This window comes from Vicia villosa, unplaced genomic scaffold, assembly GCF_029867415.1.
Source record: "Vicia villosa cultivar HV-30 ecotype Madison, WI unplaced genomic scaffold, Vvil1.0 ctg.004484F_1_1, whole genome shotgun sequence".
Classification (NCBI taxonomy): domain Eukaryota; kingdom Viridiplantae; phylum Streptophyta; class Magnoliopsida; order Fabales; family Fabaceae; genus Vicia; species Vicia villosa.
The window spans coordinates 88,939-161,027 of record NW_026706447.1 but is presented as its reverse complement, the minus strand read 5'-3'; the positions used below and the strand labels follow the sequence as shown (position 1 = coordinate 161,027).

General features: G+C 33.9%; 2 protein-coding genes across 6 annotated transcripts; one reads left to right on the top strand and one right to left on the bottom strand.

The window, feature by feature from the left end:
- Positions 1–24,129: 24,129 nt before the first annotated feature.
- On the top strand, positions 24,130–34,869 carry LOC131642101 (ABC transporter I family member 11, chloroplastic-like). Of its 5 annotated transcripts, none has more exons than XM_058912385.1 (11): positions 24,130–24,417; positions 24,572–24,651; positions 25,643–25,694; positions 25,809–25,942; positions 26,564–26,678; positions 26,852–26,938; positions 27,096–27,144; positions 27,898–27,982; positions 28,644–28,764; positions 30,291–30,375; positions 34,575–34,869. In XM_058912385.1, exons 1-9 carry the CDS (start codon positions 24,274–24,276, stop codon positions 28,720–28,722), a joined length of 825 nt encoding a protein of 274 aa, XP_058768368.1. In that variant the 5' UTR covers positions 24,130–24,273; the 3' UTR covers positions 28,723–28,764; positions 30,291–30,375; positions 34,575–34,869. The 5 variants fall into 5 exon arrangements, with proteins under 5 accessions (XP_058768368.1, XP_058768369.1, XP_058768371.1 ...); XM_058912386.1 differs by having other exon boundaries at positions 28,644–30,113; XM_058912388.1 differs by lacking the exon at positions 27,898–27,982.
- On the bottom strand, positions 29,829–33,500 carry LOC131642103 (protein LAZY 1-like). The gene is made up of 5 exons (XM_058912389.1): positions 33,495–33,500; positions 33,349–33,412; positions 32,178–32,905; positions 30,857–31,103; positions 29,829–30,096 (listed from the first exon to the last, which is right to left on the bottom strand). Exons 1-5 carry the CDS (start codon positions 33,498–33,500, stop codon positions 30,077–30,079), a joined length of 1,065 nt encoding a protein of 354 aa, XP_058768372.1. The 3' UTR covers positions 29,829–30,076.
- Positions 34,870–72,089: the final 37,220 nt, after the last annotated feature.

Genomic DNA, 72,089 nt, shown 5'->3' with positions numbered 1-72,089 from the left:
CTCTAATTGCATCTTCAATTGACACCATGGATGAAAAATCTTCAAGCTCCTTCTTCTTCTCCATAGTCTTGCCTCTTTCTCCTTTATTCTTGTTCTCTTCATTATGACCACTCTCCCCTTTCCAAATCTCTAAAACCCTAATATAAAATCCAATTTGGGCTTAGTGGTTAACAACTCTTCTTTATTTAATATCCTCCAAAATCAATTTAGGCCCAATAAGAGATATAACTCAAATAATTAATTATATCACTTATAATAATAATTCCTTCAATATAATAATTCCAACTTATAAATAATATTATTCTTAATATTATTTTCCGACTATCTGACTTCAAATTTAATAATTCCAAATATGCCCTTAAAATAATATCGGCCATCCAAATTCCACTAAATCCATATTTAAATCCTTCAATAATTTAATTAACCAATTTAATTAAATTCGGGGTGTTACACATGTGCCTCCGACACTTCTTAATGTTATTTCCTCTCCATGGCCTTTCTCTATGTGGGCCATTGATATGATCGGGATGATTGAACCCAAGGCTTCGAACGGACGTCGATTCATTCTTGTAGCAATTGATTACTTTACCAAGTGGGTAGAGGCTGCTCCCTATACTAATGTGACTATGCAAGTTGTGGTCATATTTATCAAGAACAACATCATCTGCAAATACGGTGTACCAAGAAATATCATTACCGATAATGGTTCAAATCTGAATAATAGCATGATGAAAGAACTGTGTGAAAGTTTCAAGATTGAACATCACAACTCTTCGCCTTATAGGCCAAAGATGAACGAAGCCGTTGAAGCGGCAAAAAAAATATTAAGAAGATTGTTCAAAAGATGGTTATTACGTACAAGGACTGGCATGAGGTGCTCCCGTTTTCTTTGCATGGGTACCGTACATTTGTTCGTACTTCAACAAGGGCAACTCCCTTTTCTTTGGTTTATGGTATGGAAGTAGTGTTCCCCGTTGAGGTTGAGATTCCACCATTAAGGGTTTTAATGGAAACCAAGTTATCCGAGGCTGAATGGTGTCAAAGCAAGTTTGATCAATTGAATTTGATAGGAGAAAAGAGAATGACGGCTTTATGACATGGTCAGTTGTACCAGAAAAGAATGAAAAAAATCTTTTGATAAGAAGGTTCGACCTCGTACGTTCAGAGAAGGTGACCTCGTGCTCAAAAGGATCTTGTCTTTCACCTCTGATTCAAGGGGCAAGTGGACTCCTAATTTTGAAGGACCATATGTTGTTAAGAAAGCCTTCTATGGCGGTGCATTAATTCTTGCAACTATGGATGGAGAGGAGCTCCCACGTCCCGTGAATGCTGATGTAGTCAAGAAATACTTCGCCTAAAAAATAATAAGAGAACAGCTCGCTAAGTCGAAAACCTGAAAGGGCGGCTTAGGCAAAAAGGAGCGTCTCGGTGGACTGAAAACCCGAAAGGGTAGTCCAGGAAAAAGTTAGAGACATAAACAGAATAAATAACCCAGTGGATTGAAAACCCGAAAGGGCGGTCGAGGCAAAAGTTAGGGATTCATGGCAAGTAACTACATCAGACAAGACTTGATCATCAACATCATATCTTTGTCATGAGAAGTTCAACACATTTCAACGGAAGCCTTAACTCAGAGATTCAAAGTTGTAAGAGAGGATAGGGTCATTACATTTCAATGTACCTTTTCCACAAAATTACCACTTTCCAAATCCTCCATGGAGTCTTGCCATTTGCAGGCTACCATTCTATCAATAAAATTTTAGCCTTTATCCAATTTTTTGTTATCTTATTTCTTTCATACCTATTAAATATCATTTATTGTTGATAGTAATTTTTGAAACAAAAGGAAAATTAAAATTTCAACAAATATCTTTTGAAAAATATAAAGAAGGTTTATTTTGATTGGAAATGGTAATATATTCCAGTTTGGTATGTCTTTGGCATGGTTCAAAGATGTCGTAGGACCCAGTTATCATGATCCCTCAGCTTTGGTGATTCCCCAGTGTTTGGTAAAACTATTCCAAAGCCATCAAAAGTTTGTTGTGGCAACTCTTTGCTAGTGTTTGCGGATGATACATCGAGTGTTCTGCTTGAGACATGCTTGACTATACTACTCTTGTATTCTATCTACTGAGTTAATTCTTGTGCTAGTTTTCGCAGCATATGCATCATTAAAATGCATAAAAAACAGTCATATATTCATTTTGCCATCATGAAAAGTTTACTTTCATCAGAGTTCTCTTTTATTTAGGTATCCCTAGGCAGAAAATATTCATTTTCTTTGAAATCCCCACTGAATTTGTTTTTATGTGGATAAATATGTGTTTCAGTTCTTCTATTCAACGTGCTTATGAACAGAAATCGAGTGAGTTACTCCCTCACTTGATCCAGTCTTATTTGACAGTTTATTTCCATTTGTTCATGGATTGAATTTTGGTCGCTGGATGACTCTTGTTGAGATCGTGCAATTGTGTTTGCACCCTTGATCTTTGAAAAATCAAAGTGTTGTTGATATACCTCTGTCTGCACTTCTACCTTCAGTGAAATATTGGTAGCTCACCTTCAGTGAAAGTTGGTGTATCATAGCATCCCCAGTGAAAGATGGTGCTTTAACAACGAAACCATTGGTGGAAGATGATGTATTTATTTTTTCTACCTTTAGTGAAAGATTGGTAGTTCACCCTCAATGAAAGATGGTGTGTTTCTTTTTCTACCTTCAGTGAAAGATTGGTAGTTCACCCTCAGTGAAAGATGGTGTGTTTCATTTCCTACCTTCAGTGAAATATTGGTAGTTCTCCCTCAGTGAAATATGGTGTATTTCATTTCACCCTCAGTGAAAGATGGTGTATTTCATTTCCTACCTTCAGTGGAAGATTGGTAGTTCACCCTCAGTGAAAGATGGTGTATTTCATTTCCTACCTTCAGTGAAAGATTGGTAGTTCACCCTCAGTGAAAGATGGTGTATTTCATTTCATACCTTCAGTGAAAGATGGTGTATTTCATTTCCTACCTTCAGTGAAAGATTGGTAGTTCACCTTAGTGAAAGATGGTGTATTTCATTTCATACCTTCAGTGAAAGATGGTGTATTTCTTTTCCTTTAGTGAAATATTCTTAGCACACCTTTAGTGAAAGTTGGTGCATCTTCGCATCCCCAATGAAAGATGATGCTTTAATATTCACACCTTCAGTGAAAGTTGGTGTATTTTCGCATCCCCAGTAAAAGATGATGCTCTAACATGCATACCTTCAGCAAAAGCTAGTATATTCCTTTTCCACCCTCAGTAAAAGTTGGTGTATTTTCGCATCCTCAGTGAAAGATGATGCTTTAACTTCTCTGGTGCGAGATATGTTCCCTAGTAAAGTTCTCATTTCTCCAACAAAGTCTTGTTTTCTCCAGTGGAATTCTTCTCATAAGACCCTTGTTTCCCCAGTGGAGTTATTTCTTCTCCCCAGTGGTGTCATGTTTCCTCATATTCCATAATCATGTCAGATGCATTCATTAAACATTGCATTACATCTTAGGTTCAAAAATTGTGTGTTTTATATATTTAAGTCTCTTCAACCGCTTCGAAACAAAAATTTACAAACCTCGTATCTCCGGATAGAAGAAACTTAAATAGGGGCATCTGTCAAACCCCAATTTTTGACCCTAAGATCATACATCATTTGCATTTCAATCATCAATCAAGAGTTTCATCTTAGAGCTCTGTTGTTGGTATTATACTCACTTCATCTGTAAGGGGGAGTCATCAAGCACCAATGTTTTTAGTTTGTATATGTTATACTAACTAAAATACCAAAAATATTGCTTTGTAGTTTTGTATGTTTGTGTTTTGTAGGTACCAAGTCAAAATATCCATAAAAAAGGGCATATTTTAACATATTTCATGTGCAAGTCATTTTGCATAATGTGCAAATCGATTTACACAACTGTTTCTGCATCAGATTTGCTTTTGTCATTAGTGCAAATCGATTTGCATAAAACAGCAATCGATTTGTATAACTGTTTTTGCACCAGATTTTGCCTTTTTCAGCAGTGCAAATCGATTTGCATAAGGTGTAAATCAATTGTACCAGTGCGAAATTGAAAAAATGAAGGCAATTTTTAGCTTTTGAGGAGTGTGCCACCATTTACATGTGTAGGGATGAATGTTCTAGATTGCACAATCAATTCCCTACATCATTTTGATCAATCTTATCATATACCCTCATTTGATGACATAAACACCATTGGATCATAATTTTTGCTCCAAATTCATTTACCAAACCTAATTTCATTTACCAAGCCTAACTCCAAACCACCACTAATCCCAAGCCTAAATCCTATAAATAGAGGCCTCTACCTCTTCATTTCCCAAGCTTGAAAATCCAAAGAAACTCTTGCATTTTCTCTCCCCATCTCTCCGAAATCACTCAAAGCTTTCATCTTCCATCCAAAAGTTAGTGAGCTCCACCTTAAACCTCACTAACTTTGAGCTAAACCTTCATCTAAACACTATCTCTTCATCAATTGTGAGTAGATTCAAGCTTTGGTGTTGTGTTCTTGGAGAAGATTCAAAGTTTGTGAAAGAATTGGTAAATCTCTAGATCCACTCCATCTTCCAAGATGTGATCCATTGTTGTTTATGTGTGATTCACCTTTGGTGCTACATTGATGCTATTTGATGGTATTTTGATGGTATTTTCATGCACAAGTTGATCCAAGATCACAAGGTGTTTGGTTTTATGTTTAAACAAGTTTTTTCTCTTTATTTGCTGTTTTTTTAAAACTGTGCAGTGCAAATTGATTTGCATCTAGTGCAAATTGATTTACACAGTTGTTTTGTGCGTAGAACTTAAAAATCAGAGTTATACAAATCAATTTACACTCTGTGCAAATTGATTTGCAGCTAATAGAATGTGGTTTTTTTGCCTTTTTAACCTTGTTTTTGTATCTCTTCTTCCTCTACTTCATTAATATCATTGGATGTAGGATGTTGATAGGTTTGAAAGAGCCAAGTCCATAATATTAGATGAATGATATTAATGATAGTGTGAGTGATTTTATTTTCATGTCTATTTATTCTTCTTCTCCTTCTTTTTCTTTTGATCGATGAAAGTTTTCAATATCTTGAGAATTCTTATGGATTCTTGATGAAAACGAGATCGCAACCTATTTTCTTTTCGTGCGGTATTGCTTTCGGAGAATGATCTATATATCGTTTCTCTCACATGCATTAGCACATAAATTGTTGACCGGCCTCGTTGTAGGGTGACTTCTACATAAGTCACTTGGCGATCTGCTTAACATAGCTCAACATTTCGTATCCCGAATAAAAAGATCCAATATGGCAGAGAATTTTATGCGGACGATTTAAGACTTATGGAAGTTTATCGTGTAGTCGCTATGATTTTATCAAGCTTCTGATAAACCTTCATTGAATTTAAATCCGAGATCATCCTTCACTCACCATCGATCTTCATTACTAACAATTCCATGATATACTTGACAAGTTTCAAGACAGTCATTTTGCTAACATTTAACAATTAACTTTAATTTCCGTATTTTATTATATTGTTCTTTATATTTCTTACTTTATGATTTATTTTATCATTCATCATGTTTATGTTTTCGCTATTTTCTCTTTGTCCATTTGGACGTTTGTTTATGTTTCCACTATTTTCCTTTTGTCCATTTGGACCATACTCTATTTTTGTGCTAAAACATTAATAAACAACTTAAAATACTAAAAAATACCTTAAGCCCCATGGACTAATGGTTACTATCCTTAGCATTTTAGAGACATGGACTTGTTGGACTTAGTACCTCTGGACCCTGTTATTCTGCTGTCATTTTGTCTGTTATTCTGTCTGGAATTGGGTTGTTGTCTGTTTATCTGTGTAATTATTTCCTCAAAAGTCATTGATGGTTAATTCCAAGGCATTGAGATAAGGATTTTGCCTATACACATTCGTTACTCTGCCCAATTTTCGTCAGAATATTAATGTTTTTTTCAAAGGCTCAATGCAAGTGGTGCTAAAGATAATCAAGTTTATTTGGATCCCCAAGTGGCAATGCGTTGGTTTAGTGTTGGTATTCCAAAGAATGAGAATTCTACCTTGACTCTTAATGTCAAGTGTTGGCTTCTTATTTTTGTTAGACCGTTCTTTTCCTTAACTTTTATTTTACGCTCTAGGATAGCCTCATCATCTCCTCCCCTTCTTAGATTTTCAAAATCTTCTCCCTTTTTTACAAAACCTTCTTATGTTTGCAACCTCTTTAAAAATATCTTTCTTAAAAATATATTTTTCCCTTAGTGGCTTTTCTTCAAAAGTATAGACACGATTAATTGTTGTAGTGAGTTGCGATACCCCACGATTTTGATATTGATTGATATGATGGAATCTTTTCCACTTGAGAGAGCTAGTGGCATACTTGTTGATTTTATCCAAGTTGGAGTCCTTCTCTCATTTGTGATTCAAAGAATCCATCTGTTCTCATGTTCAAGATTAATGGCTGAGTATTTCTCTCCGACGACGATAAAATGTTCATTCCTTTTAAAAACCTTATCCCTTTTAAGCGGAACTAAATTAGCTCTGACTTCTCCATTGCACCGAGGAGGTATGTAGGCACAAGATGTAATGTCTTGCCGAGCTTATTTTAAAAATTCAAACAAACCTTTCTTTTGCACACACAACACAAATTTTTAAAAAGGTTCATATGGAGTACCACAGATATGAGGGGTGCTTAAGACCTTCCCCTTGTATAATCAACACCAGTACCTAAGATCTCTTTTTGTTTTAAAAAAACAAACTTTGGGTTTATTTTGCTGTTTTCCCATTTCCTTTGAAAACAATAAAGCGCGGTGGCGACTTTCATTGAAATAACGAGTCAAGTCAATTTAATGGCTTCGATCTTAGATTTTACACGCTACAGTATTCAAGCAATGACCTTTAGTCATTATCTTATAGAGCATTGAATAAGTTTTCCAATGCTTCTGACATTGCGTCAATCGGAGTTACAGTTCAAAAGTTATGGCGAAAACAAGTACAATTTTTTTTAACACATCAGGTTTGGTGCTAAGCGCACCCTGCTGCGTCAGCCCCCATATTTAAGTGATATTTTCATTTCTTTTTGTCATTCTTGATGGCCACAAGCTAGAGAGAAGTTGTAGAAACATTTTGGAGAGAGAGAGGTGCTACAAACATCAAGGAAGCCGATTCTTGCAAATTCAGAGTCGGATCTGAGTCACCCAATGGAACACCTTGGTGGATTCATCTTCTTCATCGCTCCCCCTCATCGTGGCTAGAGACCATGAGTGGTTAGGATCTCTTTCTTGTTGGTTTTAGTTGTAATAACCCGTACTCATATGTATTTACTCTGATTCTATTGTATGTGAACCGATTAAATATTTGATATTGTTGATTATGTTATGTTTATGTAAAATCTAGGTTTTGGGAATCTTTTGACAAACCCATTTCAAAACTTATGACCCAATGTTTTTGACTATCGAATACCATACTCAGGACCCATATATGGGATTCAATATTCATTTGTATCCGATCGTTAATGTTATTGAAACGTTTGGTTGGACACGGTTGAGTTAGTTATGATAAATTTCTCGTCATTTGGTTGGAAACGATCGATGTTGAAGATGGATTCACATTATAGTGACTGATTGAGAAGTTCACACGCGATAGATTAGTTTAATATGTATGTTTTATGTTTGTGTTTAGGTGAAGGTTAACCTGGTGAATGAAATTAATTGGTCTACCATGGTGAACTAAAAATGACTTGCTATAATAAGTTAAACAAGTTTTTGTCAATTTAAATAAAAGTTTAATATATTTTTTAATTACTTTACTCTTTTTACAAAAACACCCAAAAAATATATATAATTAAATATTGATCCAAATACATATTATATTTATAAATTATAAAAATAAAAATTTTATAAAAAATTAATAAATAATTAATAAATAAAACTTTAAAACATAAAAAAAAATTATCGAAGAAAAAAATGTTAAAATAAATATCACAGTGATGTATTCTTTCTGATCCCACCCTCACCACTGTAACTAAATCCACTTCTAATTCACATTCTCAAAGCAAAACCTAATATTTAAAAGAAGCAGCAGCTAGCGATGAACACGGCCGCGGAGAAGGAAGCAGGCTGACGGCGACGACAACAACTTATAACCAAATTAGAATTCTTGAAATCAACGGTATGTTTCTCTATTCTATTCTTAATGTTTCTCTAAAATTAAAATGTCAAGACAATTCCTTTTTTCACTCTGTTAGGTTATCATGAACATTGTTATATTCCTTATCCATTCAAAAATTCTATTAACCCGTCTAATTTTAAAGATTATACTGTTGTTGTTCTTCATTTTTTTAAAATTTTTAATATTAATTTATGGTAAAGTTTTATTGTGTAATTGGATTATGGAAGAAATTGAAGGAATGGAAGTATTAAAATCACATTTGGGACTGACTTCGAACAGTTCTGGTGCAAATCCTACTGCTGAGGTGCATTTTTATTTCTTATATTTAATACGAATATTTTTTTCTCCTTCATGATTTGCAATGTTTTGTAACTCTAGAAGATAAATTATTTTCTATTTGATAAATTTTTAGGAAGTGGAGAATAATGATTTGTCTGGTAAAAGTGTGAGCAACGAAATTGAAGAGGATTTAGAAGATGAATTATCCGAAGCTGATTTCAATATTGATTTTGCTGTTAACGGCGTGGAAGACATTTGAAAAATCAATTTAAAAAATATGAGCATTAAAGATGTGATGAAATATCATTTTCTAAATGTGGAGGTGGCATTTATGTTTTACAATTGGTATGCTGGTTTACGTTGTTTTGCAGCAAGAAAAAGCAAGATGTTGAGGAATAAAAATGGTGAAGCAACACAACAAACATTTTTGTGTTATAGGCAAGGCTACAGGGAAGAAAAAGTTGGAAGCAGTAGTCGAAAGCGAGAACCCAAGGCTCAGACGAGATATGGCTGTGAAGCGAATTGTCGAGTTCATATTGAAATAACTATTGGAAGGTGGTACATTAAGTATTTGAATGATTGTCACAATCATACTTTGGTCGATGAAAAATATTTGGGGATGTTGCCAGCTCACAGAAATATAACAGATTATGACAAATTTCGGATGGACAATATGAGAAAGGTTGGCATTAGGACTACACATTGTGGGATGAATTTTATTTCAGTTCTTCCTACGATAGCACACAAACTTTTTAATTATCCTACGAGGAGGAAGGGGAAAAAGATCTCAAATAAATCCTAGGAGTTTTCTAGGTGTGGGGATTTCACCTAATCAGATGTTCTGGAGTCCGGGAGGTCGGTTATACATAGGGAAGGTTTTAAGCACCCTACATATCCGTAGTACTCTACGGAAACCTTCTTTGTGTCTATGTGTTTGTGTTGCTGGTTGATTGGGAAAGTTTCTCCTTTGTGTTAGGAGAGAGAATTGAATTGAAAGACAGATGAACTAACTATTTTTGGTTTTTGATTAGCTCGTTGAGATTCCTTGTGAAACTCATGCCTACATATCCCTAATGGAAGTCAGAGCTTTTTGTAGTTCGAGGAACTAATTAGGGAAATGAATTGATTTTGGGTGCCTTGTTTGAAGCTCAAGGTTGAAGCTTGAATGAAATCTCTGTTTACAAGAAAGAGACATGAAATCATCTTTATAGAGAGGTATTTCTACTATTCCACCACAAACATTTGAAGTGACAGAAAAGCGGGGTTCGTTTCATAAGAGAGGGACCTTACTTGTGTGTGTGCAAGTATGCCAGTCGCGGTCTCTTGAATGAAAGAAAGACTCTCAACCAGTTTAGGGAAAGGAAACAAGTCCGGGTGTGTGTTCCTCAGAGCATGCCTTTAAAAATCCTAAATGGGAGAAAGTTTTGAAATTGAAATGAAAATGTTTGTATTTTTGAATGTGGTGAAATAGGAGTGTCGCTACCGCGAAAAATGGATCAGAGTCGCCACTAATATATTTATCCCATCGAGGGAAAGGAATATCAGCTAACCTAACTCAGAATAAAAACAAGGTCTTTCGACCAGAGAATAGGGCACGGGAGTCGGTTACGCAAGGGGAAGGTGCTAGCACCCCTCACGCCCATCGTACTCGATGGTATCCACCTATGTTTGTTTCTATCTAAAGGGTGTATCTATGTTTAAACATAAATGTGAATGCATGCAAAAGAAATACGGGGAAAAGAAGGAATTATTTACAAGTGTGCTCGCTTAGGCCCCGCGACCCAATGCCTACGTATCCTTTTCAGGAATCAGAGCGACCGTAGTTCGGCTCAAGATTTTCTGTTTGTTTTTGTGTTTTTTAGTTGGGCGGAGTTAACGCTCGCGATCTTGCATAAGGGGACAGCCTAGGATGCAATAGAGCGGAGATAACAATGCCCTTAAGAAAGGAGAGAAGAGAGAGTTTGAGTGTTTCGAGGAAATCCCTAAGGCATGGGAAACTCGAGCTACTCTTTGGTTTGTGTCTTTTAGAATTTGGGAACTTACGCCCGAATGGTTCCCTAAAGCAAGGGAGATCCAAGCACTCGAATGATTCCCTAAAGCAAGGGAGATTCAAGCTTCCATTCCCTTTTTAATGATTTTCACTTTTTTATTAATGTTTTATTGTGTTTTCTTGGTATTTTTTAAAGGGATTTTATTTTGAATATTTGTTAGATGTTTTATGTTGAAAAAGAAAAGAATGAAAGAGGGGAGACTAACCTATTTTCTAGCCTAATTGTTATTCTAATTCCTATTTAAGAACTAACCTAACATCTAAAGGGAATTAACTAAGAAGAAAGTTGTTTAAGTTGACTTTTAACAACTAGGGGTATTTTAGACATTTCACAAAATATAACAAATATTCACAAAAAGAAAGAATTAAAATCTAAACTAACCATGAAAATATTCACTAGCGATTTTGTATTTTAATCATGTCTAATCAAATTTTAAAGAAGAAATAACAAAACAAATCAATTAAAAATCTAAAAAAACTATGGATTCTCAAAGTTCCAATTGGTTAGAAAACCTATTTTTATTTTAATGGAGATTGTATTTAACAAGTAAAAAGAAAAAAAAACAATTAAAAGAAATAACATGCAGGGGGGGTGCTAAAGTAATTAACAAATGAACTTAATTCATGTTTGAAGGCGCTGTGGGCCAAAAATGAGAGCTGCGAAAACCATAAACGCCCAGCCCAAATGTTAAAAATCGCGTTGGCATCAGCAGAAGGGATGTATGATTAGAGAAAACGCTTAAGCCCAGTTGTAACTACCTCCTGTGACCCATCATCCTCTTTATCACATGTTATTTCATCTTTTTTATTATGCTTATTTTTTAAACGTGACACAGGAAATTAATGCACACTAATATCAATCGGTCAACAACATTTTAAGTGAGAAAGAAAACAAAAAGCACCTTGTCCAATCACACACTCACACCTTGATCCCCCAATCATATGAATAGGACAAAAAAACAAAAATAGGGGAGTGGCATCCAATATCCACGCGCCACGTATGCTAGACAGAGGGGAGTATTTGAACTGAACCAGACGCCGGAGATGACCTCCGGTCATCTTCTCCGGCGAGAACCCTACCGGAGTTATGTCAAACCACCCAGAAATTAAAAGATCTTACACGGTTCGACTCGGTTTCTTGCCCTGAGCCCGAATCTGCACTTATTTTCTTCATTCAACGCTCCTAACATCCTAACCGAACCTCACCTCTCAAGCCCTAACTCCATGGAATCCCTCTAAAACGCATACTAACACCATCAATCATCTCATTTTCATGCGTATAGTTCAAATATCTCCTTTGAAATCAATGAAAACGAGCATAATATTGAACAAGCAAAGATCTGAACCTATCACACAATCATACGCACATTCAATACCGAAAACATGTGAGCCTAATGCTCCAGCCTCCTTGGTGTGAGGAGCATGCCAGATGCAACCTATCTATATGCTCTTATCGTGGATGTTCTAAGTATGCTGAGATAGTTCAAAGAGACTTACTTGAAGAATCTTGGATCAATGAATAAAGAGAACTCCACACCTCTTCCTGTTCCTAATGATGATGCTATTTGAGGTTGATTCAACGTGCATTTCTGAGAAATAACTGTGGCGATGAATGATGAACTCGAGGCTCCTACAAAGGTGACGATGCTTTGCACGAAGATTAGGTGATGGTGGATCTTGAAGATAAAACGATGATGGTGTTGAGGATGATTTGTTTGAGAGGAAATGGTGATGATCTATGAAGCTTGTGACTCGGTCATGGTGGCTGAAGAGTGAGCAGGGGAAGGTGATGATGGATGAAGAACGAAGCTTGGAGGTGATGATGATTATGGAGTATGGCTTGCGATGGTGGTGAAGAAGATGAAGATGGTGTTGAAGGTTAGTTATGGTGGTGGTAGAAAGTTGTTACGAGTTTGTTAAGTTTGTTGGGAGAGAAAGATGAAAGAGAATGGAGTGGAGAGAAAAGAGAGTGAAGATGAAAAATGGAAGTGTGGAGTGTTTGAAACTGGAAAAAGAAAAGTGAAAGCCTCCAGAAATTGTGAAGAGTATGGCTTTTTATAGTGTGAGTGTGCATTGTAAGCTTTTGATATGGTGTGTGCAGTGTAGCAGATCTTTTTCACTTGTAACTCAATGAACGAATCTGGCAACTATACATGGTAAAGTTGCAGTGCTGGGCCAGGATTGGAAATGTTATGCTCTTACCAAAGCTTCAATTAACTCACTTCACGTACTCATATCTTCCACCATAAGTCATCATTTATTTCAAACTTGTGCTCAAAATATAGAGGAGATAGGGTAGAACAGTATTGGTGTTGAAATGATTGGAAGATAATGCTTTTATCTCATTCAAAATGGCCTGAAAAAATGGAGTATCATGGCTGCCTTGAGTTTGCGCGCAAATGACCTGGCCTGGGTACAAAACATTGGCAAAAACATGACTTGGTCGTGGCATGACTTTGAGTTTCCATTTCTCTCTCTAGACTCACCCAAAATCCATGATTCTTGTTTTGGTTGATAGAAGACATGGAGGTGTTTAGATTCATACCAAATTTGAATCAATGGGATGCTTCCAATTCCTTAAAACTAGCTTTCAAAACGGCGCACCACGTGTTTGATCAATTGCATGCGTGTGACCTGAGATTGGTGCCCAGCCTCACGCCATGAGATAGTTTTGGAAGACCATGACTTTAAGCCTTTGTATCTCACTCGATACACATCCAGTTCCCCTGATTTTAGTACCAATGGAAAGAGAACATGGAGAGGAAGGGATTGAAACCAAGTTTGCACTCAATGGACCCTTTTATTGCTCTAAAACTAACTTCCATTATGGTACACCACGTGTTTGATGAATTGCTTCACGCGTGCCCTCGGATTTGCCCAGCATCATGACTTGTAACAATGAAAATATTCAACTTCAAACCTGAATAACTTTTGATCCAATCATCTTTTGAAAATAATTCCAACTACAAACTTGTAGTATGCTATGAGATGAACATTTTTGTTGTTGAACTTGTTTTGAGATTCTTCCATATGCCACGTATAAATTGATACTGAAGTGGACTTCTCATCATGCTTTAAAAAACCAAAATATTTTCTAAGTGTGAAGACTTTCTCATTCTTTTTTTTGGAAATTTTGTCAAACTCTCGATTTTCTTAATTTCTTTGATTTTCTTTGACCGATTTTCCATCAAAAGTCAGTATTTGATAGTTGACCTTGACTTTGACCAAAAAGTCAGCTTTTCCTGATTTTTTTCGATTACAGATGAATTTCCCGATTAATCCGTTTCCGATCCAATTCTCCATCAATTTCCCAGCAAATAAGCTCCACTGAATATTTCTTTTAACCAGAGCTTTGACTCGGAGAAAATGAAACCCTGATCTTAGGAGTATGTCAATGGAAATGATCCTTTTCAATAAGACATCAGATCTGATTCTTCTTAACCAAGAATTTCCTCAACCTCAGTTTCTTTTTGTCAATTTTCTTGGACAGTAATCGTGATATGGATGAATGTATTAGGTGAATGACTTACATGAGGTATGCACATGAATGTGATATGAAATCGAATTGGATATAAATAAATGGGCAAATTTTGGGGTGCAACAAGGAGAAATATCTCTTTGTAAAGATAAATCATGTCTATCTACTGTATGAAAGATTTGAATTTGACTGGCTTGTACGAGGCCCAAGCTTGAGGCTTAAAAGAGTTTTGATTGACCCTAGGAGATGACTCCACTGGGGACTTTTGTGTTCTGTATGAAGCCCAGAATTGTGGCTGACTCTAGCTAGAGAGTGTTTGTTTTATTTGAAAGATTTATTTGGTGTTCTGTACAAAGCCCGGAATTGTGGCTGACTCTATCTAGGGAGACATTGTTTTCTGCCTTGTACAAAGCCCAAGGTTGTGGCTAACTCAGTAGGGTAAAGATCCCAAGGGTTATGAATCTTTTGACATAGGAAAGGATGTTTACATGCCTTGTACAAGCCGGTATAAGCACGGAATATATCACCATTCATCACTACATATCAATTAAAACACATTTCAAATCATAAATTCATGCATTTTGTTCATAAACCCTAACATCTTTACACACAACTTCCATGGATACAAACATACAATCAAATCCCACCCAAAACATCATCATACATTCCTTTAGCATGAAATAATCCCACCCTTACCTTAGTTTTGGATTGAAGCCAACTCTATGAACTTGAATCTTGGAATTCTCCCTTTCTCTTCTCTTCACTCTCCTATTCTATTTCCAATTTTGTGTAAAAATGAGTTTCTATCATCTAAACCTCTAAAACCCTTATTTTGGTTAACCTTACTATCTTTCTCATAATACTAATGGGCCTTAAATCACACCCTACTCTTACTAATGCTATCTCAAGCCCAATAACTCTCCTAATTTATCAACTTATATTATTTACTATAAAAACCCAATAAATAACACCAAAATCACGTAAACACCTAATTAACGCCTAATTAGTAACATAAAACACATAGCATAACATGACTTAATCAAATAAAATACGCAAACTAAAAACGGGCGTTACAACTCTCCCCCACTTAGAATATTTTCGTCCTCGAAAATTACCTCAAACAAATACCTCGGGTTACGACTCGCGCATCTTGCTCTCCAATTCCCACGTCAAACTTTCACCGGTAGCACCCGACCAAACGACTTTCACCAAAGCAATCTCTTTGCCTCTAATCAGGTTTTCGTAATACGTGTCCGGTCAACAAGAGTGCAACAGCGGAGGAGTATATCAAGTAGAACAAGTTGCGGTAAATGAAGTTGAGTTTTTTAAATCCCCTATCACATGGTTTAAATGATTCCTTATGACATATATGGTAATTTAATATTTGAATTTATACGGGCGGCCTACCCGAATATGGCTTAGGTCTAAAAGAGTACAGTAATCGACATATTTCCTAGTAAGAACCTTTATTCAGTGGAATAAGTTACGGGAATCAAATCTTATTGACATAGATTCTTGGTCGTACTGTTGAATTGTGTCCATGTGACGTACGTACGTGGTAGTTAATAGTAGCTATTTCTAAGAATAATACTTTGGAGTACGTGTTTGACTTGTAGAGTTCAATATTCAACAAATTTCCCAGTAACAGAGTCTAATTAGCTTGGCAAATTACGAGACTTCATGTTCCGCGGTTTAACTCCCATATAACAACGTTGAAATTTTTCATCGTGATCGATGTGATAGCTTATGGTTGGAATTTACCTAATCGGGTTTTCGTAATACGTGTCCGGTCAAGAAGAGTGCAACAGCGAAATGACTTCGTCACAGGTGAGTCTATTAAGTAGAACTAGTTGCGGTAAATGAAGTTGAGTTTTTTAAATCCACTATCACACGGTTTAAATGATTCCTTATGACATATATGGTAATTTAATATTTGAATTTATACAGGCGGCCTACCCGAATATGGCTTAGGTCCAAAAGAGTACAATAACTGACATATTTCCTAGTAAGAACCTCTATTTAGTGGAATAAGTTACGGGAATCAAATCTGATTGACATAGATTCTCTGTCGTACTGTGGAATTGTGTCCATGTGACGTACGTACGTGGTAGTTAATAGTAGCTATTTCTAAGAATAATACTTTGGAGTACGTGTTTGACTTGTAGAGTTCAACATTCAACAAATTTCCCAATAACAGAGTCTAATTAGCTTGGCAAATTACGAGACTTCAAGTTCCGCGATTTAACTGCCATATAACAACGTTGAAATTTTTCATTACGATCGATGTGATAGTTTTTGGTTGGAATTTCCCTAATCGGGTTTTCGTAATACGTGTTCGGTCAAGAAGAGTGCAACAGCGGAATGACTTCGTCACAGGGTAGTATATCAAGTAGAATAAGTTGCGGTAATCGTAGTTGAGTTTTTTAAATCCACTATCACACGGTTTAAATGATTCCTTATAACATACATGGTAATTTAATATTTGAATTTATACGGGCGCCCTACCCGAATATGGCTTAGGTCCAAAAGAGTACAATAATTAACCGACTTCCTAGTAAGAACCTTTATTCAGTTTCTAATTAGCTTGGCAAATTATGAGACTTTAAGTTTCCCGGAACACGTACTCCAAAGTATTATTCTTAGAAATATCTATTATAAACTACCACGTACATCATATCGACACAATTCAACAGTACGATAGAGAATCTATGTCAATCAGATTTTATTATTGTGACTTATTCCACTAACTAAAGGTTCTCACTAGAAAATAGCGGTGCGGTTTGAGCGGTTTTGACGATAAAATTTATCTGAACCGCAAGAGAAAAAATGTGCGGTTTGGTTTGGTTCGGTTGAATTTTTTTTAAAAATAAAACCAAACCAAACTAATGCGGTTTGGATTGGTTCGGTTGGTTCGGTTTTAAAAAATATATATATATTTAGCCATATATACACATATAGAAAATATAATTTGGTGTTATATCAGTCATACATTTCGATAAAAAAACTTATAATTGTCATAATATTTTAAAATTTGATATATAAAAGTGCGTCTTACAAGTTTATTTTAAATCTAAAGAATTATATACATGAAACTGCATTCTTAAATAAATATCATACAAAAATACAATAAAATTTATATTGTAAAGTATTTATAAATGGATAAATGTTGTTATAATTTTTGTTTTTTTTATATGTAAATTAAAATAAATGTCTTACAAAGAATAGGATAAAATATACACACAATACATGTTGATTTCTCTAAAGAATTAAAGATATATATATTGGTTAGTAAGATTTTGTAACATAATGCGGTTTGATTTGGATTTGTTCGGTTTCAAAATACAAACCGCAAACCGAACCGAACCACGCGATTTTGTTGGAAAATAGCACAAACACATCCGAACCAAATGCGATTTGTTACGATTACATTTTGGTTCGGTTCGGTTTTGTGGTTTTCTATTGGGCTAGTTCTATTTTAAACACCTCTAGTCATAAATAATAATAATAATAATAATAATATTTATATAATTTTAGATTAAAAAATAATATATATAATTAATTTTGTTAATTATTATCAAATAATAAAATCTTTATGTTATTGTGTGACTCACGGTTTATTCCCTTTCACTAACAATAAAATTAAATGAAATAACAGGAAAAAATAAAAAATAAGTGGGATTATATAGTCTTCTAGAAACAAGAGATGTGTTTGGTCCATAGAAATAGAATCTTTAAATTACTCAACTTTATACCGTCAAAAAAAAAAAAAACTCAACTTTATTGTTTAATTTGTAATTTATAATAAATATTGGGTCTAATTTTCAATTTGTTACAAATTTTGGGATATAAATATAAATAGATGTTAGGGTAAAAATGTAAATATTTATTTATTTACCTATAACTTGAATAGTAGGTAACCCTTAATCAATCATGACCACTCCATTTATTTATTATTAAATCAATGGTGATTTTACTAGTTCACCATGATGAAGCAATAAACTTTGTTTACCATGCTATCCTTCACCTTGTGTTTATTGGTCATGATGTTAGACACAATCTGTTTAGGAATCGGTGTCGATGCTTTAACATCATTAGGTTTTGAACTCTAAACATATATTTAGGCTAAACATTCACTTTTGTATCGATTGTTAATGCTGCCATATTGCTTTGGACCCAAACGATATGGTTGAAACCTCGTCGAATGTTTGGACACGAACGCCGATGTGAGCGATACGAGATGGTTTTGAGGAACATTTAGATTGTGTATAACTGACTTATAGAAGGCATATTTTCAAGTTATGAAAGCCAATCCTAGCATGTTCTCGCCCCTCTCCAAGATCTTTATATTTTCGCTTGTTTATTTTTTTCTTCCTTTTCCTTTCTACTTTATAATAAACCTTGCAATTAAGCTTAAAACGATAATGATTGTTAAATGAGAGAATTAAGTTGGAAAAAATATTTTTAACTTTCCAACTTTTCTTCTTCGCTTATAAATATGTCACAAAATTCTAATTATGCTATAATTTGGTGCATGGCTGAGTTATATGCAACAAAAAATTTATAATCTTGGAACCTTAATTTATTCTATTGATCCGTCACTGAGAATAATAAGACTTTCCTCTGATGTCCAAATTTTGCCTTAAATTTGTGCCACAATATCTTGGGATCTTTTACATTTGAGTATTTTGTTTGTAATCCATCAACAATATTGTGCTTGATTATCCATTTTATTTTTTACCTTTTCGTTGCCATTTCCTCTAGGTCAACTGCCGACTTTCCTGAATTATCTCCTTCTAGAATTTTGTCAAGTCCCTTACATGCAAGGTACTCAATTAAATTATTGTTCTAAGTTATGCATTTGCCCCTAGTTATATTTAAAATTTTAAATTGATGCTTAACGTTGGACATGATTATATCTAGAATTCATATGAGCATAATCAATATTTAATGCATAAACTAAAAAAAAATCAATTTATTCAATAGCAACAATTACAAAAATCATGACCATGTTTTATTCAAAAACCTATATCAATGAACCAAGCTAAAACTAGTAATGGTAAAATGACCAACGTCATTAATGCTACATAATCTTTACCTAATTCTTCATACTTGATAATACCGATAAGGAACAAAACAATGACAATTAGAGTGATGAATAAAAGAAAGCATTTAGCCAATTGAAAAGTATGAATAAATGTTTTGAGAATGATGTGAAAGTTATAAAAGAAGTTGAAGTATTTATAGAGATAATTTTGTAAAATGGCCGTTATAGTTACCAATGGGGAAAAAGAAAAAAGAAAAAAAGTTTAAGTGTGTTAAATATCATCTAGCCAACTTTTAAGTGTTTTAAATATCATCTAGCCGTTACACGTGTTAGAGTTGATTATAAGATATTATATATGGTGAATGAACACATATGATAAAACTCATTAGTAATTTAAATGATTATAATTTTTTCGTGAAAAAATATTATAGATGAGGATTTTAGTCCTTTATTAAATATAAAAGTTAGTATTTGCATATGAGGTTTTAGACCTCCATTAAATATAAAAATTAGTATTTGCATATGAGGTTTTAGATCTCTATTAAATATAAAAGTTAGTAAATACATATGAGATTTAAGACGTTCATTAAATATAAAAGTTAGTGTTTGCATATAGAGTTTTAAATCTCCATTAAATATAAAGTCAGTAATTGTATATCGGGTTTTAGATCTCCATTAATATAAAAGTTGGTAAATACATATGAGATTTTAGACCTTCATTAAATATAAAAGTTAGTGTTTGCATATGAAGTTTTAAATCTCCATTAAATATAAAGTTAGTAATTGTATATGGGATTTTAGACTTCCATTAAATATAAAATTTAATATCTATATATGGGGTTTTAACATCCACACAAATTTTATATAATAATATTTGTTGTACCCCAATTTTTGACTCTGAAATCCCACCTCATTTTGAGAATAGTTTAATCATCATCATCATTATCATCATTATCATCACCATCATGGTTCATATATCATTTTCTAACAAAAAATATACAAAAATGTTTGTGTTTTTTTTTATTTGGTAGAAAAAAGATTTGTGTTTGCTTGCTGCTTGTTTCTCAAGATAGGTGGCTGATCAGGAGACTCAGGAAAATTAGGGTTTTGATGCCCACAAAGGAGCTCAAACATTCTCATATGCTCAAGTGACTCCCCTCATCAAAATCCAAGTCCAAGTGTGGCTCAATTCAAAGTCAGCAACTTTCATTTTCATTTTGTGCACAAATTAAGGTTTTTAACCTAATTCATTTGGAAAGTTGACTTTTAATCAGGACATGACTCCATGGCTCAAATCATGATTCCAGGACCTCCAATGCCTCATTATAATCCACTGACATAATTCATTTGATTGGAAGATCTTGATTCAATTGATACTTACAAGAGTGTAATTCATCTGGTAAAAGTCAACCGTTCAAGATCACCTTTGACTTTTGAAGAATTTGGTCAACCATGGACTTTTGAAGATCAAAATCATGAATATATATTTATTGAAGTCATTTGATCAAGAAAAATCAAGAAAATCAATCAAGAATCAAAAGTCAACAAAAGTCAAAGTTGGAAAATTCTAAACACTTAGAAAAATTCTAAGTGTTTTATGCTTAGAAAGTTCAAACTTCATGCATAAATTACATCAAGATCCAAGCTGAATTTGAAAAAACTTTCAACATGAAAGTTGCAGATCTCAATCCAAATTACAACTTTGGTAATGAAAATTTTTCCCAAAAAAATCAACCATTCGAAAGATACGGGCTCATGAAGTTTCATCCAAACACTTAAGAAATTTTCAAAGTGTTTTAATCTAATTTTCTTCCAACTTTATGGGCACTTTACACCAAGATGAAAGTTGAATTTAAGAAAACACCAAACATGGAAGTTATGGAGGGCATTCAGGGTTTTCCAAAGAGTATTAGAACTCTTCCATAGGATGTGTAAGTTAAGAGTTTCGAATTAAAGAAGAAGGCACCATGGAAGATGTTTAAGGTCATTCCCATATTCAAAATCATGTCCAAGCTATGCCAATCCTCAAAATCTCTGGCTGTAGACCTACATTGCTTCCAAATCTCACTTTAACCAGAGATTTACACAAGTCTAATATGCGTTACCCAAGTGTTAAAGCCTTTGTTCAAGATTCATACCATTTGTGTGCAAAAGTCATGACTTCCATTTTGATAAAGCATTGCTTTTGCACTTTGTCAATGCATCGAGCTCCCAACTTGTTTTCATCTGAGCACAAGCAAACCTAAAAGTATCAAGCAACCTCTTTGCATCAAACAACTTCAAAAGCATGCTTGTACTTGTGCATTGAAACCATGTTCATAACTTTGCTTCAAAAACAAGTTATGAAACCTTAAGACTCCATATGATCAGACTCAAGCTCTCTTGTTTCTCTATAAATAGGGATCATTTCTAAGCTTCAAAAGACACCAGAAATCCCCCTAAAATCTCTTTGAAACTCTCTCAAATCAGAAGTGGTTGAATTTCTCCATTTTTGAGCTTTGAAGTCCATAACTTCGAATCTCTTCACTCTTGCAATCTCCTTGCAAATTAATCATTCAAACACATTCTATATGGCATATAAACACTTCTGTATGTATTAAAACTCCACTGAAGCATACAAATCTAAACCTCCATATCTCACTCATTCATCTCTGCAAGTCCAGGCCTCCAGAGAGATTGAGGTGCATTCAATCTAAAGTAAGCATTGCTAAAGCTTCCTATGGATTCAGGGAAGCTAACATGATCATTACAACACTTCCAGAACTGCTCTAAGTCCACTTTCATTTTCCAGTTGCAGAGGTAAGTGTCTCACTCTTGAACTTCATCATTTAAGCATCAATGTTTACATTTCTCGATACCAAATTGTTTGTTTTGATGTGTTGAATAATAGCCTAAAGGTATTAGAGATTGATTGTGCATATTAGTCATTTAATTTGAATTCAAAGTTTTAGGGTTCATCATGTTTTTCTGGAAAATTGATGAACTACAGTTAAAATAAATGAATGATTGATACATGGATGGATTCGTAGTGGAAAAATGAACAACTTTCATGTTTGTATTTTTGAAAATGGTTGAGCATTGATGATGATTGAATTTCCAAAAATTGAGTGTCGTGAGGTTAAAGATGAAGTTGTTATTTTGAACTTATGAACTTGTTTTATATTATTTTTTAATGGGATGCGTTTTATAAACGATTAAATCGTTTGACCTAGCAGCTGAAGTGTGTGTTTTAAGGCTCTTGTTCTACAAGAGCGTGGGTTCGAATCCCCCCTTTTGCAGTTTTGAAACTTTATTTTCATTTTCAGCCATTTAGTACATGTCTTACTATTTTATGTTTTGAATGCGCCTTATGAGCGTGTCTTACTTTATTTTTTATTTTTTTAACCAACTTTAATATTTTATTAAAAATAGAAAAATTAATTATTTTAAACTGATTTTTTGTGCACTCTTTATTTATCTTGTCTATTTTGAGAATATATTTTAAAATCACAAAAATATTTATTATTTAGTTATTTAAAAATTGAATAAAAAACAAGTCTTTTATGCTTTTAAAATTAACTTCTTTTAATATTTTCACCAAGTAAGCTTGTATATACTTTTGTGTGAATCAATTAGGTTAAAGTAGGCTCCTCTTGAAAATGTTAACATGTTCCCTTAGTTAAATCACCTAGGGTTTTGTTTAAATCAACTTTAAAATGATTAGGTTTAGGTGTATATAACATAAAACCCAAAAACCCTAATTTTTGGATGTAAATATAACTTGTTGCTATGATCTCTCTTTACTTATACCCTTGTACATATACTTGTTGATTTACATCTTTGTACATTTATATTTTGGTTATGTTATCATACTTGTATAGGAATATATTGTTAAACTAACCCCACCACATTCATGAGACATCCATCTATTATCACATCATATTCATTCATACATGAAATGATCTTGAGGTATGTCACTCTTTAATCCATCAAACATTTATCCTTGGCTTATATATTGATATTGTTAAACTCACCCTTGTTTATATCCATGACACACATGATATCACACACATCACTTAAGATATTCACCATGATTGATTGCTTAAGATGTTGCCTAAAACTCCAAAGGAATAAGAAGGATATTGACTAAAATTGTCAAGGTACTCACTCTCTTTTTCAGACTCTTTTACTTTGTGCTTAATATTGTTAAAGCTTTGCAACCACTTGTTTTAAAAATGGTTTTGTATTGTTAAAGCTCAACCTTTTTTAAATCAACCCTTGGTTTTGTATTGCTAAAGCTCAACCAACCTCTTTTGTTAAACTTTTGACTTGTATTGTTAAAGCTTGACACCTTTTAAAACTTGTTAAGTATTGTTAAAACTTAACATTTTAAAAACCCGTTGAGTATTGTTAAAGCTCAACACCTAAAAATATTTTTGCCTCTTGCCTTTTTTTTTTCTTTTAAGAGAAACTACAAAAGCTCTGACTTCCCTATTGCAGTTAAGGGATGTGTAGGCCTAAGATGCGATGTCTTATCGAGCTCACTTTTAAAATCTTCTTTTCTCGTCCTCCCATTCTATTTAAATAAAAATACAGAAAAAAGCAGTTTTATAACAATAACAATGATAATATATATTTCAAAAAAAGTTTCCTACGGAGTATCGTAGATGAGAGGGGTGCTAATATCTTTCCCTTGCATAACAAACCCCTGTACCTAAATCATTGCTAAGTTTATCAGTTTTGAGTTTAAAAACTTCTGTGAGTTTTATTTCGCTCGATCTCCAATTTTCTTTGAAAACAATAAAGCGCGGTGGCAACTCTGTTAAAATATCTGAGCTAAGTCAATCAATGACTCTAGTCTCACAAATTTCACCGCTACAATAGCCACACTTAATATATGACACTTGACAAATTATCAGTTTTCTATAACAAGTATACAATATTAATGATAATAATCACTCTAGTTATAAATCATTTGACAGATTGCCAAATATACGACACTTGACAAAGAAATATAATATTAGTAAGTTTTTCCATCCTATTAGTTCACAAATATTAACAAAGAAATATTCAAAAGTTATGTCCTTCGGTGCATATTCAATTTTCTATTTGATTTATTTGATCGAAGTTTCTAACTTACACGGATATTTTTGGTAGTGAACTGTGCACACACAAGCCGAAACCAAAAAGACGAACGCCACTCCCTCCTCCACTCCCCAACCGAACCACCACCGTCAATGGCGACCTCTTTCAATCCACCAATCGCCTTTCGCTTCCTCAAATCTCCACTTTCCTCTTTTCCCTTATCACCATCCTCACTTCCCCAATCGCATTGCACCTTCAAATTCCCAACCACTCGCTGCCGTTACTCATCTCTTGAAGTATGTAGTAACCGTCTCAAGCATCATTTTGATTATGTCTATCTGAAATGCAATTTTTTACTCGTGTTCATAATTGATTTATATTTATAATTGAAATTGTAGGAATCACGAATGTATGTACTGATAATTGAACTGTGATTTTTTTTTGTTTTAGGTTAAAGATGTTAGTTATCAACCTCCAGGGACTCAGCTTAACCTTCTCAATTCGGTTAGTTTTTCGCTTCCGGAGAAAAGGTACTTTTTCATGTTTTGATTTCATCAAATTCAGTTATGTATCAGTTTGAAATGTTTAGGTATTCGTTACTTATGAAGCACAAACACCAGAAGCACAACACAGACACTGACATGTCGATACCAGAAATAATTTGAAAAAATAAAATGAATTAATTAATGTAATCACAAGTATTAGTGTCGGTTTCGGATACTGACACTGACATATCTTTTTTCATAGCTTTAGAGCTTATAACTTATGAAACACTAACACAAACACGAGCACTATTCACGACATTGATATTGACATGTGGACTCCAGGAATAATTTAAGAAAATCGAAGTGATTGAGTGTAGCTAGATGACACATATTTAGCCCTAAATGTAGGTACTACATAGCTTATACCATATATTTTTTAAAAAAAGTTGAACCCAAAACCGGGAGTTGACACACAGTTCGATCGCATTTTTGTTCTGGTTTGAGCAGTTTAAATAAATTGAGTCATGGTTCGGAGGTCTGAGGTCTCGTTGGTTTGGTTTTTTAAACATTATTTAGAACTGATCCAGAGTATGAGTTTTCCCCTAATTCGTATCCCATTTTTCCACCTTTTCCTTATATACTTTAAAAGGGATAGAACCAATGTAGTCAGGCACGAGATCTTACATAGGATTTGTTGGCTTGTGAAAGATGTAAAACTTGGATGGTTAGCATGTCACGTAAGATCCAACGAAGGGAAAAATGGTAATTTCATACATATACACACAAAAACATGAAAATTAAACACACAAAAATGGTAATTATCTTACGATCTTATGATTCAAACTTGATCTTGACTACAGTCGGTAAAACTAACTACTAGGGTGATTGGGTGATGAGTGAATCTAAAATCATAATCTGGAGCTAATGAAATGTATGTTACTTCCTACTGCATCTTCTTGTTGTCCCTCCTAATATTTGGTAAAAGAACAAAGGATTTTTTGTATGTGTGGTAGCTCATTTCGGTCAATTGCCACAGTTTTGGTCTAATTTTTGGACAGAGTGGAAGCGGAAAAACAACACTATTGCAGGTCTTCCACCTATTTTCTCTTTTTGTGAATCTGCTTTATTGAAAATTCAATGTTACTTGCCTGTTTGGATGATTAATTTCGCTCCTCCATGTGAACTCCTTTCGTTCCTTATAGCTTCTTGCTGGAATAAGCAAACCAACATCTGGATCTATTTACATCCAAAAATATGGGGATGATGGAAATCCTAGTCAATCTCCGGAGCCATTGGTGCCAGAAAGGGTCGGTATTGTCTTCCAGTTTCCAGAGAGGTACGAAAATAAATTAGTTGAATACAGTAAGATATATTTTTATTCTACAACTTGCATTTTGTTTTAATCTTATGCTGTAAATAATGAGAAATAATGCTATATACTGCATCAACTACATCGTTTACAAATTTCAAGTGACTCAATCCAAGAAGAATAGACCTTGAAAAGGTCGCAAGGGACCAACATTTCAGGCTTACCATCATTCTATGATATATAGTTCTCTTGATGCTGAAAATGTATTACACGATTGTCTGACATGGCATATTAGGAAGAGTGTTGTACAAATCTTTGTTTCAAACACTTGTACAACTGCAACACAATACCTTTATATTTAGAGATATGTTTTTCATCTGTCATTAGTTTCAGTGTCTTACTTGAAGTATTTTGAACTTTGAGAGATGACTCAGTTGATGTATCCAAATATTCTTTTAAATATACACAAAACACTTTTTACAGGCTTCATGATACTAAATCAAATATTTTTATTCCAAATTGTACGAGCAGTATATTATTTAATTTTAAACTTTCTCCATTACCCTTCTGTAATTATTTTCTGATCATGTTTCATTTTTATTGGATTTCCATTTCTAAACGTCTACACGTATTGGTGTTGCAACCTAGGTATTTTGTTGCTGATACTGTACTTGAAGAAGTCACTTTTGGGTGGCCAAGGCAAAAGGGTAATGATCAATTAAGGGAGAAACTTGCTCTAGGGCTTCAGAGGGCAATTAACTGGGTAGTCATACCTTTGATATTACAGAGTGTGTTCTTATAGATAGATAGATAACTATACAATTTGCAAATTCATTTGTATGTTTATTTATAGTCATTAATTTATTTAGTATTTTCTTCACGGTCATTTTGTTCTGATGTTTCATATGCAATTCGGTTTCTTATTCATAAATATAGGTTGGATTAAGTGGGATATCATTGGATAAGAATCCTCACTCCCTCAGCGGTGGTTACAAACGTCGCCTTGCCTTGGCCATACAGTTAGTAAGTTAATTTTTCTTAAAAAGAAACTAGAAACAAAATACAGACATGCCTGCTTGATTTTGCTTCATGTCTTCACATGACTGGCTCCTGATAGTAGTTTTAGTTTATTTTCAGACAACCGAGTGTCAATTGGATGAATGGTATTTTTTATTTTCAGGTGCAAGTCCCTGATTTATTAATACTGGACGAGCCTCTTGCTGGACTTGGTATTAAGCTGGAACCTATGATTTTTTTATTTTGCATTACTACGAGTTTTTGAACTAAATTTACCTTTGGATTTCTTCCCTTTAAAAAGTATTCAACTTATTCCAACTAAAATCAAGTTTTTGCAACATTTTGTTCAAAATTCCTGTAACGTAATTGTTATCATTATCAGGTTTCCTATTGTTTTGGGAGTCTAATTATCTTAGTAGTGTAATTGAACTTGACTTCTACTGATTGTACTAACTACATTACCTGGCCTGGAATATTAGTATGAATAGTTGAAAAGTTAATTCAAAGCAACAAAGAAAATGTTGAAGCAACAAAAAAATGTTGAAAATGGGGAGGCCGATACCATGTAGAAAAGTGTTTCTAATATATTTCAATGTTATGTTACAATACAATGGCTAATCTGTTTAAATAGAACCACATATTACAATATAAAAGTACAAATATTACTATTTACAGTCTATTGTTTACATCAATTGTTTGGGTCATGCTAACATTAGGGCACATGTTAAGGATACTGTAATTAGAAAAAGTAAGTGTAATAAAGTCATATTTAAAATTTCAAAAAATTGAATGCACGCATTTCAAGAAAATATTTCTATAAATATAAATAGTATATTAACTTGTGCCTTTGGGGCACATGTTAGTTTTTCCCCTATTGTTTTAGGAAATATCTTTTATTTTTAAAATGAACGATAATGTATTCTCTTAAAGTTGTATCTAATCTAATACTTTCGCTTTTTGGTTAGATTGGAAAGCGCGTGCAGATGTTGTGAAGCTTTTAAAGCATCTAAAAAAAGAATTAACTGTACTAGTTGTCAGCCATGACTTGAGGTTGTTTCAATTTAGTCTATTAATTTTAGATCATCTACTTTTTAATCATATTATTGTTTGATTCTTATTATTTACTTCTTTTGGTCTCATATATAAGAAGAAAAAAATCAACAAGTCCAAGGAGGATTTAATGTTATAATTTATTCACCTTAAAATTTGTGATTTTCCTATCAATATTTATCTGAAAAATCTATTAAATGCTATTGTTAATCATTGATCATAAATCTTATAATTCATTTTAAAATTAACACACTATAGAAGCATTATGTGTTGTGTAATCTAGCAGCTGACTCCACCGAGTGGAAAATGGCCTTGCTGTTATTTTTGTGGTTGTATGATTCGTTCTACAACCAACAGGCTTTCCAATCAGCATTCCTTTCACAATATGGCATCTAATGTAAGAAAACTAGAACTAATAAATTGATATGAACTCAACAGTTTAGAGTTTTTGGTGGTGTATAGATGGATTTTAAGTATGCTGTAGCTAGGAGATTGTGAGGTTAATCCTTAATCATTATTTCTAACTTCGAAGCAGAATATGTTCTCCTATTACTCGATTCCTCTTTTAATTGTAAAAGAAGTTTTGGTTTCTCTTTTTATATCCTGTTAGTACTTCTGTGAATTGCTAATATTTCTTATGGGATTACTGTGTGAATTTCAGAGAGTTTGCGAGTCTAGTTGATCAATCATGGAGGATGGAAATGGGTGGCAATCTTAGACAGGAGTTACTACCATTATAATTTATATTTATTGCCTTGATAACCAAGATGGAATACTATGAGGTCTGAACCTTAATCTTAAGTTTTTGATGTATTTTCTACTTCACCTTTAGCGCAGGCTTTTGGGATATTTGGTCCTTAGAATAATTTTTTACTGCCTTGATAATTATATAAGAACTCTTTTAAAAGAAAAAGTAATTCTGATTTTGCAGCTATCAACATATATATGAGGTACTCTTTAATTAGCGTGTAGACATTGGGGACATTTAGTCCTTAGAATGGACTCGGGGCTTGTTTCACGATATACTTGTGGGCCTTTACTTTTCCCACACTTCAAGCCAAAGTTAATTGGGTAATTTTAGCGATAAGTTAAATAATCCGCATAAGATTCTATTTTCCGTGATAGGAAGTAACATCCAAGTAGGAGAGTGTATGTGAGAAGGAATAGGAAAGAAGCAAAATATCACAGCCTCAAAATTATTTGAAACTGGTTAACTAAGTGGACTGACTATTATTAATTGAGATAGCTGCATGACTTTTATTAATTGAGATAGGTAAATAAAAGAGGAGTAAAGAATGTGAGGTAGGGTATTAGATTAAATTCTGAGTGTGTGGAAGAGGTCAGGACCTCTGAAATCGTCAGCAATCATTTTGTTCAATTTATTCTTTTCCCTGAACCAGTTCACACGTTTGGGAATCAGTTGTCAGTTCTTACCGCTGTAAGTTCTTATCTACAAAATGTTTAATATCCGAATACCATTTCTAATTTAACCGGTTACTACCTTTACAGCCTTGGTTTATCAGACAGTAACTTGCATGCTCTCTTAAATCCTAGTTTGGAGAGACTTTTAATGATGACCTGACATCAAATCCTGGGAATTTCTTCGGATGGTCTCTATTGCACGTAATTTGTTATGAACAATCGTTCACATTCATCTTTCTTTTAGTTTTTTTACCTAACATTTAAATGTCACCATATTGATGCATTAATCTCTCAAGTTTGACTGCAGAGGGCCTATATTTACCTCACATGTGATGCTAGAATGACTCTTAAAAATTTATGCGAAACTTGTAAAAGTAACCAAATGTACATGCATAACAGGTTTAGTTAGGACTAGCTCAAGAACTCAAACGAAACTAGCTTCCATATAAGTTTGACTGCAGAGTGTCTACATATTTGAAAGATTTCATAAAACTCACAGGCTTATTGAATGTACTCAAATGTATATCTGTAATACAATCACATCAGAAACACTTCTGTTGAGAAGTCTCTTAAAGAGGCTCAATTAATTAATACTTTCATACATCATAAGTTGCTACAGCGAAGTCTCTTAAAGAGGCTCAATTTATTAATACTTTCGTACAGCAGAAGTTGCTATAGCTCCAGCACCAAATCTACAATACCCACAATTGTAAGTTAGTCAAAATGCATAAATATATTTCAATTAGAATGCAACGTAAATAATATGATGCTCCATAGTAATACTAGTATCCATTGAAATAAAAAAGCTTTCTGGGGATTTAGTTAGAAATTTGCTGTATGCTACATATTAATATTCAACGTTAACTTATATTTTGCACATTGGTAGGGTTTGAGTATTTACAATCTTGTATATGGGCAATATGAAGAGAGCGGGTGTAACAAGTTTTGCTTGAAAACTTCTTTAGTTCCTGGTAAGTATTTATTTATTGATTGAAAATTTCTTTACAAGTATTATGTACATGTGTTCTAACCTAACATATAATTATGTAAAATTAATAATTTTATGATCATAGGAGCCTGTATTAATGCTGAAAGTGTTAAAAAAGTTCTTTACAAGTGACAAACATACTACTCAATGAAGTCATAAACTCTGATTAGAGGAGTTGCTGAAAAATTCAGCATTTAAGAATTAAAGATACAAACCCAAATTCAGCATTCCACTCGTTTTAATATATTTTAAATATATAATATAATCACTAAGATTACTTGCGTCAAAGGCCCTTATCATGAAGATTTCAAAATGGCAATTCATTATACTGTCAATCACTCGATTTATGCTGCATATTTTGTTGTGTTAAAGAAGGCTATAAGAAAACTTAAAATGATGCTGATGGAATATGTTTATCAAATCATTGTGTGAATAATCAGATTCTAGAAATATGCAGTACTTACACTCGGCATCTGTTTTGATCCAGTGCTCATTGTTCCCTGTCGACCCGTCGCAACTTAGGCCATCTTGCGATGGGTTCCAGATGGTCTCACAGTGTTTAGACCACTTTTTTGACTTGTTATCTGTATTAAATTTTCTGCCAGGATCTGGGTTTCTGGTGCCTTCATTATCATCTTTGTGGGATTTAGTAACACTTTTTGCATTAATGGTGTCTTTAGGATAGACTTTTCTGTGAAACTTGCGTGGAACCTGCATACCCAGACGAATAAACCAAATAAAATAACATATTATGATTGTTTTGTGTGTTCAAGATGAAATATTCAAATTGTGGTTTTATTTTCATAGCTAAACTTATTCAGGAAGATGCTTATTAGAATTCCTTCATTTAATGGCCTATAAGAATGCTTCACAATTTTAAAATGTTAATATGATGATTTTTTTTATCCTCTGTTAAGAGTCCTACGTCGGACAATATATAGCCTGAAGATGTATTTATAAGTGGAGGCAATCCTCACCTTACAAGCTGGTTTCAATAAAAATGAGTTAGGTTAGGTCAAACTCTAATTCTAATATGGTATCAGAGTCTCGTTTAAGATCCATTGGGCCACCTGCTATCAGGTTTCCGCTATTGGACCACCCTCACGCTCCATATCTCCAGTCCTGGGCGTAAGGGGGTGTGTTAAGATTCCTATATCGGACAATATATGACCTTAAGATTAGTTTATAAGTGGAAACAATCTTCATTTTACAAGCTGGTTTTGTAGAAATGAGTTAGGCCAAACTCTAGAGTTTTACTTTATTCTAAATGATAGCAAGCTACCATTAAATTTATGTCTTTGTCTTATTGATAATATTTTTATTTCCATTTTTCGATATATTTGGTAGAGAAATGTTAGTTAATTTGTTAGGACAAGGAAGATTTGGTTAGCAGTAGGGAATGAATCCTGCACCTCCTTCAGCGTCCTAACTCATATACCTAGACTAACCTTCGGATAGAGTCTTGTTAAATACTATCTCCATCTTTTAATATAAGACCTTCTCGAGTTTTTTTATCCCTTTTTATAAGATCCTTTTATATTTCAAAATGTATTAATTATTTCTCTATAATCGTTTCTTCATTTATATTACATCTTTTTCTATGCAATAAATATTCTTATAATTTTTTTTACTAATTCTCTCTTAAAGGTAGAGTTGTAAAACTATACAAATTGTCCATAAATTGAATATCACAATCATCTTTTTTCAATTCTCATTTGCTCAATGGGGTCCTATATTTAGGGATCGAGGTAGTATGTAATAGAATATCTAGTAATAGGGACCAACCTTACGGAGCTTTGCATTGGTTGTAGTAGAATCAACTATATTCCCGGCGGTGCTACAGCTTTTTGAGGAACTGTAGACCTTTTTCCACATATTTTTCATAATATGCATGGCAGACTTCTGTGCTTGCTTGACTTGTTTCTCTTTTACTCCTGTCTCTGTACATTCTTCTTTTGTTGTCTTTGTCCTTTGAAATAGCTCAGCAAGTGATGCCCACTCTTCCGTCACTTCTACTTTCTCTATAATTTTGAACGATGACCCCAATAAATATCCTTGCAGTGGACATACAGCCTCGTTTCCATATTCTTCAGCATCGGATCCATCTGTTTCCTTTCTGCTAAGTGTGATGTTGCTAAGACTGTTTTTTCTTGATGATTCATTAAAACATTCTTCTTCAGCCTCAAGGAATTTCTCAAGCTCATAACTTATGAGCTTTAGTTCAGTCTCCATCACATCTTTCTTAGGTAGGTTTTCTAAAGGCGTAGCAAATGTTGGTGTTGCTGGCTCATTGGTAACTGCCTCTGCACCAAGTGTTCCAATTGTCAGAAAGCCTTCAAAGAGCTCAGATATGGCTGCAGATGTTTCTTCTTCTCTGCCCCAAGATGTTTGACTTTCCTGATAGCGCGGCTTTAAGAAACAGGAATGGTTAATGGAACTGAAGCTTGACTTTGTCTGAGAGTATTGGCTATCAACTGTTAGCTGCACTGTAAGGCGAGGAGCACAAGGATTTCCTGAAATTGGTGTTCCAAAATAAATTACTAAATTCGTGAAATTAGAAATTAAGACAAATCTACTATCTACATGAGCCGGTGAAACATATTTATACTGCAGATGAAACATTGAACGTATATCACTCTCGAGTATTGGCCTAGAGAGTGATATACGTTCAATATTTCATCTGTAGTAGCTCAGTTGTTTTAATCAACTTAAATTGGGATGTAAAAGGTTGGTTCTAAATCATTATCTATTTGAAAAGCCATATATGCAAAACTCCTTAATTTTACTTAAGCTAGCCATATGTAACATCATCACATTTTAGTTAGATTACTTGCTCACAGATAATGGTGCATTGATGCAGTTAATAAAAATCAATGTAACACATATTTTATGTTATTGTTGATTGACATTGTGACCAGTCATCAGTGAGATAGGAATAATAAAAACAGTTGAATACCAAGGGTGAAGTCCTTGACGGGATCAATGTTCTGCCGAAGTTTTCGATGCACCCATTGAAACAACTGCAAAAAGTAAATGCATGTAGTTACTATGCCAAAGGCCTGGAAAAAGAAATTCATCCTAAACTGTGAGAGTTTAACATACCTTCATTTTGACTCTATTCTTAAGTTGATAACCAAGGTTTTTGCAGTTAACAGATTAAGCTGGTAGTTATAAATAGGAAGGGAAAAAGGTCTCCAGGTTTGGGTGATTAGGATGGAGAAAGTGAAAAGGCACAAATATCTTTGCTTTGTGACTCAATGAGTTGGAAGTCGGTAAATGCAAGGGTCTAAGATAAATATGTTTGTATGGAAAAAAACAATTAGATAGATACAACAATGTGGTTGGCCATTCTATTCAAAAGCTAATAATGTGAGTAAATGGAGTTTGCCATGAGTACCAAGTAGTTTCTATTTTGTCTATATTTTTGTCTCTGTGTGAACTTTAATGAAGTTGGGTCTCACGCATATGTAAGTCTGTAACTTCGGATCCAAGGCAGGCCAAACTGTATTCAGATGCTAAAGCACCGCCGATTTTGAAACATACAGATGTTGTAAATTTCAATCGCTAATAATATGTTAGACAGTGTATTGTAAACACTGTTCAAACTTCAAATGTAATTATATATATATGATTGTATATGTTTCACTTTATCTACGTATGCGCGCGCGTGCATGTGTGTTTATACTAACATGTGTGTTTGTACACTAACGTGTTTTCAGTAAAAAGTTTTATTATAGGACCTGTGAAAGACCAAACCTTCTTAAACCGAACCTTCATTTTGTTTTGTTATATATGCTGTTTGTGATGCCTGTGGTGATAATTAGCTAAAATTTTTCCAATCTAGGAAGCACTTGCCATGTGCTTCTACCTATTTATTAGAGTTTGACCTAACTCATCCTTACAAAACCGGTTGGTAAGGTGAGGAGTGTCCCTCTATATATATTCTTTCAATGCTCTATCTCCAACCAATGTGGGACTTTAGGATCTTCCTAATACTATTTCAGTACAGTTGGGAATGAGGGTATAGAAGGGGATGATAAGATCTCACCCCACATTTTCTAAATCATGAGCAGTTCTCTTATTGATTGTACCATGATTCAAGCTTTAGGGACATTTTTCTACCTCTTTGTTTTTGTAGTTATGCCACATGAACAACTTTAATTGTTGTAGTGAATTTTGCAGAGACAATGTCTGTCCCTGTTGCTGAAAGATCCACATCATGACAAAAAAATGCTGGAGAAAGACTGTTTTAAATCTCAGACTTGAACATTACTAGTGCTACAGTGAGTGTTACAGCTTCTCCAGTACTGAACATAGTTGGATGTTTTACCATGCCACATAGGTGGATATCTTCTTGATTCTTTTTACGTCAGCAATGTTACTCTTTTAGAACTTACTATACATCTGATGCTGTGTATAGAGAAATTGTTTTTTTAAAAATTTATAGGAACATGTTTTCTGCAAGAACAGTTTTACATGTTGAATCTGTCTTGAGCTCTCCAATAGTGATAGCAAATAGGCTGTTGCATGGAGGATCTTCATTTTAGTACTTACTAAATATGTTGGAACAGAGACATATGATTCCTGCAGCCCGGTACTATGTGCACAATCATCAAGAATGGCCAAAACTTTATCCACCTTTAACCACCTCCTGCATTATGGAATACTGATCTATTTTTCACTTAAGTGGTTAAACACAAATATTTTTTTTATAGGGGTCGCTTAGAGGTGCTCACACACCTTGGTAAAAGACCAATAATGCTTTTAAAATTTGGAGGATAGATGTATGATTCACATCTCCTTTACCGAGCAAAGCTAAAACATCACGATAACTGCATTTACCGTCACTTTATGAATTTTTGGTAAAAAGTTTTAGTATAGGAGGTGTGGTGGTGGTCCAAGTGAAGGACCAAACCTTCTAAAACTAACATTTATTTTGTTTTGTTATATATGCTATTTGTGATGCCTGTGGTAATAATGAGCTAATACTCTTCCTACCTGGGAAGCACTTGCCATGTGCTTCCACCTATTCCAGTACAGTAGGGAATGAGGCTATAAAAGGGATGTTAAGATATCACCCGACACATATGAATGGAGCTCTAGCATCTTTCTAAATCATGAGCAGTTCTCTTATCGGTTGTACCTTGTTTCAAGCTTTAAGGACCTTTTTCTACCATTTTGTTTTTGTTATTATGCCACATGAACAACTAGTGAGTTTTGCAGAGACAATGTCTGTTCCTGTTGTTGAAATATCTGATTTGTACAGCACACATTATGGATATACCATGTACAAGTGCTTCTCCAATAGTGATACTTGTTTCAAATAGGTTGTTGCATGGAGGATGTTCATTTTAGTACTTAATTTGTTGGAACAGAGACATATGATTACTGCAGCCCGGTACTATGTGCACAGTCACAAGAATGACCAAAACTTTAACCTCCTCTATATTATGGAATACTCATCTATATTTCTTTTAAGTGGTTAAACATAGATATTTTTTTTTTTATATTACACTCGTTTTCAAAGTCTAACTTTAGTCTATTCAATTACACAATTGATAGATTTGTTTGATCTATTTTAATAAGTGATTTCTATTACTGAATTTGTGTATCTTTCTCATAAATGCACACTAAATAAAGAGTAAGTAGAGAAAAATTGAATTCGTATCAAAATAAGTGATCAAATGATCTATTTATATATTAAAGAAAAAAAAAATACTTTTATTATTCATTGTTATATTTTCATTTACAACTAACATAAAGTAAAAAAATATAGGTTTTTTTTAAAAAAAAAAGTTGTTGATATGTAAATATTAATAATTTGTTCTTCAGAGATTAAACTCTGTATTAAAAAATTACACTTATTTAACTAAATTAACACATATAAGTTGAGTTACAACCTACTCCGATCATATTAAATTTGCATGTGATGGTTTTGAGTTGTATATAGGTTTTTATCACTCTTTTTGTTGGTTTCTTTATTTTTAATTTTTTTAATTTTTTGTTGTTTTAGGTTATCAGCTCGGTACTTCTTGTATTATCTATTTACAATAAAAAATTTTAGTATTATTTAGATGGGGAATTGTTTTATAATGTTTTAATTTTAAACAAGTAGAAGCTTCGTGCGGACTTCTAAATTTAAATTAGAAGGAGACCCGTGCGTCCGAACAAATAAGTTTATTTCTATATTAAATCATTGACTCTATTATTATTAGTGTATATTTGTTATTATAAAATTAATAGTAACTATAAATATTTAATGTAACATATCACCCATTAATAATTTAATATGATTAATAATTATAAATATTTATAAATATCAATAATAATTTTAAAATCTAACCAAATAAAATTCCTTAAATACTGCTGATATATTTTTGATATATTTTTGCATATTTTTTTAGTGATATTAGCTTCTTTCTTTCTAAAGTTAATTGAAATTAATATAAAAAATTCATATTAAAGCAATTTAATAGTTAGTCACTCATAAATCACATACTCCACGCACCTCCTCAGAAAAATAAATTAGTTAATAATCATGTTTGAAAACAACCAAAAAAAAACTAAATTAGAATGAGGTTGTGTAGATGGTAAATTATTTGATGGATTGAAAAGTTAAATTATATGACTCAATAAAAACCAAATGAGTAAAATAAATTTATTTTAATTTAAAATTAAACTATAGAAAAAAAAAGAAGCAAAAGCCCATCTAGATTAGCGACCGGTTTATTTAAAAAATAAATAATAAAACAAAATTGGAGGAGCTGTACACTTTACTATTGTCTTAGTAGGCAAATCTGTATTTATTCTTTTTAACATATATGCGTTATAATATTTTAAATTCATGACAATAATATATATATATATATATATATATATATATATATATATATATATATATATATATATATATATATATATATATATATATATATATATATATATATATATATTATAGTAGTTTGATGTTTTAAAATGAAATAACTACAGTAAGAAGATTGTGAGGTTGTAACAACCTAAAGAACAAAGGTTTTATGATGTCATGCAACTATATAGGTTGCAAGATTTATCCAAGTTTGGTTAACCATGGTATGGTGTCATCTTTTGTGGAGAGATGACAATTAGATATGTCATTTTTCTATCTTTTGATTGGTGAAATGTCCATCACACTTGATGATGTGAAATTCTTGATACGCCTTTCAATTAGGGAAAAATTATTTAACCACTTCATAATCACCAGATTTGATGCACTAGACATGATGCTGCGATACTTGGTAGCTGATCCAAGTGATAACTAAAAGGAGGTGGATGACACTATAGTGTCATGCTAGATTTGCATTTGTCGAGGAGCTGTACAGATACCCCCTGGCTGTGGGAGTGGGGCCGATAATGATGATGCACAAGTTTTGTACCATAGATCATGTGCATTGAGTTCATAGTTCATGTATTTGGTTGACACGTCCATATTTGTGGACAAAAATGCTTATTACATCGATATGGTTTATCTTAGGTACTTCATTGACTTTGAGCAGATTAATAAGTAAAACTAAGAAGCCGCTTGTTTGGTTGACCTATATCCAAAGTTAGGTGAAGCTTATCTTTGGAAGACCAGACAGATGACTACAAGCAACACGGTGTTTATGGTAATATATTTTCATATTTAATGTTAAAAATATTTCATAGCACTTGTGCTACACCATTACTAATATTTTATGTGAATCATTTACAGGCATGGATCCTCTCTCACTTTCCACACATCTCTACTTGGTCATACGAGGGAGAATACAACGAGGCTTGGCCATGTGCTTGTTGATAAGTGCCAAATTGTAGTTATTTTGTGTATAGTTTTGGAACACTTATCTTCTCTTTTTCCTCAATTTAGACGAGTTTTAGTGCATATTACATAAATATGTAGATTTTGTGTTTAATAGAGTTTTTGATTCATTTATGTACCGACTAATAGTTTTTCATTCATTTTGTAGGTATTTGAGCATGTATGGAGCATTGAGTAATAAAGCTTCAAGGATGCAATTTTGGATCACTAAAAGAAGAAACAAATGAAGAAATAAAGAAGCTGCTTCTGGTGTGAGTCGCCCGACGAAGCAATTGGCTCACCGGGCGAGCGTGGAAAATAATGGTCTTGTTTCTGCCTTGGGCCGCCTCTTGGTCGTCGGGCGGAAGAAAAAGGAGTCGCTGGGCGAAAGCAGATACTTTTGCCTATTTTGTGATGTGGCGCAGTTTGTGTGGCCATAAATAAGATCGTTCGCCGGGCGGAGCATTTGGTTCGCCGCGCGAACGCGTCGGGACAGAATTGTGTTTATATTTCATTTTCATTTCATTTGTTAGGGTTATGGTTTTGGGAGAGGGTTTTTGTTCTCTCAACTCCATCAACCTCATTTTTCTTTAGGAATAACTTAGATAACAACTTTGGGTCTTGCATTCGGTGATTCGGAGGTGGATTGCTTATCAACCGCCGCTGACAAACCGGAAGAGTTGTGGTTTTATCTCTCTTTCTCTATGTATTTCTCTAAGTTGGGTTTTTTATATATATTTACTTTGAAATTATGTATATTTGTCGCCCATGGCGTTATATAAAGCTTGCTTTACAAATCTTTGTTGATTGTTGTCTTAGATTTTTGCTCTGTGCTAGGGATTTGAGTAGTTTTAGAGATAGACTTCTTGAATCCTTATCTAGGATGATTATCTGTTAGTTTCTAGATTTTAGAGATAGATTGAGAGCTAACAATCTCTATGGGCGTCGAAGCTTAATGCTTTCGTGTTGGTTGTGTCGGTTGAGAGATCGTCGATACAACTGATATGGATGTCTACTGTATTGTTGAGGTGGTTGAGAGATCTTCGCTGACATGATATAGTAGTCCTCTCTACTTTGGGTTAGAAACGACTTAGGGTGTGAGCAATGTCGGATGACATTGACGAGTATTGTAGGTTGAGTGTAACTGGTCGATAAGTTTAAGTTTGTGAGAAGTAGATTATATGCCAGGCTTGATAACTCTTTTCTTTCTGAAGAATGAATTCTTTTTATGTTGATATTTACTTTTCCGTTTTTATGCTTTAAACAATTTCAATCCAAACTCATAACTTTGGAAACTGTTGAAAGGCAGTTCGATATCACTAATCTCTGTGGACACGATAATTTCCCGGATAAATATTTCCAAAACTTTTGTTGCTTGCCGCTTTACCGCTTCAACACTTGTGCATTTTTCCTGCTTATATGGAATCAGGAGATTGAGTTGTTCCAAGTGTTTCTTGGCCGTATTACATTAAATTATATACGCTACACACCATAGAACGATCACTGTCAGATGCGTTCCTTGGATGACATAGCTTTCTAATATGAATGATTGGCTTGTGGGTCACGTCTGATTACTCCATATCTTTCTGAGCGAGTCATGCGCTAGTTCGGATTCAAACATGGTATTCCAAGAGACCCGACTGTCTGCTCCTCCCACTATTGTCCAGAGAGACATTGATGCGGCGTTTGATGATATTTATAACATATGGTACCAGAGGAAGCACAAATTCTGTCAGCTCTGTAACACCCCAAATCTACTCCACAGTTTAATAGGAAAATTAGAGTGCAAAACATTGAAACACGCAAAAAATTTGAGGCGTCACATATATCAACTTAAACAAATCACAAATCATGCTCAAGATCATAGATACATAACACCAACAACGGAGGAATCATCTTCATTAAACATCTAAATCCAAATGGTTCACAATATCGCAGCAGAAATCAATTAAATTCATAATCCAGATTATAACATCATTACCAACATGGCAATGAGAATCCAACATGTCTCAAGAGATAACAATAACATAATCAAGTAAAAGATGACAACATCTAATCAAAGCATAACGACATAAGGCAACAAGCATCATAAACGTCTCCCGAGTGCTACGTATCAGAGCATAGACACACCGACTCGAGCTATAAGGTAAACGTCTATTCCACGTTGTTACCTGCACGTTACCAACAAAGGGTAACATTCAAACACAAGGGGTGAGATATCATTCATTATAAAGAAACGTACAATAATATTCAAAGCATGGTAAGATCATACATATATCACCACTTCTCATCACATAACATCTTACTACAACTATCATCATTAAGCAACTTATAAAATGGCAACATGTCAATAATGAATTATAACAACATATCCAGTTCACGTGCATAATATCAATGCATCACAAAACATCTCATCATCACGTCACAGCAAACATCTCAACAATTCAAACACAATCAATGCAAATTAAATGCAATTCAAATGCGACTCGGCTTATGCAAATGCCTGTGGTACCATTTGGAGTAAAACTCCCACCGTCTCAAAACTTTCCATTGGGCACACCGTCGTTATTTGCCATTACGGCCACCGTCGCTTTTGCCATTATGGCCACCGTCTCTTTATGCAATGGATGTGACTCTATGATGCAACATCCACTTAAACACAACATTTACGACACATCACAAACATCGACTAAACATCATTACTTTTATAGTAATTCATCACCTCATCATTACGTCACTATGTTGTATCACCATACAACAATCCGTCACTTCACAATCACAACATCGAACAAGTCCATTTAAAGAAAGCTTCAAAAGGTTTTCATCGGTTTTCAAATTATATTCATTAGATAGACAATGATTAAAGCTTCACGGAGGTTCAAACGACACTTAAAAAGGAGTTACAGATCAAAAGATACATCATGTCAAGGTTTGAACAAATTTTGTATAGTAGGGTCCGTTGAGCGACCCACCAGCGCGCTTATGGAACAACATTTTCCACTATCCAGCTTGAAGTGTGCTTCCCCAAACTAAATCCTGAAGCGAACCAAAATTTGAGCTCCGCTTAGCGGACCAGCTCCGCTTAGCGAGCTCACTTAATTTTTCAGAAACAAACAACATCCGCTTAGCGAGCCGAGGCCGCTTAGCGGACGTGCGATTATGCAGAAAAATAATAGCAAACACAAAACTGCGAAATCACACACCCACCACCCAAAAATCATTCTAAACAGCAATTAGACACATATAATCACAACATCTAACATCATTCATCATCAATCATCAATCAAAACATGTTTTCAACCCAAAATTCATGCAATTTCCTCATAAAACCCTAATATTCTAAAACATTCAATCCATGGTTCCTACATACAATCTATCACACCCTAAACATCATCATACATTCCTTTAGCATGAAAGAACTCCACCCTTACCTTAGGTTTTGGATTGAAGACAACTCTAGCTTCAATCTTGAATTCTCCTCTTCTCTTTACTCTTCTCTTCTTTCTCTTCTTTTCCCAATTTTCACCAAATGAGTTTCCAATCTTCTATTCTCTAAAACCTTTGTTTTGTTAAACCTTCACTAACTTCTAAAATGCTAATGGGCTCTAATTAGCACCTCTCAATTGCTAACACCGACTTAGGATCAATAACTAATAACTCTCTAATTTATGCTATTTACTAATAATACTCAATAAATAACAGAAACTCACTTAAACATATATTTAAACAAATTATTAATTAAATAAATCACATAACACACCATTAAATAAATAATTAAAAGAAAAACGGTCGTTACAAGCTCCTCAGTCATGGAGTAATACATCCATCTACATTCAATGATATTGAATAATATCACATCCTTACATGACACTAGATGCTTAGGAGATCCACCTAAGCCATCTCATCAGAAGATATTAGAGGATGTGAGCAGGCTAGGATATATCATGTCGTTGATGTATTACATGCATGTTAACATATTATGGTTATTGCACGAAAGAGTATTGAGAAATGAGAGTTTTCGGAAGGAACTTTCATGAGGGCACTTTAGAGATCATTCTATCCGAGGAACAGGGAGGTCAGATATACCCATTAACTAACTTTTTTTACTTGTATTTTGATAATATTTATAATATACTGTATTTTATAATTTGTATTCAATGATTTTTTTATTATGAATTATTGATTGATTCTAATAAATAGCGATTTAATTAAGTTACATTAATACATGGTTTAATTGATAATAAATTTATTTTGATAGTATACTTATTATAAATAACTTTAAAATATAAGGTTTCTTAAAAAATTGTCAAATTTATGACTTTAACTATGAGTGATAACTTTAACACACATCTTTGCACTAACAAGTATTGATACTATGAGTGATACCTTTAACAAACATCTTTGCACTGAATTTGATATATGAATATAAATGGATGATCTGATAAAATAAATAATATGTTATGAGTAAAAGGAATGAAGGAGGAGTTTGTTACGTGGAGCAAATGAAAGCAACAATCTTGAGTATCAAATTTAAGGAACAATTTGCAGGCAGCTTAACGTTGGCACTCACTTTTCCAACACTTATGAATGGACCTCTTGCATCTTTCTAAATCATCATGAGCAGTTCTCTTATTGATTGTACCATGATTCAAGCTTTAATAACAATTTTCTACCATTTTATTTTTGTAATTATGCGAACATGAACAACTTTAATTGCTCTAGTGAATTTTGCAGGGACAATATTTGTCCTGTTAATGAAAGATCCACATCATGCCAACAAAAGTGGTGATGCTAAACCATCCCTACGTTGTGGAACACTTATCTAAACATGCTTAAACTTTTGTTCCTCCATAGATGAGTTTGCTTGTAGAGCTATGAATTAAAATATCAATTAAAGCTATGATACTAGAGCTCTTAAAATGGACTACCCGGTTATAAATAGGCAGACTCTGGATTTTTTTAGAATTAGGCAAAAAGGTCCGATTTAATATGTGCTCGAGAATTACTACCCTGAACTCAGTCCTAGATGGACTTCGAGCTACCCGGTCATAAACATGTTTTTTTATTTAGAAACATTAAAATAAAAACTCCATAATATTTATTATAAATAAATTTTAAAATTATAATATTTTAAACATAATATATTTTTAAGTATTATATTATCTCTTATAAATAGTGTGTTTTTAAATATAATATTTTTAAATTGTATAAAAGTGAAAGATATAATAGAATAGAGATAAAATTTAGTGAGGAGAAAAAATTAATAAGATATTTTGGAGTAAACTATATAAATATTAATATATATTTTTTAAATTTATAATTATGCGGGCTTAATGGGCTAGCAACGACCCATATGAGTTAGTCCTAATGGGTAACAGGCTTTTTAGGGTTGAGCTAAAAAGACCCTAAAAAATATGAATTCTTATTTTAAGGTTCAAACCCTATGATTTTTGGGTCTGGCGGGCCGACCCATATAGACTAGCCTATTTTGAGAGTTATATATTATGGAGGAGGGATATTCTTACTCCAAGACTAAGTTATCAAGACTTACTCCTCATCAAGACCATTGATTATTCTCAATTTAATGGTTAAAATTAATGAGTATTATTTTTCTCTCTCCACATTTAATTACTTATTAATTTTAACCATTAGATTGAAAAGAATCAATGGTGCTGATGAAGAGTAAGTCTTGATAATTTACTCTTGTAGTAAGAACATCCCTCCTCTATCCTCTATATTATGATACTATGAATCAGTGTTTTAAAAACTGGACCGGACCTCAAACTGGTCAGGGTACTGGGTCACTGGTTTATTGGTCGAACCACTGGGTCACTGGTCGAACCACATGACTAAACCGGGTTAAGCCGGATAACTCGGTTGATAGATCGGTCGTTATAACAAAATTATATAGATATAAAATCTGTCGAACCGGATGATTCAGTCTCTACAAAATATAACTAGCACTTAAATTTTTTAAAAACATCATATTATAAAAAAAATTCCCAAGTTCAAAATTTAAATTTAAATTTTACACATACGTATCACACACAATAAAATAGTACATAATTATAAAATATAATTGCAAACAAAAATTTAATCGCAACATAATCTAATTAAATAATTTATAATAATCTAATTAAATAATTTATAACAAAATAATTTTATTGTCTACTAAATTTAATTTTAATAAAAGAAAAATTGTTTCAATGTTGGGATCTCCTTCTTCAATATCAAAATTTCAGTAACAAAATCAACCGCATCTCCAACAATTTTTTTAATATTTTATTTATTTTATTTTTTATTTTAATTTTTAATTAAAATAATCAAAACAACAATTTTTTTAATATTTTATTTATTTTATTTTTTATTTTAATTTTTAATTAAAATAATCAAAACAATGTTGTTTTAATTTTTTAAAATTAAAAAAAAAATTAAAAAATGCATTTAAACCACCGGTTCACAAAAATCGCTGGTTTTCTCGGTTTTAGCAGTTTATATCGGTTTTGACCAGTTCACACCGGTTCAATGACATTTCCGATCCAACTATTGAACCAGACCGATTACCTGCCTGGTTCAAGATTTGACCGGTCCGACCGGCCGGTCCGGTTTTTAAAACACTGCTATGAATTTTTTTAATTTTTTTTATAAGCAATATGATACCATGAATTGCATGTATTATTATTAACACCAAATTTATATGGAACTTAAATAATTTGGTAGGATGCGTATAAAATTTAGAAAATAAAAAATTGTGTATTGGAATGTATTTTCCTAGCATTATTCTCAAAAAAATTCGGCTTGGATAGCAAAAAGTGTGTGGTGGCATCCTTAATCATGTAATTGAATTACGTGTGTAAACACTCAGATTTTTATTTACATGTTCGTATGTTTGATCTATTGACTTAATTAGTCCATTTTTTTATTTGAAAATTGGATAGTTTGAAATATATTTGAGAAAGTTAGTTTTTTTTTTAAATTTAATTTACGTTATTTGCGCATTTATCTGCAGATTATTTGATGTTGCGTAATTATGTTTTATTTTTAAAAGTAAAACGATACGAAAAAAATCTCCATAGAACGTCAAATGTGCAGAAAACAGAAAACATTAATAAATTTTTTAAAAATACAGTATACCAATTCTATTGGCATCTCGTATTTAAAAATAAGAGAAACGTCAATTGACTTAGTAATCTATTTTATTTTTTTAAAATTTGGATAGTTTGTGTTAGAACATACAAATCAAATTAAGATGTATCAATGGAGAAAATGAACAATCAAAGAAGATGAAAATTAAAAAAATGAGAGAAAATAAGAGAGAGAGTAATTGAGGGTGGGTGATCCAATTGACATTAACAACAATAGGAGTAGTGAGCTCCTTATATAGTACAAAGTTCCAAATGAATGTGAACTAACATAACAGCCAAAACAGAAAATAAAAAACAGCTCAACTTCAGTGTAACCGGTTACGGCATACAGCGTAACCGGTTACGCCATCCCAAACTGCACTCTTGTTTCTATTATCGGGCCTGTAACCGGTTACAGTAACCGATTACGCCAACTGAAATGCCAAAAACAGCAGTTTCAACACCGTCTCACTTCAGTTGGTCTAAGTCAAGCATGCTCAAACTCATCTTCAGCCTCTTGAACACTTTATTTGTCACCCCCTTGGTCAACGAATCAACCACTTGGTCCTCGCTTCGACAATATCCCAATCGTAACTTTCCATCGCTCACTAACTCCCTCAAATAATGAAATCGCATCTCTATATGATTGCTTCTTCTGTGTGTAATCGGATTCTTCGCAAGGTTAATTGCAGAAACATTATCAACAAGGAGTATAATAGCCTCACCCTCATTGCTACTAAGCTCCTTCAATCGATTCATAAGCCACATGGTTTGGCAAGCACATAACGACGCCACAATATACTCGGCCTCACAAGACGAAAGTGCTACCACCGGTTCCTTCTTCGAACACCAAGAGATTGGTGTCCTACCATACATACATATGTATCCAGCCGTTGACTTTCTATCATCTTTATCACCACACCAATTGGAATCAGTGAAACCAAGTAAATCACATTTTCGGCCCGTATTCGATGCCGGAAAGAGAATTCCACAACCAAGATCCTTTAACATATCTAAGGATCCTCTTAACCGCTTCCAGACACCTTAGGTCTCTCCATGAATCTACTCGCAATACCGACACTAAATGCCAAGTCCGGTCGCATATTGCATAAATACCACAATGATCCAATCAATCTCTGATATTGAGTTGGATCCACATCTTGCTCATCCTCACTCTTGGACAGTTGTAGCCTTGCATCACATGGTGTAATGGCAGCATTGCAATGCTCCATTTCACACCTCTTCAAGATCTAAAGTGCATACCCCCTTTAGTGCATGAGCAGTCCCATTTTTGACCTTTGGAACTCTATGCCAAGGAAGTATCTCATAATCCTAAGGTCTGTCATCTCAAACTCACTCATGATTTCCTTCTTGAACCTTGAGATACTCTTGGACAGTTGTAGCCTTGCATCACATGGTGTAATGGCAGCATTGCAATGCTCCATTTCACACCTCTTCAAGATCTAAAGTGCATACCCCCTTTAGTGCATGAGCAGTCCCATTTTTGACCTTTGGAACTCTATGCCAAGGAAGTATCTCATAATCCTAAGGTCTGTCATCTCAAACTCACTCATGATTTCCTTCTTGAACCTTGAGATACTCTTCTAACAGCTGTCGGTAATCAAGAGATCATCCACATATAAGCAAAGAATGATCACACCATCATTAGTATCCGATCTCACATAAACGCCATGTTCGGACACACACCGCTTGAAACCAATGATCACACCATCATACCATACAAAGCTTTATGTAACTCGTAGTATCTCATCTCTTGATTCTTCTCTACAAATCTGGGGGGCTGCCCAACATAAACCTCCTCATTAAGTGGACCATTCAAAAATGCAGATTTGACGTCTATTTGATAAACGTCCCAATTGTTGTTGTCCGCCATACCAACAACCAAATAGATGGTCTCAAGCCTAGCCACAGGTGCAAACACTTCCTCAAAGTCTATACCTTCACGTTGCAAAAACCCTTTCGCTACCAATCGAGCCTTATACTTGATTATCTCGCCTTTGGGATTTGCCTTCACTTTATAGACCCAACGCACACCAATCAGCTTCTTACCATAAGGTAGATCAACCAACTCCCAAGTGCCATTCTTTTCAATTTATTACAGCTCCTATTTCATTGCACAAATTCATTTTGGATCACTTAAAGCCTCCTCCATGTTCACCGGTTCGGGTTCAGCCATAAGCGCAAAATGGACGAAATCACCTTCATTATTGACTTTGTTATCTTGGAATCTCTTGCATTCTTGGAGTCTCAAAGGCAACATCCCTTTCCTTGTTAATCTCCTAGGATTTTCTTTTGTTTAAACTTTATTCGGGGGCTATGGAATAGTTTCAGGACTGACTGGATCATCAAAAACAGTGCTGCTGGAAATTCACTATGCTGTAATCGGTTACTGTAACCGGTTATAGCCTGTTCTGCTGCATTCCTACTCTGTTTTTCCTGCATGTAACCAGTTACGCTAGATTGCACTGGCTGGCCGTAACCGGTTACACTGTTGCTGCTGCTGTTATTTTCTTCAAAAATGACATCTCGAATGATCACAATTTTCCGATTTCTCGCATCAAATAGCTTGTAACCACCTATAGAGTGATTTCCAACGAAAATCATTTCCTATCCCTTGTCGTCCAACTTCTTTCTAAGTTGACCCGACACATGTCTATAAGCCGCCAAACCGAAAACTCGCAAATGACTTAGATTCAGTTTGATTCCACACCAAACCTCTTCCGGTGTAAGCTTCTCAAGCTTCTTCGTAGGACATCTATTCAACAAGTACGTGGCTTTAGAGACCGCTTCTCCCCATAGTTTCTTCGGTAGATTTTTACCGCTTAGCATGCTTCGAACCATGTTCATAATTGAGCGATTTTTCATCTCAAATACCATTTTGTTGTGGCGTATAGAGTGGTACTACCTCACACACTATACCCTCATCATCACAATACTTCCCAAACGCAACCGAGGTATATTCACCTCCACCATCCGTTTTGAAAATTTTCAACTTGTGACCACATTGCCTCTCTGCCATGAACTTAAACCTCTTGGATAAATCAAACACCTCATCCTTTCTCTTGATGATGTAAGTCCACAACTTCCTACTAAAATCGTCAATGAACGTGAAAAAGTATCTATTGCCACCGAATGTGTCTATTTGCATAGGCCTACAAACATCGGAGTACACCACCTCAAGATGTGCTTTGGTCCTATGACCCACATCCTTTCTAAAACTCCCTTTGTGTTGCTTTCCTTTCACATATTCCTCACACAACTCAGCTGGAATATTAATGTGTGGCAGCCTGGTAACCATACCATCTTGTTGCAACGCTTTGAGATCACGAAAATTCAAGTGACCGAGCTGATAGTGCCATAACCACTCCTCTCTACTTGCAGCGGTAGCTAAGCACCTATGCTCCAATACTTTCAGCTCAACTTTGAAAGTTCTATTGGAAGGCATAGGAGCCTTAAGGATCAACACACCAATAGCATCCATAACCCGCAAGATCTTATCTTCCAAACGTATATTGTAACCTTTCTCAAGTAATTGGCCAATACTTAAAAAGATTACACTTAATATAACACCCCAAATCTACCCCACAATTTAATAGGAAAATCAGAGTGTAAAGCATCGAAATTTGAGGTGTCACAGATATCAGCTTAAACAATTCACAAACCATGCTCAATATCACAGATACGTAGCACCAACAACGGAGGAATTATCCTTCATTAAACATCTAAATCCAAATGGTTCATAATATCGCAGCGGAAATCAAGTAACATCATAATACAAATTATAACATCATTGCCAACATGGAGACAACCATCCAACATGTATCTAAGAGAACAACAACATAATCAAAACATAACGACAAAAGTAACAAGCATCATAAACTTCCCCCGAGTGCTACGTATCAGAGCATAGACACACCGACTCGAGCTAATAGGTAAATACCTACTCCACGTTGTTACCAACAAAGGGTAACATTCAAACAGAAGGGGTGAGATATCATTCATTATAAAGAAACGTATGATAATATTCAAAGCATGGTAAAGATCATACATATATCACCACTTCTCATCACATAACATCTTACCACAATTTCATCACCAAGCAACTTACAACGACAACATGTCAATAGTTCAATTATGACAACATATCCAATTCACAATTATACCATCAATACATCACTTTAACATTTATACATCACGCCACAACAAACTTCACATCATCTCAATAATTCAAACACAATCAATGCAATTTAAATGTGACTCGACTTATGCAAATGCATGTGGTACCATTTGGAGTATAACTCCCACGTCTCAAGATTGCCATTGGGCACACGTCGTTATTTGCCATTAAGGCCACGTCTCTTTTATGCAATGGATGTGACTCAATGAATTCAACATCCACACCAAACACAACATTTACAACACATCGACTAAACACCATTACTTTATAGTAATTGATCACTTCTCTATCACGTCACTATGTTGTAACACATACAACAATACATCACTTCACAACAACAATCACAACATCAAGAAATACAACTTAAGAAAAGATTCCAAAAGGATTATAGCTTCACGGAGGTTCAAACGACACTTAAAAAGGAGTTACGAATCAAAAGATACATCATGTCAAAGTTTGAATAAGGTTTGCACAGCAAGGTTCGCTTAGCGACCCTCTAGCGCGCTTATGGAACCTCAAAATCAATAAGCCCGCTTGAAGCGGCTAAAAACAATAGAGAAACGAAATCTGAGCTCCGCTTAGCGGACAGGCTCCGCTTAGCGAGCTCAATTAATTTTTCAAAAACAAACAGCATCCGCTTAGCGGCCTTGCGTCCGCTTAGCGGACCTGCGATTATGCAGAAAAATCACAGCAAACAAAGAACTGCGAAATCACACACCCATCATCCAAAAATTATTCTAAACACCAATTAACCACATATAAGCACACTAGCAATCATTATTTTTAGCCGCTTTTTAAATGCATTGTGCATCGGCTAAAGAAGCAAGGTAACGAAGGGCGTCATAAAAGTAACGACTTTTCCTCTCAGTTTTTAAAACACCGAGGGAAATATGCTTATGCATATGGGTTCAAACCCCAACTTTTAAAATTTTAATATTTTCAAAACTAGTGCATTAAACCTCTCGGTTTATCAAACACAGAGGGGTAAGATTGATATATATTTTTAAAATTTGATACGAAACTTGGAAGACTAGAAAAACATGAAATTCAAGTAAAAGATTCAAAATACATTGCCTTAAAGATGACAATCAAACATCGAGATAACAATCAAGAGGATGAGTTCAGTAGTGAAGAAGATGATGACCTTATCAAGAAGTTTGAAAAGTTTCTAAGAAAAAAAAGAGATCATTAAAAGGGAAGCACCAACAAGAAAGGTTACATACTTTGAATGTGGTGAAAAAGGACCTGTTAAAAGTGAATGTCATACACTTGAAAAGAAGAATAAATACTTCAAGAGAAAGAAGGATAAAAAGTCAAAGAAAACATATGTAGTGTCATACCCCGAAATTTGCCCGATCAATTCATGTCTTTTAATTCATCAAGGGTCCAAATTAAGAGTCATGGGGTTTGACATTCCTATTATCAAACCCACACTCTTATGAAATGTCCTGAATTAAAATAGGGGTTAGAATTATGGAGTATTTGAACCCGAGACGTTAGGTTCATTCATCTCGTTCCAAAGGTTTTTTTTTACCATTTATCTTTTATTGGGATATTATTATTAAGACTATAATTAGATTATTATTGACTTAGTTTATTATGGGATTATTAAATCTGGTTATTATTTAAGGAGATTAGGCTAAATTATTAATATAATTGTGTAAATATCATAGAATTGTTAATAAATAGGATTATTGGTTTAAATATAGATTATAGGCTTGATTTTAATAGGATTATTATTTTAATTGCACATTAGGTGTAAATCAAGTTTTTGGTATTTCATTGAATCAAGTAATTAAGACAAAAACCAATCCCATGATTAATTTATTTTATTTGATATTTCATTAGATTTTTCTATTTACTTATTTTTATTCAATTAAATGTGATTTTTATCAAATAATTGAAAAAAAAATATGAAAGGGTTGGTTATGATGTGGGATCCAATCAGAATCACTCATCAAATGATACATAGTAAAATACACATAAGGGATGATTGGCATGAGATTTGGAATCAAATCTTTTCAAACTTCAATCAAGGATTCAGAGAGATTTTCCCAAGGATTGTGACCTAATTCAATGATATATAAACAAACAACAATTGCATACAGCCGGAAGGAGGGAGGAGGAACGAAAATGCTGGCTTCCAATGACCATGGCTGCGTTCCAAAAAATAGAAGGAAAATTGAAGTTTGATTTTTATATTGCAGAGCGACTCACTTGGTGGGGATGATGCAAACGCGATCCTGGAGGCATTCTGAAGCGAACCATACCATCATCAATGATCAATACGCCTGGAACAAGCCTGTAAAAGCCACGGTATGTGTCTTCTTTTTCGAATTCAGTTATGCTTATATAGTCACCATAAATAACATGTGAGTAGCTTTTCTGGACCGTGAGAAAGATTGGAGAAGTTCTGTATTATTTAATTGGCGTTTGGATGCGTGTATGGAAACCCACCATTGCTAGGGTTTTAGGCTTTCATTTGGGGTTTTCATGAGTACGCAAAATTAGGTTGATTTAATGCTTCCATCATGTTAGGGGTATGATTTCTAATCTAACCATATGATTATTTGAGATTTATATGTTTGTATTATGTGAGATAATTAATCACAGGGATTTGCTATGGGTATTTTCGTGGCAAGATTGAACCTGTTTCGTAGCAAAAGTTGCAGCACCAATGGAGAAGATGAAGGGCTGGGCGCGGGATTTAGTTTGTTCAAATTTTCTTTAATTTATGTTTTAATATATTATATGCGGTTCATATATATTTCAATTGACAAATATGGCGCGAATGGCCAAGATTATCGAGTAAGAAAGCTAAGGGAGTGGGTTCGATACCCATATCCTGCATTATTTTTATGAATTAACATGTTTCTTAATTCCCTGTGCCTCATGCGTACCAGCTCATCATATGCCCTTCAATCATCATCACCGGATTGCATCAGGATCACATCCGACCGGATTGCATCAGGATCACATCCGACGTATCAGGATGTAAGGATTACCATGCTCGCCTCTCAATGCATCACACGGAATCCCGCCCAGGTTTTATCATCCTTTTATTTATTCTATTTTTTGTATGTGATTATATGATTAAAATAAATATTTTTGTATAGGCATAATTTAGTTTAAAAGTAACTTAGTGATATATTTAAATTAGGACTAAGGCTGTGATCTTTAGGATTATTTTCCCGATTATATTTGTAACGCCCGGAAATTCGATTATTCGCTTAATCTAGACGTTCGGAGTGTTTAGTGAAGTTTTCGTATTTTGAGACGATTTAGTCGCTGTTAGTTCGGGATAGCGGATTGATATTTAATCAAGAGTTTTGATATTTTTAGTATTAGAAATATTATTGGAATAATATTTGAAGTTTTGGGAATTTTCTGAGTAATTAAGATTAGACCGGAAATATGATATATTGGTTGAATTTGTATTGTCGGTGTTATTTAAGGGAACATTTGGAATTATTAAATTGAAGTCGGAAAATAATATTAAGAATAATATTATTTACAAGTCGGAATTTATTATATCGACGGAATATTATAAAGTGATGTGTTGGTTATTTTGGGTCATTTATGTTATTGGGCCTAAATTGGTTGTGAAGAATTGTTATCTAAGCCCAATTGGAATGATAAATTAGGGTTTTAGAGAGGAGAAAGAATAGTTGTCATTTTTTGGAGAAAAGAAGAATAGAAGAGAAAGAGGCAAGTTTGAAGGAGAAGAACAAAGCTTAGAAACTTCCATCCATGGTGTCAAATTGAAGACCCATTGAGTTGCTTCAATTGATAAGGTAAGGGTGGGGTTCTCTTTCTATAATGGGGCTTATGAGCAATTGTATGTGGGGAATTTGATGTCTAAATTTATTGCAATTGCTGTGTTAATTTGTTTCTAAAAAAAAAATTGAAAGTTTATGAAATTCTGTCTTGTGTTACTAAAACCTAAAACGTATGATTCATTCTGAAAGTGCTATGTTTGTATGATTCTGAAGCTTTAGTAAACGTGAGCCTGAAATTAATATATGTGGGTATTGAAATAAATAAGAGAACTATGACGAACGACATTGGAAGGCACATGACAGGTGGCTTGTGCATAGGGGAAGGGTTGCCCAGCGGCACACCCATTACAGTCTTATGTTGATTTTATTTTCATTGCCATTTCATTAAATTTATATAAGAAGAGGTGCATTATTGAAGAAAAAAAATAATCTTATGATTCTTTTAAAAGAACTACTAGTTTTTAGTCGTTGAATATAGGTTGAATACATTAAACAATGATTGGTTCTAACTTGATGACTTGCTTTCAAAATTGGAGTTCAAATTTATAATATATTCTGGAATTTGATGATTTGTTTCAGCAATTTCATGCATTTGCTCTATTAGTATATTGGTGGCCATTGGATAGATTTAAACCAGTCCATCTAGATCACTTGTTTTATTAGTCTATCTAGATTCATTTTTCTTTTAGTGTTCAACTTTTGGAACAGTATGTCAGTAACATGGATAGAACAATATAATTAGTAGGAGGTATGTAATGTTGAATTAACATGATGCGAAATAGTCCCGTTTGATCGAAATAGCCGAATTAAGCGGTATAATTAATTGTTCGGAATTTGATGAAAATTTACGTGGTAGCTAAGTTTAATTAGTACATTAACGTGGTGGTGTTATTTTGTCGAAATTGTAATATTAATCGGTCGATTAAATTAATGGTTGAATTAATCTCAATTAGTTTATTTAATTGAAAAACACTTAGACTTAGATTAATTATTCGGTTTGTCGATAAATAACGATATCTTGAGAATTTAACCGAACGAATCGAATAACCGGTAAAGAATAGAATTGTATCCGAACTAACCGGTTGAGCTATATTTTGTGACTTGGGAGTATAACCCGAAAATTCGTAAAGTCGTGAATATTAAGGATTTAACCGAAAATTAGATAACCGGTAGTGACGTAGGATATATTGATTAATTTGAGAATATTAAGTGAATAATTTTGGTTAGTTGATAGTGGATTAGTGAGTTAATTAGAAGACTAATTTATAGAGGATTATGAGACTAATTTGAATTGACTTAATGAGTCGAATTGTTGTGATATACCGAAACATGATGATGTTGTGATGATTTTGTTAACATGTGAACTTATATGTTTGCCGTGATATGCCGAAACATGATGATGATGATGATGTCGTGATGAGTTTATTTCTATGTGAAGATGAATGATTAATTGTGACGTTGAATTACCTCTAATAATTGGTAATTATAAGTGACGTGGGCGTATGCCTAGTGATGATGTGTGATTGTGATGAGTATGTTGTGTATGTCTTGTTTGTCGAGTCACATTTCATATGCATACTCTGTGACGGCCTGGATTGGCAAATTAGTGACGGCCTAGATTGGCAAAAACTAGTGACGAAGGCTTATGCCTTGTGCCTCTGAATTGGGCAATTGGTGACGGGGGCTGAAGCTCCGATTGGTACCACATGCATATGCACGAGTCGTGTCTCATGATGTCTTTTGTGACGTATATGCTACGATGTTTGGTGATTTGATTTGCGATGTTTACGATGCGATGTCTGTGGATACATGCATGACTTATATGCGATGTTTGTGAATATATGTATGACTTATATGCGATGTTTATGAATACATGGGTGACTTATACGTGATGTTTTGTATTGTTGTGATTTGCCTTACGACGTAAATGAATTAGATATATGAATGACGTGAATGTGAAGTATTGTGACTTGTTGTGCGATGAAAAGTATGTGAGATCTATGAATTGTGAAAGTATGATGTGTATGGTAACTGTTGATACTTGCGATGTAATGATTTTATATGTCTGACTCCTAATATACAATTTATCATCCGCCCACTTATATGATTTGATATCTCACCCTTTTCTCTTGTTTCGCCGTTGCCTTTATATTGGTAACGTGCAGGTGTTCGAGTATGAAGATTTAGTTGCTGTTTATCGAGTCGGTTGTCGCTCTGATACGTAGCACTCGGGGGGATTGATTTATGATGTTTATCATATTGTTGTTTATTGTTTTATCTTAGCTGAATAATATGTTATTGACTCAAAGATTGAGAACTATGATTCCGCCATGTTTTAATAAATGAAGTTATTCCGTTTTGAAAAGTATTATATGCTGAGTATTGGTTTAGTTGGTTAAATAAAGTGCTATGTATCCGCTAAATGCGATGAAGTGATTTGTTTTGAAATGAACATGTGACGCCTCATTTGTTTGTTGAGAAATTTTGAAACTCCGATTCTTGCATATATTTGCCGGGTAGAAATGGGGTGTTACATTAGTGGTATCAGAGCAGGTCGGTCTGTCCGGCCAAGTTGTCGAGTCTGTTGAATTTGTACGACAGTTGAATATTGTCGGTGTTTTATCCTTTAGTATGCGACATGTGTTTGAAGCACTGTTGGTACTTATTTGTTTCGTTGCAGGAAGTAGTTTGACGATAAGTGGGGGAGAAGCCTTGCTTCTCGAAGAGGTTTCTGTTGTAAGAGAGTCTGGTATGCCGTCGATAAGCGATGATGCAAGTATTGTTGGGAGTTTTGGATGTTACTCGGATTCGAAGGCGGCGTGAAGCTAAGAATGATTTTGGGAGCTACCATAAAGATTATAGATGCTTGACGTCGATGTTTGCAATTTTGGATAACGTCGGAGATTGTATCTTGAGTTTCAAGTATCGGTTGGAAGTACCATTTGAGCCTACTAAGAGGTGAAGTTGTATTCTACCTTATGGAAATGTGTAAGCGTGTTGAATAAGAATGGTTATCACCGCAATGGTCTGAAGCGAAGTTAAGCATAACTTGTTGATGATTAAGATGAGAGGACGAGATGTTCGGTATTAAATATAATTTAAGTGTTGATGACTATTAAGGAGGAGTGGAGCAGTAGTGAAGAAAAAGTCAGACTTAAGGATGATTGAAGTCGTATTTGGGATGCCAAGGTGGTGGCGGATATAAAAGAAGATTGTATAGAATTTCTATCGCCAGTTTATCGTGAGAAAGATTTCGGTTGAGACGAGGCGAATTGTGAGATGCGAGTATAGAAGTGATTCCGAAGATAGAAAGATGTTTGACGATTGTGTGATGCTAAGTGACTATGAAACGAATTTAGTAATATGGTTGGACGTCGATGTCTCATCGATGGGATGTAATGAGTAGGAAGTGGTGGGAATTGTATAGGACCCAAGGCGAATTATTGGATTATGACGTGTTAATGGATTTGAGTGAAAATTAGGAGATGACGCTATTATGAAGTAACGACAGTTTATACTCCACTATGATTGTCGAATACTAATTGACAAATTGGGGAACTGATCACCCTCAATCCATTGTTAATGGTTGACGAAACTCGTGTTGGATGTTATATAATTTTCTTGCTACCTTAATAGTAAAGGAAGAGTATTGATGTTTTATCGCAAAGGTAGTCGCTCAAAAGTTTGTGTAACTTGTTGAGAGGAGTGGTTGAGTAAGAGTCGGACGAAATAAACAATTCAGAGTAGTGAGTTTTGTGCAAGCGAATGACGCAAGGTGAAAGATTTGGAAGTGACAGATGAAACAATGATGTGAGGACGAGTATTAAGAAAAGTTTGCGTTGGACCGAAAATTTGTGAACCATATAGTTGACAGAATTTTGACAAGGTAGTGACCTAAAGAAGGAATATCAGAGCTGCACAGCGGAAACATTATGTGGCACTGTTATTATACGACTTGTTAGAAGTGAAGGACGATATGTCAAAAGACTGTGAAGTGGAGTTATCTTGATGTTTGGATTGATAGACTGTTGGAATAAGTGCGATGAGCCAGGATGATGCATTGGGTCGTAGATTATTGTGAATCTGGTAAGAATAGCAATGTGTTTGTGTTCTTGTGGAATCGTTGTTGTGCCGAAGAAGTAGCGATTGAAGTGTTACCAAACGCGATTTGGATATTTGAGAATTGGATACGAGATTTGGTTACGATGGTGTTGTCAAGTAGATTTTCGAGGACGAAAATATTCTAAGTGGGGGAGAGTTGTAACGCCCGGAAATTCGATTATTCGCTTAATCTAGACGTTCGGAGTGTTTAGTGAAGTTTTCGTATTTTGAGACGATTTAGTCGGTGTTAGTTCGGGATAGCGGATTGATATTTAATCAAGAGTTTTGATATTTTTAGTATTAGAAATATTATTGGAATAATATTTGAAGTTTTGGGAATTTTCTGAGTAATTAAGATTAGACCGGAAATATGATATATTGGTTGAATTTGTATTGTCGGTGTTATTTAAGGGAACATTTGGAATTATTAAATTGAAGTCGGAAAATAATATTAAGAATAATATTATTTACAAGTCGGAATTTATTATATCGACGGAATATTATAAAGTGATGTGTTGGTTATTTTGGGTCATTTATGTTATTGGGCCTAAATTGGTTGTGAAGAATTGTTATCTAAGCCCAATTGGAATGATAAATTAGGGTTTTAGAGAGGAGAAAGAATAGTTGTCATTTTTTGGAGAAAAGAAGAATAGAAGAGAAAGAGGCAAGTTTGAAGGAGAAGAACAAAGCTTAGAAACTTCCATCCATGGTGTCAAATTGAAGACCCATTGAGTTGCTTCAATTGATAAGGTAAGGGTGGGGTTCTCTTTCTATAATGGGGCTTATGAGCAATTGTATGTGGGGAATTTGATGTCTAAATTTATTGCAATTGCTGTGTTAATTTGTTTCTAAAAAAAAAATTGAAAGTTTATGAAATTCTGTCTTGTGTTACTAAAACCTAAAACGTATGATTCATTCTGAAAGTGCTATGTTTGTATGATTCTGAAGCTTTAGTAAACGTGAGCCTGAAATTAATATATGTGGGTATTGAAATAAATAAGAGAACTATGACGAACGACATTAGAAGGCACATGACAGGTGGCTTGTGCATAGGGGAAGGGTTGCCCAGCGGCACACCCATTACAGTCTTATGTTGATTTTATTTTCATTGCCATTTCATTAAATTTATATAAGAAGAGGTGCATTATTGAAGAAAAAAAATAATCTTATGATTCTTTTAAAAGAACTACTAGTTTTTAGTCGTTGAATATAGGTTGAATACATTAAACAATGATTGGTTCTAACTTGATGACTTGCTTTCAAAATTGGAGTTCAAATTTATAATATATTCTGGAATTTGATGATTTGTTTCAGCAATTTCATGCATTTGCTCTATTAGTATATTGGTGGCCATTGGATAGATTTAAACCAGTCCATCTAGATCACTTGTTTTATTAGTCTATCTAGATTCATTTTTCTTTTAGTGTTCAACTTTTGGAACAGTATGTCAGTAACATAGATAGAACAATATAATTAGTAGGAGGTATGTAATGTTGAATTAACATAATGCGAAATAGTCCCGTTTGATCGAAATAGTCGAATTAAGCGGTATAATTAATTGTTCGGAATTTGATGAAAATTTACGTGGTAGCTAAGTTTAATTAGTACATTAACGTGGTGGTGTTATTTTGTCGAAATTGTAATATTAATCGGTCGATTAAATTAATGGTTGAATTAATCTCAATTAGTTTATTTAATTGAAAAACACTTAGACTTAGATTAATTATTCGGTTTGTCGATAAATAACGATATCTTGAGAATTTAACCGAACGAATCGAATAACCGGTAAAGAATAGAATTGTATCCGAACTAACCGGTTGAGCTATATTTTGTGACTTGGGAGTATAACCCGAAAATTCGTAAAGTCGTGAATATTAAGGATTTAACCGAAAATTAGATAACCGGTAGTGACGTAGGATATATTGATTAATTTGAGAATATTAAGTGAATAATTTTGGTTAGTTGATAGTGGATTAGTGAGTTAATTAGAAGACTAATTTATAGAGGATTATGAGACTAATTTGAATTGACTTAATGAGTCGAATTGTTGTGATATACCGAAACATGATGATGTTGTGATGATTTTGTTAACATGTGAACTTATATGTTTGCCGTGATATGCCGAAACATGATGATGATGATGATGTCGTGATGAGTTTATTTCTATGTGAAGATGAATGATTAATTGTGACGTTGAATTACCTCTAATAATTGGTAATTATAAGTGACGTGGGCGTATGCCTAGTGATGATGTGTGATTGTGATGAGTATGTTGTGTATGTCTTGTTTGTCGAGTCACATTTCATATGCATACTCTGTGACGGCCTGGATTGGCAAATTAGTGACGGCCTAGATTGGCAAAAACTAGTGACGAAGGCTTATGCCTTGTGCCTCTGAATTGGGCAATTGGTGACGGGGGCTGAAGCTCCGATTGGTACCACATGCATATGCACGAGTCGTGTCTCATGATGTCTTTTGTGACGTATATGCTACGATGTTTGGTGATTTGATTTGCGATGTTTACGATGCGATGTCTGTGGATACATGCATGACTTATATGCGATGTTTGTGAATATATGTATGACTTATATGCGATGTTTATGAATACATGGGTGACTTATACGTGATGTTTTGTATTGTTGTGATTTGCCTTACGACGTAAATGAATTAGATATATGAATGACGTGAATGTGAAGTATTGTGACTTGTTGTGCGATGAAAAGTATGTGAGATCTATGAATTGTGAAAGTATGATGTGTATGGTAACTGTTGATACTTGCGATGTAATGATTTTATATGTCTGACTCCTAATATACAATTTATCATCCGCCCACTTATATGATTTGATATCTCACCCTTTTCTCTTGTTTCGCCGTTGCCTTTATATTGGTAACGTGCAGGTGTTCGAGTATGAAGATTTAGTTGCTGTTTATCGAGTCGGTTGTCGCTCTGATACGTAGCACTCGGGGGGATTGATTTATGATGTTTATCATATTGTTGTTTATTGTTTTATCTTAGCTGAATAATATGTTATTGACTCAAAGATTGAGAACTATGATTCCGCCATGTTTTAATAAATGAAGTTATTCCGTTTTGAAAAGTATTATATGCTGAGTATTGGTTTAGTTGGTTAAATAAAGTGCTATGTATCCGCTAAATGCGATGAAGTGATTTGTTTTGAAATGAACATGTGACGCCTCATTTGTTTGTTGAGAAATTTTGAAACTTCGATTCTTGCATATATTTGCCGGGTAGAAATGGGGTGTTACAATATTCCCGACTATTTTCTCAATTAATTTATTTAATTATATTTTATTACAAAAATCACAAAAACCCTAAAAAGATTTATTAATGCGTTAGGGTTCGCCCAATCCCACTGGCCGGTGGCCAAAGTATTAGGATTAGGGTTTTCTAACCGACTTAGGTTTTAGCCAATCAATTTTAGAATTCCATTCGCTTCGATTAAATCAATTGATCGCGGTGGGTAATAATCAAATAATTACTTAATTCTTAAATACAAATTAAAATAATATTTATTTTGCTAAATGGTTTTAACCAAAGCTATTGGTTACGATGATTAGCATTTCCCCTTTATAAAAATTCGTTATTATTTTTAGTCAAAGCCATTGATTATGAGGGATAATGATCAAATTAATAATTAAAATACACATATTTGCTATTCGTGATAATCGAATCTATCGATTATAGTGGTTAGCAATCCTCCCTTCAATCCGTTAGTCATGGTAATCCAACCTATTAATTATTGCAACTAATGGTAACAAATTAAAACCAGGGTTGTACGCCCAATCCTAAAACACTTCCCAAATCTAAAACATTCAAAACACTTCAAATCAAACTACGGATTTTCATCCTTATTCAAAACTACGATAGGCCGTTCAAAAAGCCTTCAAACCATCCCAAATCAAATTCTAATCCTAAGGGCGTACAACCCTTCCCCGAACTACGTAGACTCTGATCCTCCATAAGGAGGTACGTAGACACTTGGTAACAAGGCGAGTCCCCTTCCCCATAAATCTCTTTTTTTTCTTCCGATTTTATTTCTTTAATCTTAATAATTTGCCATTTACCCTATTAACTATCTGTTACCTTTCTTTATGTTAGCCATAAATATTAACCCTATAGTGCAAACCTTAGGAAAGGGTTGAGGGTGCCTAACACCTTCCTTCGACCTGAATATAGTATCTTACCCTGATCTCTTAACTGCGCAAGGTTTCCTATTCGCCTTGGTAGAATAGGTGGCGACTCTAAAGATTAATTTTTAGGGCAGGTTGCTACATGTAGCATGAGAAGATAATGAAGTAAGTTCGTATTCCGATTTCGAAAGCAAAGAATATGTTAATCTTGTATTGATGGCTTCACAGTTCACACCACTCCCACGATGAATAAGAAGACATTAGTAATAAAATATCTTCTTATGATAATGATGCTCTATGTGCTAACTACTTAATGAATGTAAGATTTTGTATAAGAATGTGTCAACCCACAAGAATGACTTACTTAATACATTTTAAATCCCAAACTAATAGTTCTGCTGATATAACTTGGAGCAAGCCTGTTGTTGGTCATCTCAAATGTAACATTGACGCTTCCTTTTCTAACAACAAAGTGGGTATTGATGCATGTATTAATTAGAGACGACAAAAGTTCTTTTATCGCAGCCAGAACAGAGTGGTTTTCCCCTATCACTGAAGTTGCCTTTGGGGAATCCATGAGGTTTCTTTCTTCTATCCTATCCAATGGGTGCATGAGCTTGGTTATGATAATGTGGATTTTGAGTTGGATGCTAAAAGCGTGGTGGATAATGTGAATATGACATTTCCAAACAATACAGATTGTGGTACTATTACTTTAGAATGTAAGCGTTTACTAGTATCTTTGTTTAGGAACTCTCATGTTAAGTTCATTAGAAGACAAGCTAATGAAGTTGTTCATGTCTTAGCTCGGACGACTATATTTTTTTTGCTAGTTTTTAGATTTTTACTGATGTACCAATATGAATTATTTTTCTTATTGTTAATGAAATGAAGTCAGTGTTTTTCCTCTAAAAGATATAAATATTTTTAAATTAAAAAAAAGTTAAAAAATTAATATAAATATTTTTAAGTTAAGAGATGAAAACAAATTTTTAAATTAATATTCAAAACTAAAAATAATATTAAACATAAATTTAATGTAAAAAAAAAAATGATAAAGTCAATATTTCAATTTATCCCATAATACTCTTAAGCATCTGGCATTATTTTATGTTTGTCTCCCGTATTCGGAGGTGTATCTCTGAAACTACATTTTTTATTTAACGTTTGATTGTTCTGTAGGTGCATCTACGGTACTATTTAAACAACGTTAAAAAAAGACTCCATAGATGTATCTACGAAACAAATCAACATTAAATTAAAAAATTGTTTTTCAGAAATACACCTCCAAAATATATAATTATTTTTGAAAATGCACGTAGTGCGTGAGAACCCAAAATTGGAATTAGAGATTGTCATAATGATATATGATCGGTTAATAAAAATATGTTATCGGTCAAAAGTAATGGAGGAAGAGTTTGTTACGTGGAGAAAACAAAATCAACAACCTTGGTTATCAAATTTAAGGAACAATTTCCCTAGTTATAGCCAGGTGGTCTCAATCATTGTGAGTGGAGAGACAGGTACGTACGTGATTGAGACAAAACCCTACCATGAGGCCAAATATTTATGTCATGACATCTTCATTTTTAGCTAGATCTGAAACATTAATGTTTGCCACTCTTGGAGTTTGATCAATGTTTAGCACGTTTTGGTTAGCATGTCGCATTAACTATGATAACTTTCTGTTTGTTATCGTTAGCACGTTTTTAAGGCATGGCTTGTCCTTATCAATTCTATATGTGGGGCAAAGGAAATTACTTTCGATTTAGGTGTGTTTAATTTTGTGATAAAAAAATTAATTTATTATGTAAAATTAATTCGTTAAAATTAAATTGATATATGAAATTATTATAAAAATGAATTGAACCGAAAATTTCAATTGCGTTTAAATTCAAAAATTATCAATCTCATCTTTATGTAGAATCAATTTGTTAAATCATAATCAATTTTATTATAGAATAATTAAAGATGTCAAAATCAATTATAAGTGTCTTAATTGAAAAACCAAATATATAAGAAAAGATGAACAACATCTTATCCAAATTTATTATTTATTCATTGTATCTAAAAAAAAATTTCTTATAAATGGGATCAGAGAGAATATATATTTAAAATTTATGTTATTTCTAAAAAGAAAATGTATTTCAAGTAAACTTAATTATTTCTTACTAATAATTACTTTTTAATTAAATTTTTCACAATACTTTAAACATATCAATAAGGTTAGTTTAATAAATATTTTTATTTTAACATATTTATTATATTTTTAATATGCGTGCAAATTTTTAAATTATGTTTATGATATTGATAGAATACATCACTTAAATTTAGATCTAAGTTGCAGAAAGAGATAAAACATAAAGAATAACTTTTATCATTAATTTTTCCATCAGCACATACAATATATATATATATATGAGAAAATGGGATATGCACTGACAGTGTAAAATATTTTTACACTGTCAACCAATCACAACCATGTATTTAATTAAAACACAATTTTAATTTAAAAAAGCTAATATGACATGGCAAATGTAGAGATTTTAATTGGTTGTATGTGTAAAGTTAGTTTACACTGTCAGTGCACTACCTTTAAAAACTCTCTCTCTCTCTCTCTATATATATATATATATATATATATATATATATATATATATATATATATATATATATATATATATATATATATATATATATATATATATATATATATATATATATAATGGCGAAGCCAGAAAAGTTATAAAGTCCGAGCAAAATTTAAATACTGCAAATTCATCGTATATAATATATAAATAGTCATCAAACATAATAAAAGAGATGAAAAATAATCTTACAATAGGGTTGTGATTCAACAAAAAATCTCCTCATATCTAAAAAAACAAACTTAACATAAAATCATTGCCAATTTACCATAAGCAAAAACATTAACATAAAATCTCCTCATTAACCTAAAACAAATATTAAAACAAAAATATGACATTCTTACTAGCTAGCAAAGAAAATGACATAAAAGGAAAATATTGTTAATATTATGTATATCACTCTTTAATTACCAATTTACCATTATTCATTTTATATCTATAGTTTAAATTTTAAAAGTATCATCATTTTCTTTGAATCATGTCTAAATTTTTATGGTTGCTTAAATGAATACTATAATTAGCATATCACCATTAGCATCTAGTCATTAAATATCAAAATATCAAAATAGCCCTAATCATTAATGTCAAAATATCACAAAATTAACAATTTCCTCTAAATTATTAAACATATGGGCTAAAAAAAACCTACTGGGCCTATTAGAGTGTTCAGATTGAACTTGATCTTAATTATTTTTTTAAATTATTGCGTAGCCTTTATGTTTAACCGTTAAGCTCATTTGAGAGTATGGAATTGCTGTGTAATATTAGAGTAAGGATCCACTTCATTTCTTTTCCATTACTATAGTTTTTTGTGCATAAAGTTAAATAAATAATAAATATATGTCACATGTCTTAGAAATACGTGTAATATATACAAAAAACTATATTAATGGAAAAGAAATGGAGGAAAAGAAATGGAGTGGATCCTTACTCGTAATATTACTATCTCACAGAATAAGCTATGATATTTGTTACTTAAAATTAAATACTCTCAGAAAAAGAGGTCTAAAAATTTCCATAGCAATTCAACATCATATTCAACCAAATCAATAAATAACAATAGAATGACAAACCTATCAGTTTCTAATTACTTTATAGCATCATTAATTCCTAATTAAAACATAGTTAACTAAAAAAATTGAATAATTGAACAGAACTAGGGTAATTACAGAAGCTGTGTTAATTAAAACTCGACGAAGGATCTGCAATTTTTCTATTTAGGGTTTGGAGATTCATAATTGAAGTCAATAGTAGCGAAGCAAGAGGATATGCATTTACCCGTTACCATTACTCATGGGTGAACCTTAAACACAGAAAGAAAAGATAAAATCTCTATAACATCGACTACACATAGAGAAGAGAGAGGAAGATAGACATTAGTTGCGAAGATGTACCGACGTGGAGGTAAATAGACGGCAAAGGCGGCGAAGCTACGATGGATGGCAGCGGAGGCGATGATGTGCGGCGACTAGAACGAGGCAGAGTGTAAGAGACGAACATTCGAAGGCAGAGGTGAAAATAAAAGCTAAAAAAACCTATTGGCCCGAGCCTGGGCAAGGGCCCACCCTGGCCGAGCCCTAGCGTCGCCTATGTGTGTGTATATATATATATATATATATATATATATATATATGGTTCACTATAATTAGGCCATGGCCTATTGGAGGAATAATAACTAAACTTAATTAAAATAGAATTTCTAAATACACCTATAGTCTGTGATTAAATCTTTAAGCCAAACAATATTCTTTTTCTCTCTAATATATGAATTTTGTATAAGACAATGTGGTACTCTAATTATTCACATTTTCCATTTTAGGAAAAGTCTAAAAGAGTATGCACAAAATCATCATTCAGAAGCTCTGACCCAGAAGATCTGGATGGCTTCATCAGAACATGGTATGGAAAACATCAGAAGATAGTCTTGAGGAAATCATAACATGATATAGAAGGCATCAGAAGATGGAAATCAAAAGCAAGGCTCTAAAGATCTGATGGTATCACGCTACAAAGAACTTCCAAAGTCTGATGACTAAAGTTACATCTGCACCAACACTGAAGACTCTGATATTCAAACATCATTCTAATAGTCTGAGTCCAAAAGCAAGTACAAGATGAAAAAGCTACAACGTCAAATCTATCTGATTGACAAAAGGAACGTTAGAAGCTACAAAAGGCAAAGTCAGCAATAGCAGTTGAAACAAGGCTCGAGGTAGGTGACAAAAGAGTGAAACATTAAATGCAGTAGTGTACTATTCACGTAAAGCATTTAATGTTGTTCAACGGTCACATTTCTCACTGCCTTATAAAAGAGAAGTTCTATTTGTTGAAAAATATACACACACGCTGAGAGAGAACTTACGATGCTAAATAGATTCACAACGTTATCACACAAACAGCAAAGAAACTTCATCTTCAACCTCACAAATCTTGTAATATCTTAGCGAGTTTTATAACTTAATCTTGAGAGAAAATCACTTGGTGATTATAGCTTATTAAGAAGCACATTAAACTCTTGTAATATTGTTTACTATTTGTAAAAGGAAATTCCTAGAGTGATCAAGTTATGATCTGTATACTCTAGAAGACTTAGAAGTTGTTTAAGTGGAATACCATTGTAATCAAGGTTGATTAGTGGATTGAATCCTCAGTTGAGGTAAATCACTCTGTAAGGGGTGGAATGGAGGTAGTTTGATTAACAACGAACCAGGATAAAAATAACTGTGTGATTATTTTTCATCTTCCTTTTTTAGAAACAACCCTTATTCAACCCCCCCTTTCTAAGTGTTTTTCACTCCTTCAATTGGCATCAGAGCGTCGGTTCTAGGTGCAAACACTTAACCGTGTTAGAGAAAAGATTCAGGAAGAAAAACACGCTATGACAACTCCTACTCCACCACCAACTAATACTGAACAAAGCAACAATGGTAACTCTAGCTTTAATGGATTCAATAGACCACCAGTCTTTGATGGTGAGAACTTTGAATATTGGAAAGATAGACTTGAAAGCTACTTTCTATGCCAAGATGGTGATCTATGGGATTTAGTGTTGGATGGTTACACACATCCGGTAACTACTCGTGGAGTCAAGATTACTAGACAAGCTATGAGTGATGAGCAAAAGAAAGAGTTCAAAAATCACCACGAAGCAAGGACTATATTGTTAAATTTCATTTCACATGTTGAGTATGAGAAGATCACAAACAGGGAAACTGCTCATGATATTTTTGAATCTCTGAAGATGACTCATGAAGGAAATGCACAAGGCAAGGAGACAAAAGCTCTGGCTCTCATCCAGAAGTATGAAGCCTTCAGAATGGAAGATGATGAAAATATTGAAGCAATGTTTTCTAGATTCCAGACTCTGACTGCTGGATTAAGAGTTCTTGACAAGGGATACACAAAAGCTGATCACGTTAAAAAGATAATCAAAAGTCTACCAAGAAGATGGGGACCAATGGTTACATCATTCAAGATTGCAAAGAATTTGAATGAAATATCTCTTGAGGAGCTTATAAGTACTTTGAGGAGTCGTGATATTGAGCTTGATGCAAATGAGCCTCAGAAGAAAGGTAAGTCTATTGCTTTAAAATCTAAAAATAAACATTGTGCTAACGCTTTTCAGGCAGAAGAGGAAGGATCTGACGATTCAGTGTCAGAAGAAGAAGATGAATTGTCTTTCATATCCAGAAGGGTGAATCAACTCTAGAAAAGCAAGCAGAGAAGATTCAAGAACTTTAAGAAACCTGAAAAGGGAGAATCTTGTGAACACAGAAGATCTGGCAAGAAGAAGGTAGTGTGCTATGAATGCAAAGAACCTGGACACTTCAAGAATGAGTGTCCTAAACTTCAGAGGGAAAAGCCCAAAAAGAAGTTTGAAAAGAAGAAAGGCATGATGGCTACATGGGATGACTTTGATTCATTTGATCAAGAGTCAGACTCTGAAGATGAGCAAGCCAACATAGCACTCATGGAAATAGTTGATGCTGAAGAAGAATCTACTTCTGATTCAGACTCTGAAGAGGTATTTTCTGAACTCACGAGAGAAGACTTAGTCTCTAGCTTATCAGAACTTCTGGAAGTCAAGAGTAAATTTAGTCTCAAATACAAAAAGCTCAAAGAGATTTTTGCATCTGAAACTAAGAGATTTGAAATAGAAAACTCTGAACTAAAAGAAAAAGTTTTAAAATTAACTAAAGATGTTGAATCTTTGAAAACATCTTCAAGTTCAGACACGTCTATTCCAAGTGTCATACCCCAAATTTGCCCGCCCCGGTTCAAAAATCATATAATTTGGTTTTACAAAAATCTTTGGTTTATTTATATTTTTTATATTAAAATTTGTTTAGTTTATTTACTAACAATTTTGGGCTTTAAATTTCGTTAGTTTATTTACTAATATTTTGGTGTTTTAAATTTCTTTGGTTTTATTTACAATAATAGCATTTTGGGTTTTATAAATTACTTTGGTTTATTTACACCAACGTCTTGTTTTTTTTTTTTATTTCTTTGTTTATTTGCTCTAACGTCTTGGTTTTTTAATTTCTTTGGTTTATTTACACTAACATCTTGGTTTTTTAATATCATTGGTTTATTTACACTAACATTTTGGATTTATATTTATTTATTTATTTAAAAAATACATAATAGTTTATTTAAAGTTATTTATATTTTTTAAATAGCAAATACTTGTTTGCACTTCATATACTTTTAAGTGGCGTTTATATTGAATAAATAATATAGTCCAATTGGTAAAGGAGCCAAGCTTTTTAACATAAATCACGGGTTCAAATCCCACAAGTGACATATTTTTGCATATTTTCTTCTATTTTTACTAATTTTCTTTCCTTTTTCAACATATCAAATTTTGGGCTTTTAGATGTGGGTTTGGATATAGGTTATTTCCCTTTTGGGAGATTTAACCTAATTTCCACTTTATAAATAGGAATCTTGGGAATCCTATTGGGGGGAGAGATATTTGGTTTTACGTACAATTTTTTCAAAAACACTTTCTTTCAAATTCTTTTTTTCTACGCTTTTATTCTTCCCTACTGAAGGTTTGTCTGCGTTGACCGAACAGACAACCGCCGACAAACCTTTTCCTTTTTATTGAAAACTTTTTTTAAAATCTTTTTATCAAAGATCCTATGTTTTTGGGGGCCAATGATTTCATATGAGGCCCCCCTTTCTATTCAATTTGGTTTTGGTTTTGGCCGATGATTTCTCATGAGGCCTCCTATTCAAAAATCTTTTTTTATTAAAACTTTTATTTTGGTCAATGATGATACCTGAGGCCTCCCCTTTTTCAAAATGATTTTCTATTATTTTTGGCCAATGATTTTGTATGAGGTCTTTTTTTTAAAAAAGGTATATTTTGGCCAGAGGCAATTGTTGCTACATTTTGATTTAAATTTACAATCGTAATTTTGTTTGCCCAATTTTAAATATTTTTTTAAAACCTAAAACCTAAAGGCTAAATGGGTCCCCTTGAATACAAGGGAGGCAAAGGGTGCCTAACACCTTCCCTTTTCCTAATCTACCTACTTACCCAAAATCTCATTTTTTTAAGGTTTCCCACTTGCCTAAAACAAGTAGTGGGTGGCGACTCGTTTGAACGTAAATTTTTAAAGCAGGTTGCTACACCAAGCACTAACAATATTCTGAAAGAATATGACTTGAGCTTCAGAAAGTTCTTATCTAGAGGCATAGGCAGAAGTCAGTTAGCCTCTATGATTTAGGGTGTTAGTGGAAACAAAAGGGTAGGTATAGGTTTTGAGGGAGAAATCCCATATAAACTAGAGCCTGTTGATAAAATGATCTGTCATACCCCAAATTTGTCCTACCCCTTTACTTCTAACTGGCTTAGGTTTTGCATTCATGTACATACATCACTTAGGTCATAATTCATATACATTCATGCACTCATATCATTCCAAGACTAACAAGAAAAAGCTCTGTTGCAAAGAATTTTGATCAGAGAATAAAGAGACTGAGGTATAATCAGGTGGTTCTATGTTCATGGAAGTTCTCCCAGATTGGGGTTTCTCTCTGTCTCAAGTCAAGGCATTGGTTGAAGAATACTGGCTTGCAAATCACCTGGTCTCCCAAATCAGGGTTTCTTTGACCAAAGTCAACCAGTTGACTTTCTGGTCAACATTTAATCAGGAAGAGATTTTATGAGGGAGAAGCTTTCATATTGACTATGTGGATGTGTTTATTTGACTGGATTTGGCTGGAGAAAATTAATTGGGAATTTCATCAATAATCAGAGAAAATCAGAACAGTTGACTTTTGGGTCAAAATCAGAAGAATTATTCAGATATTAACTTTTGGTGGAAAGTCGGTCAAAGAAAGTCAAGGAAATGAGAAAAGTCAAGAAACAATCAAAACTGCCAAATTTGGAAATTTAGTTAAAATGGAAACTTGCCAAAAGAGGAAAGTTTTACACTTAGCATGTTTTTGGAAAAGTTGATAAATGGCTGAGCAACTTACTTCTTGTCCAGTCTATACATGGATCAAGGCATAATTTGAAGACAGGGTCAACACCAAAATTCCTCCTCTCGTGGCATAGAACAAAAGTGTAGTTGGAAGTTTCTTTAATGGAAGTATGGATTAAGAGATATTGAGGGTTGAAGTTGAAGGTTTTCATCTGATACAAGCCATAATGCAAGGCAAAATTCTGGGCAGCGTGACACATTCCATCGAGCACTTGGTGTGCTGACTTTGAGGTTGATTTTAAAGAAATATAAAGGACCATAAAGTACAAACGTGGTATGAATCTCTTCTCCTCCATGCCTTCTATCAAATGAAACAAGGATTATGGCAATCCGATAAACATTGAAACAATTACAAGCTCCCAAAGCTGCTGTTTCGTAGAGCCAAAGTCTTGTATCCGGCTGGGCAAAATTCCAGGGCACGCGCGAGATATTTCCACAAACACGTGGTGGGTTGGATTTAGATCCAAATTTCTTCCTCCACAAGTCTCCATGTTGGGCAAGCTTGGTCTCTAACTACTCTTCGCCGTGCCATCTATCCAATGAGCTCAAGAGCATTGATTTTGGACGCGTGTGGATCAAGATACGAGAGCCCAAAGTAGTGCTCTGGCCAAGTCACGATTTTGCCATGAATGTGAGTCAAAAATCTAAGTCTGCGTACAAAACAGGATCAGCTATGCCAAGTGATGTTTGGGTGCATTTCTTAGCATGTTCCAAACTTCATCTCAACAACTTCCAAACATCAAAGTTATTCAATTCCATGCCCTCTTCACAACAAGCCCAAAATTGAAGCAAATAGTGAGCCATGGCTAGAGTTATAAGCTGGTGAAGATGGCACCATGGAGGTTTTATGTGGAAAGAACAGCAAGCCAAAGAGTGTTATGGCTGAGCACGTGACATACACTTGCATGCTACTCCTATTGCCCATGCATGATTTTGGAACTCAAAAGCACATAGAAAACTTGCCAAAGATAACAAAACTTGTTCATTAAGTTTGTGAGAGAAATGATGCTCTACACCACACACACCATAACCAATCTTGCACCATCAATATATAAACAAAACCCTTCACAAAATTCAAGAGGAGACTCATTTTTTTCTTTCACACTCCACTCCCCCATTCTCTCTTCACTCTCACGGTTCTCTCTCTCTCATCATTCTTCTCTCCACCACCAAACACCACAACAAACTTTTTCAACCACCATCAACACCACCAATCATCTTCCGATCATCTCAACCACCGTAACAACCTTCATTGATCTTCGTCAACCTACACCACCACCGTTGTCACACCTCCCACGCTTCAGATCCAAGAATTCACCATCACCGTCTCGGCTTCAAGATTCTTCTTCGTTTAACTCCGGCATCATCATCATCATTCGCAAG

Excerpts from the sequence above, each read along its gene's own strand:
- LOC131642101 (XM_058912385.1), top strand. The coding sequence starts at position 24,274 with ATGGCGACCTCTTTCAATCCACCAATCGCCTTTCGCTTCCTCAAATCT. Across the intron at positions 26,679-26,851 it reads TTCAGAGGGCAATTAACTGG|GTTGGATTAAGTGGGATATC; the intron begins GTAGTCATACCT and ends TCATAAATATAG. Across the intron at positions 26,939-27,095 it reads TTGCCTTGGCCATACAGTTA|GTGCAAGTCCCTGATTTATT; the intron begins GTAAGTTAATTT and ends TTTTATTTTCAG.
- LOC131642103 (XM_058912389.1), bottom strand. Across the intron at positions 32,906-33,348 it reads CGTCAAGGACTTCACCCTTG|GAAATCCTTGTGCTCCTCGC; the intron begins GTATTCAACTGT and ends CACCAATTTCAG. Across the intron at positions 30,097-30,856 it reads GATCAAAACAGATGCCGAGT|ATTTGGTGCTGGAGCTATAG; the intron begins GTAAGTACTGCA and ends TGGGTATTGTAG.